This window comes from Micropterus dolomieu, linkage group LG07 (genome assembly GCF_021292245.1).
Source record: "Micropterus dolomieu isolate WLL.071019.BEF.003 ecotype Adirondacks linkage group LG07, ASM2129224v1, whole genome shotgun sequence".
Classification (NCBI taxonomy): Eukaryota; Metazoa; Chordata; class Actinopteri; order Centrarchiformes; family Centrarchidae; genus Micropterus; species Micropterus dolomieu.
This window is the reverse complement of record NC_060156.1, coordinates 12,126,408-12,198,496: the sequence shown is the minus strand read 5'-3', so window position 1 is coordinate 12,198,496 and position 72,089 is coordinate 12,126,408. Positions and strand designations below refer to the sequence as shown.

General features: G+C 40.1%; 3 protein-coding genes and 2 long non-coding RNA genes across 9 annotated transcripts in view; 3 read left to right on the top strand and 2 right to left on the bottom strand.

Annotated features, from left to right (window-relative positions):
* The window catches only part of LOC123973773 (cytohesin 1 interacting protein), a 3,834-nt gene extending 1,278 nt beyond the window's left edge, over positions 1-2,556 (top strand). Inside the window, exons 5-8 of the mRNA XM_046054069.1 lie at positions 137-230; positions 348-414; positions 710-776; positions 1,002-2,556. Coding sequence (XP_045910025.1) covers positions 137-230; positions 348-414; positions 710-776; positions 1,002-1,477 — 704 coding nt within the window. The 3' untranslated portion in view covers positions 1,478-2,556. The remainder of the gene's footprint in view (positions 1-136; positions 231-347; positions 415-709; positions 777-1,001) is intronic.
* A 1,652-nt stretch (positions 2,557-4,208) lies between these two features.
* Positions 4,209-5,286, top strand: LOC123974079 (ermin-like). Its single transcript, XM_046054516.1, has 2 exons — positions 4,209-4,785; positions 4,877-5,286. The coding sequence occupies exons 1-2, from the start codon at positions 4,209-4,211 to the stop codon at positions 5,284-5,286; spliced, it is 987 nt and encodes a 328-aa protein (XP_045910472.1).
* A 614-nt stretch (positions 5,287-5,900) lies between these two features.
* On the bottom strand, positions 5,901-12,973 carry LOC123974207 (polypeptide N-acetylgalactosaminyltransferase 5). Its single transcript, XM_046054746.1, has 10 exons — positions 11,314-12,973; positions 11,055-11,221; positions 10,230-10,349; positions 9,196-9,331; positions 8,961-9,080; positions 8,764-8,881; positions 7,764-8,084; positions 7,350-7,430; positions 6,906-7,058; positions 5,901-6,755 (listed from the first exon to the last, which is right to left on the bottom strand). The coding sequence occupies exons 1-10, from the start codon at positions 12,426-12,428 to the stop codon at positions 6,615-6,617; spliced, it is 2,472 nt and encodes an 823-aa protein (XP_045910702.1). The 5' UTR covers positions 12,429-12,973; the 3' UTR covers positions 5,901-6,614.
* A 1,972-nt stretch (positions 12,974-14,945) lies between these two features.
* On the top strand, positions 14,946-33,397 carry LOC123973910. The gene is made up of 3 exons (XR_006825727.1): positions 14,946-15,024; positions 32,766-32,830; positions 32,931-33,397. It is a non-coding gene; the product is annotated as an uncharacterized LOC123973910 (long non-coding RNA).
* A 30,304-nt stretch (positions 33,398-63,701) lies between these two features.
* LOC123973911 overlaps positions 63,702-72,089 on the bottom strand; it is a 139,496-nt gene continuing 131,108 nt past the window's right edge. For 4 of the 5 annotated variants that reach the window (XR_006825729.1, XR_006825734.1, XR_006825733.1 and 1 more), the window contains 2 exons: positions 65,160-65,206; positions 63,702-63,849 (listed from right to left, as the gene is read on the bottom strand). This is a non-coding gene — a long non-coding RNA (uncharacterized LOC123973911). Of the gene's footprint in view, positions 63,850-65,159; positions 65,207-66,119; positions 66,176-72,089 lie in introns of those variants that run through there. The other variant, XR_006825731.1, reaches the window with a different exon arrangement.

Here is a 72,089-nt window from a genome sequence, read left to right as displayed (position 1 = left end):
ATATATCACTTGCCACACTTGTTAAATGCTACCTTCCCCCCCCCCCCCTCACACACACACAAATACAGTGCAAAGCCAAGTAATCTTCCCTTAATTGATCTCCTGTTCTTCTTTTTTGCATCCTCATTTACTGTAGGAGATATTATCATCACTATCAACGGGGTCAGCATTGAAGGATCATCTCATCAGCACATACTTGATCTGATAAGAGAATCAACCAACAGTCTAAAGTGAGTGACAAAAATAAACGCTTCCTAGACTGTCATGCTGGCACAACGATGAATCCAGTGCACAGAAATTAAGTAAGAGTAAAGTGTGTGTAATTATGTGTTATTATGTGGTTGCAGGATGGAGACTGTGTGTGGTAATGTGGTGAAGCAGATAGAGCTGGAGAAGAAGATGAACCTGCTTAAGGTGTGTCTCTTTGGCCCTGCCCATGTTTGTTGTTACTGCAGCTCTGTGGTTGTATTAAGCAGCATTCAATCAACTGTCACGAAAACAAACAAACCCACTTGGTAATAACGACAGTGAGAAATGACCCACCTAATTACGGGTTGACCTACTTATGCTCCACTGTGTGAAACAGCCTATACCTTTAACAACTAAACCGACACTGCAGAAAAACTGTGTGTTATCATACTGATATTCTGTATTTACAGTTAAGAATTTCACAGAAAGTCAAACTGTTGTGTTTTTTTTGCCCATACAGCAATCACTACGCGAGAAATTGATGGAGCTGCAAGCACTTACATTACAGGAAAAACGCCTAATGCGAGGTGAGAGGCTTTTCTCAGCTGTTAGACCACAGCACTTCCTTTCACACGGCCATTGCCGTCTTTCTAGCGACACCGTTTCTGATGTGAATTGAAGTATAAACTTCGAGATAAATTAGACGGAGGAGTTCCCCAGAGAAATTAAGTGAGAAGTTGCTGACGAACATCCTGTTGCAAACTTCTCGTCAGCTGCAACTTTCACTAACATGGACTTTGTTGTGTTTTCAGGCAGCTTGAACAACAGCAGCATCCACCTCTCAATGGACTGTTCATCAATTCTGGGCTCCCCAAAAGGCCGCTGTGGCCGGCGGTTTTCTAGTGACAGTAGCTACAGGAGCGTGATGACAGACGACAGTGACCAGGCCAGTGTGTTTGGGGATCTGAACTCTCCCAGGCCCTGCAGTGCAGCCAGCACCACAGACGACGGCTGCTTCTTCTCCAGAGATTTTCCTTCACAGGACAGCTCCAGCAGGTTTTCATCGACTTCCAGCCACCATCATCAATCACTCAGCCGCTCCAGCAGCTCCAGTTTGGCTGGCAGCAGCAGCTCCCTCTCTCCTTCCTGGGAGGAAACAAGGATCTCCTCCTTGTTTGGTACCCTGCCCCGTAAAAGCAGGAGAGCCAGTGTTCGCAAACACATCTTCAAGTTAATTCCTGGACTCCAGCGATCAGTTGAAGAGGAGGAGACAGGAACAAACACTTAGTGACATGTTTCTCATGCTCTGAACAAGTTGCAGATTTACAGAAGACACTGTAATGTGTTTCCCCAGACTTGAAAGGCTGGGTTAACCCTTTAAAAAATAATGCTAAACATTTGCTTTTAAGGGAGCACAGAGATGACAGACATTGTGGCACTTGGCATTTGTTAATGTCAAAGTTTACTCAAGAGAGTCCTGAGACTTTAAGGTGAGCGTTGCTCACTGTTTGGCTTAGACTTATGGTGGCACAAAAGCATTATGAAAATGTAAAATATTCTCTGTTTGAACAAGTGTTTGAATGAATGTATGCATACAAGATTGCAATGTACATTAGATAAGATTATGTATCCTACTAGCTTGAATGAAGAACTGTTTGTTCCCTTGCCACAGTGTGATCAGCATTAATCATATCAGTCTGAACTGCAGTAGCTGTATTCATGTAGCACCTTAAATTTTAAAATGAGACTACTGTGATCTAAATGAATATGAGAACCATTCACTTTTCAAGTCAGATAAACATTTAAATGGTACTTCTCTCACATTCAGGTGCTGAAAATCAAAACCAAAGCGCTACATTGTATAGATGGCTGCTCAGCTCAAAACAGGATGTGGGTACGAGAGGTACTACTTAACTATTTCATTTCCAAAATTATTTTCAGGCTGTACACAACTTGCTTGAACACTGAAACTGTTCATGGTACATTCTGAATGTATTGAAAAGTGTATGTTTTATTGTAGTGGCAAGAAAATCCATCTATTTTAGAGAATGTCATGCTTTTTTGGGTCTCAAATCCAGATTATATGTATGCATAAAACTTTTTTTAAATAATAAACTTCTGAAGCCTTACAAACCCACCAGTGTTTTCCTCCAATTAGCAGATAACAATGCACCCTCATTCTAAATTTTCAATTTCAGTAGGAAAGGTGTGACTTAAAGAGTGAGTGGTATCTTCAACCAAGTCCAGTTGCCCTTGATTTTAACCTTCGTTGGATAACTATGACCTGGATGACTGAGAATTTTCATAGATACATTGAAGATTGCTGTGATGATGCAGATATTACACACAATTTACTCGTAAACAGAAACAAATATTAGTAGTGAGAAATAATAAAAATGAAGCTGTAAAACTTGAAAATAAAAAACCCACACATTTCCTGTAATGAGTCTCACTTCTTTGGTTTCCTGCTGTGCTAAAGAGAAAGAGAGAGAGAGTAAGAGCACAAGGGAGACCTACAGTGGGGAATCATCTCATAAATTAAACCGTCTTTTCCTGCACTTGCTTGCTTACAACAAACATCAAACACTTTAAGCAACAACATCATTTAAATCACTATGAAGCAGAAAATCAAATATTTCAATGTGTTCTGCATTCAAAATCCTACAAAGGTAAAAGTATTATCAGGTGCTTTAAGTATCAAAAGTATTAGTTCTGCAGTACATTGTTACCTGTAACTGACATTATATTTGACAGTATTAGATTGTCATTACTGATGCATCAGTGTGGAAGCAGCCTTTTACTGGTGTAGCTGTTTGAGGTGGAGCTAGATTTAACTACTTTATATCTAGTTAGTTGTTTAGTTCAGCGGTTCCCAACCTAGTGGTCGGGCCCCTCCAAAGGGTCACAAAATAAATCTAAGGGGTTTTGACATGATTAATGGGAGAAGAAACAAAAATCTGTGCCACAAATCTGTAGTCTTTACCTTTCTCTGCCTTTGCTTTTTTTGTGAAATACTGTACTGGAGAGTTTTACCTCTTGATACCTCAGACAGTTATTTAAATGAAACCATGTGAGAAATGTGTTTTTGGTGGAACTGAAACAACTCACAGACATCTGAAACATAACAGGGAGCCACAGCTAGTTTTTTTTTTTTTACAAGAAGTCACAAGCCAAAAGTTTAATCTAACAGTGAGTTGTATTTTAAAGGCTTATCATATATTTTTATGTAAAATCTGAAATGTAAAAAGTAACAAAAGCTGTCAGATAAATGTAGAAGAGTAAAAAATACAATGTTTCTCTCTGAAATGTAAGGAACTAGAAGTATGAAGTAGCATTTAATTGACATACCTGAGTTGAAGTACATGAAAATTGCACTTAACTACTTGAGTAAATGAACTTAGTTCTTTTCACCACTGCCTACAGAGCCTCAGTGCTGATGTTATATGTTGAACATATTGTTCATTTTCAAAATGCTATATCAGCATTTCAGGTACCTTACTTGAGATGTAAAAGGTATTTATATATGCGCACCGAGACATAACACGGCTGAGCTTCAGCACATGTGCAAAAACATGGCTGGTTCAGGCGGTGAAATACTGTAAAGAAAGCCTATAGGGGAATGTTAATCCAGAACGAAGGTGGTCACCCAGCAGAGATTATTAAAGAATGTGGACAATCACTTTACATGCAGATGCCAGAGTCACAAAGAGTCTTTGTTGGGGCCACAACAAAACCCCTGTTCTTTGGTGATTCGACACGTACACAGAATTACATGGTACTCGCACTAGAGAGTTTAGAGGCCGTCTGCAAAGACTGAGAGTGAAATGCAGTGTGGATTCTTTCTTCGCTCTTTGACAATGTAGAATAGGAACAAGTATTTCGGGAGCACACTTGGACCGCTGGAGCAGACGATATGAGAATGCAAAGTCTGAGGTTGCTTGAATTTTGACTCAACAAACAATCTGTGAGATTGGAGCTTAACAATTTTCATTATCCCAGGGGAACAAAAAAACAGACTGATGGAGACGGAGACGAGCACAAAGCCTCCAAAGGCCTCGAGGCTCACAGCAGAAGATGATGCACTAGCATCCCAGGTACTGGAGATCATTGGAGGGATAACTCTTCAGGCACTCCAGTCCATGGAGGAACCTGAAGAAAGAGATGGATGGTCAATGGAGGAGGGAGATGACTCCGTGTTCTACAGTGATGAGGACCAAGCTCATCAGGACATAAAAGCAAACACATCTTGTGATTTTGGTGCCAGTGTGTGGGAGCATCTCGTCAACAGCGTGGCGGCTGATGAACCAATCCCACAGAGGGGGGACGATCCGGGAGAAGAATCCATTACTGACAGAGAAAAGTCAGAGATGGCAAAGGAAGTGACTCGGCATGTCGTTGTGACTGAAGAAGAGGACCGCCAAGAGCTCCAGATGCCGAAAACTGAACCTATGGATCAGTCCAATCCTGCAAATCCAGTAGCACCGTCTAATCTAACTCCAGAGAAGTCAGTGAGCACCTGCGGAGAATCTATGCAACTAAACTGCACAATGGCAGACATGCAAACACAGCCTGAGCAAAATATATCAGCAGAAAAAAGTAAGAGAAATTTACCATTATTGTGTTTGAAAGGGAAGATTTTGTTTACAGAATGCAAAACAGACTTTTGCCTTCTTCATTTTCTTTTCAGCCAATCCACCAGTTGAGGAGGAAGAAGCGGTGCTAGATGCACAGACATTAATCCTTGAATCCTTTGATGTAACTAATGAGGAGAGTAACACAAGGCTGCACAGTGAGGCAGAAGTCCCAGAGCAGATTTCTTGTGCCGACCTCCAGGTATCACGTGACAGGCAGCTTCAGATGGAGCAGGAGCCAGAGCAGGAGCGCCACCTTCACATCGCTGTGGGGTTTGATCAAAACCCCGGCACAGGCTACTCCACTCTGCCTCTGCCAGAAAAATCTGGTCACGGCGACGGCCACCAGAAATCCTACGACCACCTCACTTCCTCCAAATACAGCACCGTGTCCTACCGCAAGATCCGCAGAGGCAACACCCGCCAGAAGATAGAGGAGTTTGAGTACATGCTAATGAATTTGTAGAGAAGATGGGTTCAATGCCCCCTTAAGGAAAATAAAAACAGCTGGACATGACACCTAACAAATAAATGAGCATTAAATGAGACTGACAAAATATGGTACACAGCGTACATTTATTTGCTCTAAAATGTACTTGTATATCATATTGAAAATCTCTGATGTTAACTATCAAGGTCACACAAATCTTTCTAAATGTACTATTTATATCTGTTGTGCAGTATCAGAAAGGAGAGCAATGCCTAATGACGGTAAGAGATACTTTATTTATTTGATGATTTTACGATGGAAACATCTTGTTATGTGAGACAGGTATTTGATCAGCAGATAAAATAAATAAGAAGCTTGGGGCTTTATACTACTACTAGATGTTGTTTGGTATTAGAGCTTCAGTATCTTAACCTATGGAGTGAGACACTTGAGTGGCAAAACTATTAGGGTAGGTACTTTCAAGTGATTAACTAAACATGTACTTACATTTCCTAATGGCTGATGGATAAGATTAAAAGAATAAAGAGATACAACTATTAAGTATCTATCTTCATCATTTGATTTTTACTTTAAGAAAATGCATTTCCACCCATATGTGGTTAAAGGGTTTGATAACAGGTCACAAAATCTTAAAATCACATCACAGGTTTATTGGGTGTTTTGAACCAACACTTCCCTCTAGTGATGAAGAAATTCATACAAAAGGGACATATTTTCACAACAAAACCAACACCTAAAAAACGCAGCTTTCAAAGAGGCAGCTGCTTCGCCCAATGTGCCTAACAAAACATAAAGTATGTCACATCTAAAAAAGATGTCTTACCAAAAACATGGGAGATTTTTTTTGTACAAATTAATAAATTCTACATTACATGCAATTTAATTAATTCCCATCAGAGCAAGCACACAACAACAACAACAAAAACACTTCTAACATCTCATATCTATGAGGCACTGTTTATCTTTGGCAGTGAAATGATAAGTTGTGCTCAAGGACAGATGGCGCGTTCTTCCATAGACACTCACTTGAAGCCCTTTAGTCTTTTTTTTCTCCAAATGAACAAACTCCAGTTCAAATCTTTATAAAAAGAGAGCGGATGCTCCCTTTCCTCAGGCACTAGTGTTTAAACTTAAGGTCAGTCCATGCTGATATAATAAGAATATTAGAAACATTGCACATCCCCACACCCTCCACTTTACTACACATACTACTGCCACCAAAGTGCTTTCCATCTCCTCTGGACAGTCGTGTGTTGAGGCTGGACCACCGGAAGCACCGAAGTGTGAGGCCACTGAAGGTCTCTGTAGTGCATGTTCGACACATGAAACTCGTTTCAGTCTCATCACTGAGTGTGGTAGTGTGTAAACTGCCACTTTTGGAAGGCGTTTCTGGGTTCACATGGGTTGAGGTGAAGAGTGTCACCCTGAGGCCCCGCCTCCAGGCACATGTGGTGGGAAACAACCTCAGCTATGAGGTGATCCGCCTTCACAAAGACAAAACAGGACACATGATTAACCTGTTGTTTGAAATATGTTTCACAGAGATTAAGAATTTCTAAAATGACAGAGTTGAGAAAGGACAGAAAAACAAATTATAGTAAACAGAGAAAACAGCACACCCAGAGTCAACCTACCAGAGCGGAGTTGGAGGATTTGTGGAACCAGCGGAGTTCAGGCTTCGTGCCGTCACATGATTGTAAAGAAATGCTGTTGCCCTTGCCCTGGGGAGCGACACACAAATCCTGCTGGCGAACGTGCCTCATCCAGGTGTAATTAAAGTGCTGACTCTGAATAGAGAGAAAGAGAGAGGGAGAGAGAGAGAAGAGTGACAAGAATATAATTATGCTCCATGAAAACTGAAAGATTTTGACAGATGGTTCACCACATTTAGAAATCCAAAAAGACCACATTTATTTTGGCTTGGGTCCTGTCTTGGACTGATCCAGTTGTCCTGATCTAGGTCTGTTCCTGGATATTTTTGTTTTGCCCCCACCATAATTACCACACTCAAGAGGCCAAAACTGTACAATATGTGCATATTTTTCTCAGAAAATCTTTTAATCTGTTAAGACACCTACCTGCTTGGTGAGATCACATATCTCAAACAACAGAGAGCCTTTTTGCAGAGAGAGGCATTTTCTTAAGCCACGATTAAAGACCTACGAGGAAAAATTGGATAATTAAAATCTTACAGAAGTGGAAAAACAGCACAAAAACATTTGTTTACTTATTTAGAGTTGCGCATAAAAATAGGTCATGTTGCTGTTTTCATTTCCTTCAATGAATCCTCACAGAAAGCTGTCACATGCACATAATGGACAGCTATTCTTTGTACCAAAGGAGCACAATCAGTGTCTCTGTTTGGGTTGACATTGTTAAGGAGTTCTCAGCAGAGATAACAATAGCTTCATGGAGGGAAAACATAACAAGCTTGTTGTTTCTTGATGTTTACATTTTTACAAAATGTAAACAAAGCTTATTCATCTACATACCAGGCCCTCAGCTTTGACTAAGTGAGCATCCATATCTGGATACACGTTGTCCAGGTACCACTTGAAGCTTTTGCAATTGAGCCTCTTTCTCAGCTCAATCTGCTCGGTGAGGTTGCCGATGTCTTTCCCCAGCAGGTGGTGGTAGCCGTGGCCGTAGAAAAGGTCCTTGTACTCGTCCAGCCAGACCTCTGCCACCCTCGCCAGGTTACGCTCCACTGTCTTCTGCCTGTCCTTTGGGAATTTGTAAGGATTTTGTCCTCGGAAGATGTGTCCCACTCGAGAGCAGGGAATAATCTCGATCTCTCCGCCGCACATCCAGATCTGTCCAAATGGCAACACGTAAGGATAAGGAGTCATGTGAGAGAAGTTCTGGGTGTTAAAGAATATTCTTAGGTGTCTTCATTGATGTAACAGGGAAAGGTAAGACATGTCTGGCTTAGAGTCATTAGCTGACCCCACAAGTGTTCACGGACCTTCCACCTCTATTTTATCTCTCATGTAACTGTCCTTGTTAGGGAGACAACAGTTTGAGTGATAAAGTAGAGACAGTAGCTCGGGTGTCAGGCTAGCATGTATCGGTGTTCTTCGGGAATCTCACAAGGTGGAGGCTTACAAGAATTTTTACAAGAACTCACTGGCTCCACAGATTAGAGTACAACTCATGGGTGGTAATAGATTCCAATATGACGTAGCATTGGAGAATAATCACATAGATATGTTGTGCTAGGTTAAGGCCAGTTAAAGATGAACTAAGAGGGAAAACCTACAGGCACTAGGGGGAAGACAGAAACATAAAAGGGACCAAAAGATGTTATCCTTGAGATATGGTGTGTTCACATATTGTACACTGGCACTGCATCTCCTCAGCCGGGCTCAATAAACCAGCTATGTTTTGTCTTCATCAGTCTACGAAACTTCTTCACAACTGAACCTGGCTCACAATATTTCTTCAACACTGGGGAACTCCCAAACACTTGTCTACGTTAGATGAGTGACATACCTTAAATGAGATCTCCATGTTCTCCCCTCCCCACACATCCAGGCCTGGATCATAGGCGCCGAGCTCATAGAAGTATTTTTTGTCTATGGAGAAAAGGCCTCCAGCCATAACTGGACATCTGTAAGATACATTGAATAAATAAAATTGCAGCAGAAAGGATAATAAAATATGATGAGGAAAACTGACTCTTAAGCTACCTGATGGGATCTGCAACAGTCATGTTATTCTTCTTAATGTACTCGTCTGGTAATGCGCTCCAGCCAAACACCAAAGGCCATTTGAAAATACCCCTTTGGAAGTTGTCAACCAGCATATAACTGAGGAGAAAGAACCAGAGCAGAATGTTAAAAGGACATTTCCTGACGTTCAATATCACTGTAGAAAAAAATCACATCACATGTCCGTTACTCAAATATGGCAGTGTTGAGTCACCTCATGTCCTTATCACTGACAACTTCGATAACTGGACATGGCACCTTCTTGCGGTCCAGATAGACTCTCTCCAACAGCGGCTCCAGCCAGCCCACGTTACATTCAACGTGGGAATCGAGGAAGGTAAGAACCTCACCTATGTTAGAGGAACGCAAACATCCTGCTGCAGTTAAACAAATACCCAGTTTTACATTCTAACAGTGCAACCCTTGTTAACAAACAAACAAAAAAATAAGTATGCAAATAAGAGAGCAGGTGCAGGTTTCAATGTTGCTGCTCTCATGTTTCAGGGTGATTGTAGTTGCACCACACACACATAATCAGTTTGGATTTGCAAAAGATAGAGAGACTAGGTCACAGACTTGCTGAACTTGATCTATTTAAAATGCACTTGCCTATGTCGATTTTGTCAATATTTACTAAACCAGAGAGTGAAGATTACACTGTTTATGTGTTCAGCGTGCACAGCAAATAGATGTTCACCTGAAAATGTCATCACATTATTTCAAGACCACTGGATTTCCCCCCCAGGCTTCCATTTAACAATCTTTTAAAAAGCTTTAATTAATAATTACTTCCTAATAATTAAGAAAGCTCATTTCCAGTTTCAGACAATTTCATTTGCAAGTACGAGAAGTGAAGAAACATGGCCCATAAAAGTCTTTTTGAACTGAGTCCATATAGTTATAAGTTTGTACAGCCAAAGACAACCCACATCTCAAATTACAGAAGAGTTGACATCTTGCACAACTCACACAGAACTGGAAAACTCTGCTGCAGTTTGAGTAATACTAAGGATATGTCACATAAATATAGTATCAGCATTTAAATGTATCTCTCCCCTTAAAGACAAGGACACACGTTTTCTTTGCAGAGCAAGAAGGAAGTAAAGACCTGTCCCACATAGACGTAGGTCCTAAATAAAGGCAGGGTGACTTCAGTGATCAAAGCAGATAAAAGCCCGAGCTATTAATATATAAACCACACACTGAAGATATTTTAATACAAAAAGTATTAGTCATAGCAGTGGGTACCTTTGGCTACAGCAGCTCCAGCCAGCCTGGCCCTGATCAGGCCCTGCCGCTCCTTCAGACGAATGATTCGCACTTTGGGAAACTGGGACATGTAAGCATCCAGCTGCCCTTTCAGATTTTCTGCCAGAACAAAACATTACAAAATTTTACAACTCCCACCATGAGTGTGAATAGTGGGAAAAGCAATCAGGTAAACTTGTTGTTCTCTCCTCTCCAAGTCTGATGTCAGCGTATAACAACAACGGATGGTTGATGTGCTAGCTTGCAGTCCACCCAGCAGTAATGTCCACGGATGATTGTAGCGGGAGCACTGTGGTGTCATGGCGTGACAATAGCAGATGGTTTACACGGCTCACAGGTCAGCTAGGGTGGCCCCTTTGTGGAATTTTGCAAAGGCACCCAGGAAGTTGCATGTCGATTTAAGTGGTGCTCCTAAAATTTTCAGTTGTTTGCTACTAACTGGAAAAATCAGCCATGACGGTGCAATCCCTGACGACCTGAACCACTTCTTTGCTCTGCAGGGTGAGAGCTCAAATGACACTGCCCAATGTACTCGCCATACAGCGCCAAAAAGGGGCACATCTCAGTAGTGTGGAAGTGGTTTGGTTACAAAGATCAGATGATACAACAAACCATGGTAATATGTAAGAAGTGTAAGAAAACTGCAACAACAAAAGTGGGCAATAGAACAAAGCTTATTGTCGCATCTATCATTGTCGCAGAAATAACCTGAAATATCATGATATTATTTTAGGGTATTTATTACTTTGTCACCACGTGGAGACGAATTCAAGGTGACCAGTGACGCATTCATGACACAGTTACCTTTGGTGCTGAAATCATCCACCAGAATGATCTCTTTGAGGAGGTGTGGCGGCGATCTGTTAAGCACACTGTGTACAGAGCGGAGCAGCGTGGACCACACTTCGTCCACGAAACAGAAAATCACGCTGGTGGAAGGCAGATCATCATGGACCACATTCTGTGCACACCTGGAACAAGAAAATCAGAAAAAAGAAAAGGAGGCATTTAGCTTGGCAATCACAGCATTTTGAGAGGTAATATGTGAAAGCAGAAGACTCACATCTCAGGCCTGGTGTCGGGGATGGCACGGTCCACTGGGATCTGGTCACTCAGGTAGACATTGAAATGCCCTTCGTCCCATCTCTTCCTCACCTCTGCATCCTCGTTACTGGCAACGAGTGCCGCCTGGCCAAACTGGCCCACCGCGTTGGGATCCCTGGGAGCGTGAGTCATATCCAGAGAAAGCACTTTGTGGACACCTGGTTTTCTGACAGCAGTGGCGTTATCCTTCCCGTGCTCCCCTGCTATGAGCTTGATTGTGGGTTTCGGGGTTTTCTTCGCTGCAGTCAGATCACTCTTGGCCATCGTCCCAACGTGTTTGTCCTCTTTTTTAATATTTACCTCCTTTCTTTTTACATCCTTGTTGGGCGGTTTAGATGTTGTAACAGGGTGTGTCTCCTCAGGCTGAAGCTGGCTCACTTCTTTCTTGACCTTTTTGTTTGGCTTTGAATCACTTTTGTCCAGTGTGTTTTGCACACCGTCTCCAGTTTTAATGGGTCCATTCTTTGAGATCAGTAGTGGAGCACGTTTGTTTTCCTGAACACCAGGCGGCACTCGGGTTATATTGGACCCTACACCAGGTAACACCACTTTATTAGTGACATTGATTACTCTACTTTTCTCTAATTCTGTCCCATTCTGATCCAAGTTTACAGCTTTTTTCTTTGCAGAAATACCCTGCTTTGGTGTGACCTTTTGTTCGGCGGCTCCTCCTTTATGTTCAGAAACAACAAATTTAGTGGGGCCATTCTTGAGAAGATTACCTCCTTGGTGATGAAAAGAGTTTGTCTTTTGGTCCTGTTTTTTGCCTCCCTGTCTGTACACATCGGCTAGTTTGATTCCTGAACTGGGTGGTCCTTTCCCAGCACGTGTAACAGCCAAGTCTACCCTCTGAACAGGGTTTTTAAACCCCCTTTTCATCAGCTGTGTCACCCTGGACTGCTGCTTGAAAATCTCCCTTTCTCTTATCACTTTCTCCTTAAGCAGCTGACTGTTCACGTCGTTTATTGACAAACGAAGTGCAGCCATGTCAAATAGCAGCCAAATGACAGAGGCAATGAACACAAACGCGAGTACCCTCCCACTCCCCCTCAGGTACCTCCTAATCTTCATCATCCTCAGGTTTTAAAAAAAAAAAAAAAAAAAAAAGAGAAAGGGAGGAATTCCACGTGAAAATACAGAAAATGTCAAAGTATCATAACTTACTGTATGGGGCACATCTGAGTGGTAGGCAAACTTTTGTTTTCTTTGGAGAAGTTAGCTGCCTGCGTGGCATGCTAGCAATACTACACTGAGCAGCAGCTGTATACTGTGTTGTCAGTCAGATATACAGCAGGGTCTGACAGCCATATCGCAGCACAAAGCTACAATGTAATGTTATTTTCCACACCGCATCGCACCGCTCATCTCCAGCCGCCGGGAGACATTTAGTTTGTATGGCAAAAAAAATCACCAACTTCTTCGTCAGTCAAAGAAACTGGGCTAAAGTTGTCGGTTTCTTCGCTGAGTCTCCACGACACAACTTTGAGTGACACACGAAGGACGTAGCAACCAACTACCACCTTGTCCGTAAACTCTGATTGGACAGACAGACAGGAAAAGTCTCGGCCTACACACTGGAGCGACCGGCAGGCTAGAGCGGCAAAGGAAGTCTGGCGTTAAACCTTCAAAATAAAGCATGCAGTTTTTAAAGAGGGCAGATGGGATGACTAATCTAAAATGCAAGTGTTCAGGTTTTTCAACTGTTAACCAGCTTCACGACGACGTCTATTACGTAAAGCTGTTCTGAAGCTAGATGAATGTTGTGAACTGCTGCTTGTCAAACTCAAGAATAAACAACATAGGAAAAAATGTGCTAGAAGAAATTTAAATATGAAGTAAAACTCTGGTACAGGATTCCTATGGTTACATAAGAAATAGTTTAACCCTACAGACAGTTGGTTTGATCAGACTTTATTTGGATATTTTTAAGGTGTTTAAAAAATAAACAACATTTAAGCAACATTAAGAGGCAGCTTATCACCACAGACTAAGTGACTCTTGCAATTTATTTAAAAAGGGAGATATAAAATGTCCCGGTTACCAAAAGTCTGAGAGCACAGTAGCCTACGCCCAAAAGTAAAGTGTCAAAACAAAGCTATTTAATGAGAACTTTACTTTGTAGGTCTTAACAGGAAGCGATTCTCTGGAGTTATACATCTTGACGCTTACGTTGGCGGAAAGTGTAGCCAACATCGGCCTGCCAGTAGTCTTGAAACGGCAAGATATATGTTTAACTGAATGCTGTATGACTGATATGTGTCCAACTGGTTCACCACAAAATGTCATAGCCTACTCAATTGTTTGTTGTAGCCTCCTTTGTGTTAAGAAGTTGCCAAACCTGTATGAGCGACACTGCACACACCTTGTTATATTACCACTGTGATTAATCTGGAGTAACCCATCATGTGTGCTGTTGCCAATAATACTGAATGTAGGAGGAGTTAGGGCTAGTTTTTAATCAAGTTGAACCACATATTTTCCCACAATTTGAATGGATGAATTGTACCTGCAACTAAGGGTTATTTTCATACATTAATCTATGCTTAATTTTAGATAGAGTGATTAATCATCTAGTCTAGATAATGTCAATAGTGATATTTGAACTCACAAGTTATCAGCACAGAGTGATGTCTTCCTTCCATTGGCGTTTTTAGACTATATCTTTTTCAGTACCCCTAAATAGAATTAGGCTATTACAATGCTTAATTATTATTATTATGTTATTATTTTTACAAATTATTATTATGTTATTTATCAGTATTTTCTGAAATCATTTTTAGCCATCAAACTTTAGATTGGTCAAACTTGTCTGAGGGATTAATGCTTGCTCGTATTTATTCTTTTATACAATGTATTATTTGAGTTAATATTGACTTATCTTAACATTGTGTAGAAAATATTAATTTATTCTATTTAATAAATGTAGTTTTTTATACCTCATTCCGTTCTGTAGACGTCTACTTCTTAAACCGACATATGGAGCAAACTGTTTGGAGGGAGGATTGTAGTGGGAGCACTGTGGTGTCAGGTGTGACTGTGTGACAATGGCTAATGGTTTAGGTGGCTCAATGGCTCACAGCTCAAGTAGGAGGGCCCCTCAGCAGAGTTTTGCTTAGAGCCAGGCTATAACCTTCAAAGGGACTACGGATGAAAATGAGCTCATGAGTTAACTCAGTCAACTTTACAGTGATATGTAAACTGGAATGTTGATTAATGCATTATCCCTGTTTGGTTGTTATGTTTGCCTTTTGGTTGACAGCACAAAGAAAGAAAGAGTCTTTGAATGTATTTTTGTGTCTTTTTAATGCAAGCAAAAAATGTTTTGAGAGCATATTTATGGCACTGCAATCAAAAATCAAATTTGTAATTAAAAACAAATAGGCTTTTTTTGAGTCACACAAAGTTTTAATTGCCAATTTGTCCTCTTTGATTGCAAGTCAAAATGTTTTCCTTGCCAGTCAGAAAGTTTTGCAAGTTAATACGTTTTGCAAGTGAGAGAGATTTGCAAGTCAAAAATGGTCGAAATAAGAGATCTATTGGTGGGTTTGACTGACCAATCATGGGTTTGCATCAACCGCATGGTCACGCCCACAACCCCCTCGCTCCGACGGCTCTGAGCAGCGCTCAGCACTGCTAGAGACGGAATTGTTAGTGTAAAGGCTAGATAGAGGTAAGTTGACGTTATGTCGCTCATTTCCATTGAAATGTTTTTAAATGTATTATGGCATGATTTAATCATTATTTATATTTACCGTTCGGTCACGGAGTCTATTTGTCTCCTTTTTAAAAAATGACATGTATAACAGTTAGCTAACGTTAGCCGTCTTGGCATGAAGCTTGACTGGCACTGCATAACGTTATGTGCACTCAGACATGACTAGCTACGGTTAAGGTTAGCTACTCATGTTTAACACATTGTACATGATATCCAGCAAAACTAGTTTTCTGTGACTATGGTAATCAATATATATTAGTCGGAGCGAGGGGGTTGTGGGCGTGACCATGCGGTTGATGCAAACCCATGATTGGTCAGTCAAACCCACCAATAGATCTCTTATTTCGACCATTTTTGACTTGCAAATCTCTCTCACTTGCAAAACGTATTAACTTGCAAAACTTTCTGACTGGCAAGGAAAACATTTTGACTTGCAATCAAAGAGGACAAATTAGTAATTAAAACTGTTTGTGACTTTAATTAAAAACTTGATTTTTGATTGCAGTGCAATAAATATGCTGTCAAAAATGTTTTTGCTTGCATTAAAAAGACACAAAAATACCTTCATACGCAACAACCACAATGTTCATACTTTACACTTAAGTGCATGTTAAATTAATGAATTAGTGCTTCAAAAGTTCACATCCGTAACGAGCTCTGTAACGGTTCAAGGACAGATCGCCATGGGCTGTAAATGACTTCAAACTCGGAAGCTTTAAGTGTTTTCCTGTTTTGTGTTGTTTGACTGTTTATTTTAGAGGTTAGCTAACTTGGCGTTAGCATATTGCGCGGCTAATGTGGCTAGCAGGCTCGGCGATGTTGGACTAACATTGTGATCCTGAGGGACAGTCGAGAGAATCTGTGAACAGTAAGCCTCATTTGAACGTCACTAAGTGTAGTGCTTGCAGCTGTTTTTCATGTTGCTTTCTGTGGAAATTTAGTTATAATGTTATTACAGCGCAATGGTTAGTTGTGGACAGTCATTCTGCTCCGCACCGGTGTTTGCGTGTGTGCGTGCACGCGTTGTTGCTGCAGTATGTAAATTGACTTGATAGACATGCCCTGAAGGTAAAGATATAGCTAACGTTAACGTTACATGTGAAAAAGACACGGCCAAACTACAAAAATGAGTTTGCTTGGCAATGTTGACTAGCACCCAGCAGCTAGCTTGCTCTGATCATAAAGCTGCTGTTAGCGGCTCGCTGTACAGTGAGGTGAGATCCACAAACACTCTTACTATGCTAAATGGCACCAAATTACTTTATTGAGGAAAAATGTGATAATACCGCATACCTGCTGTTGAGTCCAAACTTATTACCACGGGGAAATTACTTCACCGTGACAGCCCTATTGACCAACAACTTTATACATTTAAGATGGAGATCTGATGAAAAAAACTTTTGGTTTCCCCAACGAGTCATAATGGGAATTAGACCTGTTTTTCTGCTGTTTTTGTCAAATAATACAATTGTAAACAGCAAAGAAAATATTTTAAGGCTGCAACTACCTAACAACTGATTTTTTAAATGATTGTTTATGCTGGTGGGGGTGGTGATGGTACAGTGGATAAGATACATGCCATTAGTGTGAGAGACCTAGGTTCAATCCCCCACTGTGACCTATCCACCATTGTGGTCCTGAGCAAGATATTTAACCCCTGGTTGCTCCAGAGGCATGTGACCTCTGACATGTATAGCAATTGTAGGTCACTTTGTATAAAAGTGTCAGCTAAATGTGATAATTTTCTTGATGAATTGATTAATCTTAAAAAGCCCAAGAACACCAAAATATATTCAGTAACATATAAAACCGGGAAAAGAAGCAAATCCTCACATTGAAACCTGAAAATGGTTGGCATGTTTTCTTGAAAAATGACAATCAATAAATGATCAAAACAGTTGCTGATTACATTTCCATCAATCTACTAACTAATTCATTGGTTTGTGTGTCAGAGCATTTGATTTATTGATTGCTGTCAGGATGAGAATTTCAACAAATATAACAAAAAATGTTTCTGAAATAAATTGCCTGCCCCAACTTTATTGATGAAACAAAATAACCCAACAAACAAACAAATAAATGAAAAACAAGCCAATCTTGATATGTTCTGGTTTGCTGATGGGAAACTGGACAATGCCCTGAAAACGACAATAACTATGCACCTTTTTATACAGTTTTACCACGCATCTTTGGTAGCAACATTTGCACAATACCAAACATAGAAACAGAATAGCTTCCCCAATGAACATTTAAGTGAGACTGCCAATACCCTAAAATTTTAATATTTTTCACACACATACATGTACTGGCACACACACGTGTACAGGCACACATGCACAATCACATTTGTAAAACCTGTGTTACTGCAGCCATTAGGCAATGATTAGTGAAGGCGACGACAGGTTTTCCTCTTCATCAGCAGGTCTCTCCTGGGAGTCCCATTGGCTCCATCCAGCCTATTAACAGTCCCCAACATGAGGAGGGAGGGGAGTTGTACCTCCCATGGTGGCTGCCCTTAGCCACACTACACACGCTTTCATTAGTGTGTTAGCTAAATGATTGGCCTCAGGATAGCCCCCGAGCCCTGCAATGCATGTGTTAGCTTATATGTTCCAACCACTGGGCAATTTATTCATTTATTCATCCATTTCTGCATTCATACTCATGATGGCATCATTTGGTAAATTTGATTGTGTTTTCTCTAAACCAGAATGGACACGGGGTCGTGAAAAACACTAGCAAGACAGAGGTGACGGAGCATATAGCAGTGAAAGTCAATCATCAGTGTGTAATTACACAGGATTTCATTCATGGTGCGTTACCTGAAGTGAAACAATGTGCAAACTTATAGGTATCTGTGCTGCTTTTACAGATAGTATGTTGATTAATTCATTAGTCGGCGGTAGTTTTCATAATTGATTAATTGTTTGAATAATTTTCCAAGAAAGAATGGCCCCTTTTTGTTTTGTTTGAGCATCTCAAATTGAACATCTTTTGGTTTAGGGTTAGGGTTAAATTTATAGACATCCCCTCAGGTTCTGAGAAATTGTAATTGCTATTTTTCACTGCGACCAACCCATTAATTGATCGACCAAGAAAATAATCAGCAGATTGAATGATAATGAAATTAACCATAAATTGCAGCTGTAGAACAAGGATTGATGATTTATATTTAATATATTTTTATATTTGAATATGTTCAACAGCTTACAGGGCACTGAGTTGATGTATTTTGACGCATATAAATGCAGTCCCTGTACCCTACAGCAAATGATCCTTCAAAGGTTCTCAGAAAGAAATTACATTTTTTATAGTAGCAGTGCCAACTTAAAACCACTTAATAATAATAATCATGCAACAGTTCTTCACTGCTAAAGATCAACCACACCATATTGATCTATGGGGTATTATTATTTCACTCTAGAGTCACTAACCCCTCTGTGACATCTTTTGAGCTAATCATTCTTACTAACTTTGATTGTGCCTGTTGACCTCAGTATGATAAGAGCGAGTAATTGGGATGAGTGTTAGAAAAGAGGTGGCTAAAACGCCCACCTCTATTTCAAACACTCTTATAATTTACATGTAAGTGCTTTCTGATTGAGCTCAGTCATGGTGTCTGTAAACGCACACAGCTCCGGTAGTCTTGAGTTTTGAGGGTGGTGAGTCACCCTGACAAGAAAGTTCAGCACTTAATGCAAGAAGCATGAAAAAATAGTAGCATTTTTGTCATAACTGACATCTGTAACATAAGCCGTCATGACGTTTCCTATCAAAGGGATTAGACAAAATTAAGACAAATGGAAATCGTACATTGACACTGGCATGTGTAAAATGAGCTAAATGTACTTGTATGATATCTTTAGAACATGTTAATTAGACCCTGGTATTAAAATTACAACAGTTGGTCTGTGTAATTTACATAGAGGTCATGTTGTGCTAATATGGCCCTCGTTGAAATAGACAGCCAGCAACAATATGGTTAAGTCTGACCCACTGACATTTTCAGCTCCAAATTATGCACATTGTGTGAATTAAATTAATTAGAGAATTCATTAAGAAATATGGCTTGCGGAAATGAGTATAATATTTAGTTATGTGATGTAATTTTCTTTCATTGTTAAAGATAATTTGTTTCATAACAGTTCCTGCGGTAGTTTCCCTCCTGTGCTAACTATGATGTATGTAATTTGTTAGCCATTTAATTAATTATGATTAGCATTAGTGAATGTACAGCTTGTTTTGACAGATGGTTCCCATCAGGGAGACCTTTGCACAATTAACTTATAATCAATTACATCCCATCCAGTCCCCCCGTTTGTTACATATTGAAGTTTGTGTGGAAAATATCCATAGCATATGCATCACATGGATGCTTTACTCTCAATACATCAAATGAGCAATTATCTATAATTTACCAAATAATACAAAGCAGATAAACAACTCTGATTCCTTTCATGCTTTGTGAGATACCTGCAAGCGAATGTAGACTGCTCACTTAGTGACTGTTTGATCATTGTTCAATTGTTCTGTCTAGCTACTTATGTCCTCTGTTGTATTCACATGATTCTCAAATCATAAATGTTTCTCCCACTAAACAAGAGCGCCATAAAATGTTTATTGATCGCTTTACTGCAGATTTGACTTCTCAAACACATATTGTGCCATTATGCTTACACTGACTACACTTATTACACGCTTCATTAGTGCCTTGTTTTTGTCTGTTAACATATTTTTATCATTTCATGGAGTTAATGCAAGCATATGTGTTGCCAAACCTGTAAAACCCGGGAAGCTCTCAGTGTGCCCCTTTTGTTGTACTTGTTTTAGTCCACAAGATGGAGCTTTAGTTCTGCTCATGTGGTTGATTTGGCTTCATGGAAGAATCTGCTGCAAGGGCCCATGTTGTCTTGTTCCCTTTGCAATATATCCATAAGTTAAAAAAGAAAGAAATATTACAAATTAAATTAAATCAAATTAAGCTTATAAAGTATTAACATGCACTACTGAAATATTATTTGTTTTTAATGGATAGTGAAAGGTTGTGAAGCATGCAGCCCTCGTGATTAAAGTCAGGTCTGCTTTTTTGGTATTATAAACCCTTGCAATCCTTTAGTAATGAGTTTATGGCAAATTCTAGGCTATTTTCATCTGACATACACATACTGCTTTTCTTCAGGCTTGGAAGAAATAATTGTCACAGAACAAAGGAAACCATTACGCCTTCTGCAGCGTACAGGTAGAAAATTGTCTTTATGACATGATTTTATCTCTGTTTTGCCAGGATCCACAGACAGACACCTGAACAGGACTGTGATTTTGCACCAGTTATCATATGATCCTGTTTTTAACGAGTTTATAATTATTTAACATTTCATTTTACTGTTGAAGTGTCTGCACTACAGATCAGGCCATAATTAATTAATTCAGTCATGTTTTGTAATTTCACCAAATAAGTTAAATAACGCCCCTGTTTAAGAAGCCCACAGCCTTTATATATATATATTTTTTTATTTCCAGGTGATGAAGGTGATACTGATTTGGCTCCCACTGGACATGACTTAATGTCTGACATAAAAAATAACTACATAATTTGTCTCAATCCAGAGGGCTGACTTGGCATGGACAGCAGCAGTCCTAAATGTCACCCTATAATGAGTTCTGGCCAAAGGTACACAGTTAGGACAGTGCCCGCTGGCACCTGGGATGCCCACTGGCTAGCTTTTTACCCCACAGCCATTTGGACAACCCCAGTTTTCTTTGTGAACACTGCCGTACATGATTTGCATCCAAACAAAAAGTTTCAGTATTGTGAAGTTTCATTTTGCCCTGGCAATGAAGTCAGACAGAACAGACTACAACAGAATAAATGTTGTTTCTTAGTGCTAAAATAAAGCAAAATAATGTAATAGAAAGATGCAGGTGTCATTAAGCCCCCTGAAACGGCTTCTAAAAGTAAAAACAATTAAAGTTGAATAGATGCTAATGATCTACATTGTTACATGTTGTAGTCTTCTGTGACACGCCACAGCTAAACCTTATGTTTTATGAAGATAATGCATTGATGTAATGGAGTGAAAAGATTGGAATGATCATTTAACACATTGATCGATTCACCAACTCGCATTCTCCTCAAAAATGAATGCAGGAAGACTTTCAGTTTTGAGGAACTTGACTTCTTTTGTTTGACTGGTATGAGACTTATGGCAATACGCTGCGTTTATTATCTTACAAAGGCACAGGATATGAGGGAACATTGTATCTAAATTAACTTTTTCTATTTCCTGGTGAATGAAATCAATTCCATCCTTTCATGTTATGTTTCATCTGCCTTTTGTCTTGTTGCGGAATCTTTTCTCTTTCTCTCTCATTCATCTGTTTTGCCCTTTCCTTGATCTGATAGCATTAAACATATAATTAAGTCATAAAGGAGGGGACTGATGAGTGTAGCAGATGGTAATTGCGTCCTACATTTGAATGAAATGATATGCATTGCTACAATTTACAGCCTTTGCCTCATATTTTATTCAGCAACCTTTTATCTCTTTTCCTGCAGAATTATTCTGCAATAAATTTAGACATCTTATCAATAGCTGGAGTGATAGTGGCAGAAACATGGAAAAAATGAACCTCTGCCGTTTTATGCTGTTTAAAATAATTTTCCATAATAAAGGAGCTATCAGAGCTGCTCTATCACTGTAGAGGGTGGATATTCCTATTTCTAGTACGACTGCCCTTGGTTTGTGGACAAGCTGTCACTCTCCTGTTACTCTGAAGAAATGCGAAAGGACAGAAGGAGATGGTTTTGCCAAAGTTCAGCTGAGGTTTGTGAACCTCACACAAATAAAACAAGTATAATAACTTGGAAAGCTGGTTGCAAGTTATTATATTTGTTTTCTACATGAAATACTAGCTGTACTTATGAGATAAATAAGTTGTCTAAAATGTTCTTCCTGATACGATACAATTCTTGATGCAGTGTAATACGTATGGTTACTGTCTAGTTGGTGTGCACCAACCTTAGCTAAAATAAAATAACGAGAAGAGGGTTAAAGAGTTCATTTTCTTCAGGTATTTCCCAAGGAAACACGCCTTTAGATCCCAAGTTAGACTGCAACTTACACTCCTTTTTTTTTTTTTTACATTTTTATTATATTAGGAGGTGTCCATCCCATTTATATCAATGGGGTAGACTAAACATGAAAATACCTATAAGTAAATTACAATACAATTCAAAAGTAGCACAAGCTACAACCGCCAAATATAATGATGAGAAAATGGAATCAATACTTCTCAAAAACGGAACTTTATAACCTCCATGAAGGTAGGAGTTATTGAAAGACTGTTTCATTAAACGGCATTGGCTTTAAATAGGCATGCCTTATAAACTGGCAACAGTGTAGATGACAGTGACAACTTATAATTCAAACACTGATGCCAAAATAGCAAAGAAACTGGGCTAAATGTTTATTATTCAGCTTCATGCCCAGGTACATTTTGTCCGTATAACGCACATTACATGAAGCACAGATGCGTCACTTTGTCTTCCAGCTGTTAGTTGGAGCCCTTCCTCATAGGCTCATATGTGCCTACAGTACTTCCTTATGAAAACTTTACTCCTGTAATAACAGTGAGCAAAACAGTTGAGTGGAGTTGTGCCAGAAGGAGCTTTTTGTTCCATTGACATGCTTCCCTCTCACCAGTCCCTGGTGAAGTGCTGGACTCCACTGATATTTGAGAACTGGTAACTGGGGTGATATAGGTTTAATTCTCATGTTTCCACCGACCTGCCAAGTGCAGGCGATGGGTGCCAGCTGGAAGGCTTTTGTATGCTTGTGTGCAAGGGGGGGTATTAGCAAGGGCAGAAGCGAGGAGGGCAAGTATACAGTACATACACAAGTGTCTCTAGACCTTGAAGGTGCTACAGAAGTGCTTTCCACATCTAGACACCCCAGGCACTTAGCGTTTAGTCATGATGCAGGTCCATTACTTTTAAGTACAAGTACTTGTGTTTGGTCGCCTGTTTTTACAGCTCTTCCAGCTTGAAAGGAATCTACCCGGGGTGACCCAACTCTATTTATTGATGCCTCCTGAGTTTCCACTTGCTGGTAATAGACTGGAAAGCACAGATAATGTGTTTGATCGATCAACGTGAACAAATTTCATTTGTTGGGATCAATAACAGTTTACAGTTGACAGAGCCCAAAGAACTACATTTATTTGAGCCTTTTGATTGAAGCTGTCTTGGCAAGCCAGCAATGTGAGGTACTCCAGACTGGGCCTGTGTGGCAGGCATGGACTCTTCTGTTCTATTATTGCCAGCAATCTGTATTTAAAACTAATATCAGTGTGTGCTGCATGGCTTGGGGCAAAAAGCACCAAACCAATCTGATATACAGCATGTGTTTCTTTTTGGTTCCTTGTGATGTGAATTAGAATGTGAAAAATAACAATTCCCTTACATTTTTCACTGGTATCCATTTTTTCATTTGAGGGTGTAATGATTAGATTTTTTCCCCCAGCAGCATGATTTGTATTATGTTTTCACTGTGTTCAAAACATAATAGAAAAGTGATGTGGAACCAAAGGGAAAAGGAGGAAATTAACTGACGTGGAGAAGAAAGACGTTTCCATGGCTCAACCTTTTGCAGTTTTCTTCATGTTTCTGCTTTTCATGATCATGCTCTGTGGAACGCCCTGAAGACATGAGAGCCCTTGCTCTGTGTCATACAGTTCCAGGCCAGGCCTCTACCTTCTGCACACCCAGACAAAACAGCATGAGATGGGAAGTCCACATGGATAAACATTTACTACGGTAGGTGTTGCTTCAGGCAAGTGCTATTCAGGGGGAATTTACTGTGTATACACCGGTGTTATGGCAATAACCTTCTTATTGAGCTGTTTTTGCAAAGCTTTTTACTCCAGTGTAGTAAACGTGATCATCTTGGCTTTAAGCATGAAGGGACAGTGCATTATGGATATTTGGCATATTTGACCAAACTTAAAGGATTTTATGGGGATATTTTTTACATTTTTTTATTTCCAACATATTCAATGAAAAGATCAAAACCAACAATGTAGCAATCAGTTGTTTCCTGATGTAGCTTAACCCTCTGTGGCATAGGCCTCCATTGTGAACCAAAAAAGATTCAAAACATATCAATGAAACACACTAAGTGACATGTCCCTTCATTATAATCAACATTTTTTACTGTAGTTTATTTTGAGTTATTCCCACATACAATGTCCTGCTGCCATGAATACTCACCAGTGCATCCAACTGGCAGCAGAAAATAATCCACAACAAATATTGACTAATATTTGCAAATAAGTTTAACGCCTAGCTGTTTTAGGAAATTACATGTTTATAATTTTGAGAAGAGTTACATTCTCAGTAGGAGTGCATGGGGCTGGTAGGGATCTATAATGCATGGCTGGTTCTGGTATTTTCATTGGATTTGTTGACAGTAAGAAAAATAAAGACTAGCACCAGCAACATCAGCAACATTAGTATTTATCATTTATTTGATGAGTTGTGTTTGTGTCCACCTGATGAAAGTAACTCAACTATTCACTGTCCTTTGAGCTCTGTTTTTGGTCTCCATCTGTTCCTGAGGGAAATATCTGGCTCTTTGGCTGCTAACACTCCTTTATGTACACCAGTTTGTTGCTAACTGTGTGTGTCTGCTGTTTGGTGCTGAGCAGCTTGTGTGTTTTTAGTTTTTTTCTTGCTGAAAACCGCTGCCTGACACAAGCTCAGTTAACCTGAGGACACTTGCAGAGTTGGGTGATAATTCGTTGTGGGTTTATCACTATGAGCTATCCCTTTCATACCACACATAGTAATTTGATCAATTATTATGAAAATATTGATTGTAGCCTCTAAGCATTTCAATTTTAGATCTTTCAATAAGAGCCAGCATCTTAATCTTAATCTGTCATTTCTTTTTTTTTCAGTACAAATAGCTTGAATTGTTCTCACCCTTAACATTTTCCTTTACTGTATGACCTCATCCCATTTTGTGGCCCCAGTACTGCAGACTTCAACTATGACGACCAGTGTTTGCTTAGATGTTGGTGAAGATGGCGCCTTTTTGCAATCGGCTCTTACTGCAGGCCCTGTGTGCGATTGCTCTGTGTGTGTATTCACAGGGAAGGGCATGGACTTGGATTGGAGGACAATGCATTAAGACTGCTGGTCCCTATGCCTTAGATTTGGCACAGGTTAGGGAGAGGCATGAGATGCATATTGTTTGTGTTCATTTGAATAAGGACAAATGTCAGATTTCCATGGCTCCGGGCAGCCTGCATGTTAGATGATCAACTCTTTTGGGCCCCTGGATGTGGGGTCATCAGTAGCGCTTCCAGGTCACTGTCACTGCATGCCGGTTTGGGGCCATAATTGACCTTTTGACAGAGCGCAGGGAGACAACCTTTCTCTAAGGGCAGGAATAATCACTTTAGATTTACTTGTGGCTGAGCTCATGTTGGCTAATTAAAATGTTTGTTCCATTAAAAATTAAATGTGTGATTTCATAAAATTGTTTATTAGTTGCTTATTTGATGTTATATCAGTTGTGGTTTAAAAACGATGAACACATTTAAAATAATAACAATAAAAAAACTGTTGATATAAATCATTGCCAAGTAATTGATCTGTTTGTTTCTGTATAGGAAAATAGATTTATTGTCTCACATCTGTTATGCTTAGATTTCTTATTTCTTAATGTCATTTACTTTAATATGTTCAGTTAACATTTTTGTTCAGTGTGAACAAATGAGTCAGTACTTCTCAACGCATACTGTAAAAGTGCCATCATTCCCTGTTATTGTGGTGTGTGTGGCTGCAGAGAAAGGTTGAATACAGCCCCGTATCCCACAAGCCCTTGAGCTCCCTCAGGCTTCTTTCCGGTCCAGGATCTCCAAAGAAGCGTGCATTTACCCTTCACTGTGCATCTTATTCCTTGTAACATAGCACCCACGGCCATGTCTCTGTCTTCATTGCCCGTAACGAAAACTTTCATTCACACCATCTACTCTGCTTACATAGGATATTTTCTTATCCCATTCCCATCCCACTTACTCTGTTCTAATATATTTAAATGTTTTTCACATTTTTCTTCTCTTTCCCCATCCTCCTCCAGTACTAATGCTGCTTTCTTTGTTTGTTCTTCTAATTATTCTTTACCTAAATGATGGCATGTGCCACAGTGTACTTTCCTTGGTTCCTGGGCTATCACTTAATGCTAAAGTACATGTTTTTCTTCACTCACATTGTGCTTCAAAATGCTAGAGTTAGTTTCTAGCATTATGCATCAAATCCAGTTGCATGAGTTCGAGTGTGTAGAAAAATGCTTCCAGCATCTTTGCTGGGATCTTGAGAGAATTTACAAAAAAAGCAGCAAGAATGCCAGGGGTCAAGGCTTTGAGACCAGGGTATTACATTATTAATTAAAATACAAGTTGCCTTGTTGCCCATGGGTATACAATGTAACACACTTGATTGAATCAGGTAGTGGCAGCCTAGGCCTTTTGTATTTTGCGCTTGAAGGGACGAGAGAAATTTGAGCTCGGCTGTATTACTCTACACACAAAAACATGTTTTGAGGAACGGTTCAGAGCTGTCATTGTCAAAGCTATGGCAGATTTATAATGCAGTTAAATTTCCCATCCCAAGTCAGACTTCATCAACTTAGTTTTTTTCTCATTGTTGAGTTTAAATAGCTTGTATACAAGTCCATTAGTTCCATTAGACAAATTAACCCTTAAATGTAATACCATGTAAATATACAATTATCAGAATTATTAATGCAGATCTATCCATCCATCTGTTGGGTTATCTCTATTTAAGTCTGAATCAAGATTCTGATGTCCTAACATTCACTTGGTCACCTTTTTTTTTTGTTGCAACAATAATAACGTTCATCCAAACTAATCAAGCCAAATTCATAATGGATGATAAATTGAGTCATTGTAAACCTCTCAGTTCTTTTTGTGACCAGGTTAATTTCATTTTCACATCTCATCCCATCATAAATAAATGTATTATTTAACAGGGAACCCCAGTCCTGAACAGATGCAGCAAATGAGTGTAGTAAACATGTCTCAGACAGTATTGGAGTGCTCTTTCATCTATAGTTGGTTCAGCTGGTTACTCGTGAGCTAAGCACATTCAGATGTCATTAGATTACCAACATACTAGACTTTTTGCCTGTGGGAATCTCGGTCTGTGAGATTTTTGCTGTGAGGTGACACTGGTTTTTAAATGATACCTGATAGTTCTCATTGCTAACTTTATAAACCCATGAAACTTTGAATTTTGTAGTGTTGTATTTAACATTGATAGAATTCCCGATAATATTTTGTTCAGTGTAAAAAAGGTTTGCACTCCATCACTGCAGTTCAGCGCTGACTTTGTAAATATAAAATGTCCTTATTGACTCAATAAAATTAGGATTCTAAATGGCATGCCCATTTAGAGATTTTATTACAAAAATATTCATTAACCTTTTAATTATTTGTATTCATCGAATAATTATTTGGTAATTCAATGTGAGAAAATTGTGGAAATAGTGGAACCTCCATTTGCGGAAAAATTGTACCTGAACCTGCTTCCAGGTACTTTTTTTCGTATCACCTCACCTCCGTCGAGGTTCTAAGCGAGCTGAGGCGATACTAAAATCTGACGTGAAAACACAGCAGACTGCTGATTGGTAAAAGAGAATCGCCACTATTCACTGCATCATCATTGCGCGCCTGACAGAGGCCAGCAACAGAAAGTTTTATATTTTACAATTTTCATACGTTATTTCATCACTAAATCCACTTGTGAGAAGTTTTGAGGTGAGAAATCAGCTGTGTAAATTTCGAATATTGACAGTTTTGCAAGAAGTGATGTCAGAACAAAAATGTGCTTGAATATTGTCGGAGTTGAGGAGCTCCGCCAGTGGCTGCGGGGGAAGCCTGCGCCAACCTGCGGGAGGAGCGTGTGAGTCCGGCCAGCCGCCCGCTCACAGAGCCCTCTGCTCCCGCCGTCACACAGACCGCTGCAGCAACAACGGCAGAGCAAAACACAGCTGGAAGGTTTTCACACCGCTTATCTATCTTTACATTCTGAGTAATGCTGAAACGTTTTAACTTAATAAAGAGAAAGCTGTGTGGATCGCTGATGTGTGTGTCACATTGAACATTACATCGCGTTGTTGTGTGTGGCGTCGCTATGATGACCAAGCTACATTGGGTACTATCTGCAATGGAAAACGGAACAACCGAGCTGAGTAGAGTCAAGTCGAGGTGAGGTGAGGCGAGTCGAGCTGGTACTGGTAATGTAAAAGCGCTAGATAGAAGCAGGTACAGGTACAACTTTTCTGCAATGGAAAACCAAACAAAGTTGAATCGAGTCCAGTCGAGCTGGTACTATGCAGTGGAAAAGGGGCTTAAGAGGTATGGCAGTTTGATACCTTATTAACTGTAGGACGCACTGTGTTAAAGATAGTCCTTAACATCCATGTGACATTAAAAAGGCATGTCAGCTAAGACAAAACAAAGCCTTATTCTGTATGTATGCTTACAGTATACTCTATTATGTTTAAAGTTATTCCCAGACCATAAGGTGACTTAATTTTCTTTGCACCTTATATCCTATGTTTGTCATAAAGTGAGGACATACTGTAGGAGTCTTCCTTCGTCCTCATTAAGGGTCTATTCTACAGAGGTGTGAATATTTAAACTTTTAATTGCCCTGACAGAATGAAGTTGGTCCCAGCTCTTTAGTGGTGGGGTGGGAGTGGTAAAGGCACCAAATACAGGACAGTTTTCAACTGTGCCTCCTCTCCTCTCCTCTCCCTTGATTCCTACTGACCTCCAGTCTAGGTCTGTTAGATGTAGTCCAGGTCATAGCAGACAAATGCACGATGGAAATATCAAAGCCAGCCCAAGGCCTTTACATTCGGTTTTCTGCTCCAGGTAATCACAGTGTGTAGATCAGTGCGGAGCACAGCTGAGGCCTTGGCTTCTCCTTGGCCTGTCTTTTATTCCTGTGTCCTCTTTCATGGGGCTGATTTCTCCGACTCCATTTCTGCTGTCACAAGCATATCGCAACGTTAATTATGCCATAATACAGCATGGCTACTAATATCCAAAATGGCAAATTCTAATGAGATTTCATTAATTGCAATTATGTCATCCAATTGATGATACCTTATGTCCAGCTCATATTCTTTATTAAGAATAGAAAGGAAAAGTGTGAGCTTTGGAATAATGTTAGCATCTATCCATTAGACATAAACCTGAACCATCTGGAAACAAAGTGTTTGTCAGTAAAGGACCCCAATTGTGTAAGATCATGGCTGGCTGTTCGGTGTGCAAGGTTCTGAAGTGTATCGAGAGGCACAGCTGAGTGAGTCGAATAGTCTGTGGTCTATTGATAACTCGCGCCTGTTTTAAAATCCTGGCACAACAATGCAACTAGGGCCTTGTGTGCTCCACTGAGCAACAATACCTTCTCTCACTGGCAGCTTCAGTGTAATGATGACAAACAACAATAAAGGAGCTTTTTTCCCCCCATGGACCTCTCGTTCCTGGCACCTTTTGATAAGAATTTAAGTTTATCCAGAGATACTCTGGGTATTTATAGAAAAAAAAATGTTATTTAGATAAACAAAAGCACTTAGTCAAGGAGGTTCGACAGACGGCTGTTAAAGGCAAAGATTCAAAGACTCACTTTGCAGAGACCCACCTATCTTTATTATCTTCTTCACTCCTTACCCCCACTGCTATCCGCCCACCTCCATTCACACTAACACACACACACACACACGTTCACACATTCTCGGTCTTCATTTCTCCGGCCTTGTTCCTCTCCCTGTCTGTCTCAGTGTGTGTATAGAGCTGGTTGGCTGGGCCAGTAGCTGGGAGGTATGGTGGAGTGTAAGCAGTGTTGATGTGGATGGCCCCTGGTCAGAGGCCAGGGCCTGGCTGTTAAAATGCAGCCTCTTTTGTGCGTCAGAGCCAGCATTGCCAGTCCTATTCCACCCTTGTCGCTAGGGGTGGGGAGGCATTTACCCACCACATGCATTCATTCCATTGGCATCGCTTGATGTAGGGCTAAATGGCATTGTTACAATGTGCCTCTGAGAAGTGTTGACAGGTCCATATGCTAATTTTAATGAATACAAGGGAGCTGTGGTTTAATTCACCTCAACTCAGCTGCAGAATCCTATCTGCACCTAGACTAGCAAATATAATTGCAGCAAACTCAAATGAGCTCATTAGGAAATGTATTGAATTTACACATTATTTCCAGTAGTTAAGCTGAGTTATTTTCCCTAAGGACTCAATTACATACTCATTTGTGACTCAGGTAAATGGCTTTCTGTGTGTGACTTTTTCAACTGCAAAATTGTAGTCACTGAATAATTTGTAAGAAAGCTGTTGTACAAGCAGATCTATTGACATTCATTTGTGTGAGGATTTCAAAATGGGAAAAAACTGCAGACAAGATAACTACTCGCTTTTGTTCCTTTATTCACTTCATTTGATTAACTCATAACATTTCATTCACTCGTGAGTTATTTGAACATGTGCTCATTTGTCTTCAGTGGGTTTCCTCGTAATGTTTTTGTTCACAACAGCCTTGTTGTCTTTCTGACATGTCATTTCATCAGTGAGCTTGTATATGAACTTTATCTAGTCAAAAGTGAGAGTGCAAATCCTTTTTCACAATGGAAGAAGGACAGAACGCTCAATCTAAAAAAGACCTGGTGAGTCAGGGTTCAGTATCAGGGATTATGCCAGCCTACTGCACTCTGAAATGAAAGTGAACATTCATCGAGTGACTCACTTCTTGAACCATGTCCTCCCTGGGCCACAATGAGGAGATTGTTGGAGGAACGGACATGGTGTGGAAACTATGTGACAAAGAGGAGTGCCCAAAATTCAAATTGCTGGTCAAATTGCTGTTTGTTCTGTGCGAAAATGGCCTGATTTGTTGGAAAACAACAAAGAATTTTGGATGGGTAAGCATAAGGGTCTCCACAACAGCTCTGTATTGGATTGTGCTGGATGAACTAAAGTGACTCTGACTTTTGGCAGAGGTCCCAGGAGCGCATTGAAGACGGTTTCAGGCAGTTATAGCGGACTTCAGTGATCGAAATGTGCCACTGGAATGCAAAATAAAATGTTCTATAACTTAGCTTTGATCTCTTCATGATGGAAGAGCAGTGTATTTCAGGGAAACAACTGGGCCATCCAAACCAAGGGTATTTTTTGCTTTATTGGATAGTACATATTGGAAGGTGACAGAAGAGATTTTGGAGAGGATGACTTTTCATAAAGGTCATTCTCCAGATTCAGACTCTCTGTATCACAAGCACATGGCTTACTCCTTACTCTGCTGAGCCAGGGTATGTAAAATCATATTTTGTGTCACTCTGCACACTTCTGTATTGTGATGGTTCATGGTATCGTGGGCTGTGCTGTGAGTGCTGGCTGTCCTCGCCCATGGAGTGGCCACAAGGGAAGTGGGATTGGGCCTAGCGCTGTCCTGGCCCTGCAAGCCTCGGTGCAAACACATCCTCTGCACTCAGCTGTAAATATCACCAACAGCTGGTGGCACACAAGTTAGTCGTGCTTAACAAATTACTGGCCTACATGTGGAGGGGCAGGGGGCTTCACTTGCCTCCTTGCCAATAAAGTGGCCATGCAAGTACAATCTGCAACATACTTGTTTATGGAGTTAAGTAGAGAAATCATTTGAAAATGTATTTTCTGTGAGGTAGTGCTGAGACAAGAGAAATTTTATTAAGTAAAAATCTATATAGTAATAGCTGGGCAGGGTTGCCCAGCATGGTAGATAAACCACACAGTAGTGATCGCTATTTGAAGAGACATTCCAGTTAAAAACAACAGAAGGCCAAACTTTTTGGAAACACAAACCTGTTGGATCCGACCCATCGTGGCTGCCACATCTCATGGACACGGAGCTCTGTTTAGAGAGATAGGAATTATCAAAGTCACCTTTGAGCTCAGTAACCCGTCTAGTGCTCATGGTATCACACATAATGACATTCAGTGTAGCCCAAGATCACATTTATGATAGCATATTTGATACAGCTGTACACCAGCAAAGAATAATGCAGACTAAAAGAATACCCCCCCCCCCCTTTTCAGTTTAAACACAATCCATTTTCCAGTGTAAATCACTTGTCACTCTATTGCAAATGTAACGGCTCTGATCTGAAAGAGAGAGGTGGAGAGAAAGAAAGAGAGAGAGTAAAGATTATCTTTTGGGCCATTTCACTGGCACCGTTGCGTGACAGAGACTGACAGCTCTTTCAGATGACTGACAGGTGTCCTTTGAAATGCCGGTGAAGCAGCTTCTGTTCAGACTGTTGAAATGCATATTTGGAGCTCTTATCATAAAGGCATGGATGGCCCAGATAGGTGCCGTTAACATTGCAAATGGCTCCAGAATTATTCATTGTCAGTGCTGCGGGAAAGAAAGGGGGGGGGGGGGGAAGTTTGATTATTCTGCTCACACAATGGCAGGGTGCTTAATGATTCCTCTCCACCTTGGCAGAGGCATGTGCCGACTTCAGGCACTAGCGGCGGGTGACACAGGTCTGGCCAAGTGTTAGAGCAAGATCATACGTCCGGGCCCCATTTTAATTTCTAATACATTAATCTTTTCCTCACAGATCCTCCATGAATATTCCAGGGCTCCTTGTTTGTCGGGAAGGCTGTCTCGCTTTCATCTATTCAGGTGGTTTCATTCAGTGTGAAAGCCAGCTAAATGGACCCGATCAGTCAATGACAACCAGGATACAATAGAGCCCGGTAACACGTCCCTTTTCTCCTTTCAGCCTTCTGATAGACAACCCTGACACCTGCTCCCTGGGGAGACCCTCCGCCAAGTCAGCGCACTGTTCCTTGAGAGACTTCCCTTACTTTATCAGCCCATAAAGGATTGTCACAGGTGACTATATCAGCGGAGGTATGGAGCTGATCCCTGTGACCTGCCCCAGTGCTGTGAGGTCGAGGCCCCCACGCGGTCGAGGCACCATGCACATCACAAGCGGATTAAGGTGGCTTAAATGCTGTCATACAAGCAGACTCAGTGCTTCACACTTTCGAAAAATGTTAAGCCTTTGTTCTCTTCCATTAATTAGCATTGTCTTAAGTTCATTAGACCACTGCTCATGTTGTTACTAATGAGGCAACGTAGACCACCTACATCAGCCGTAGCTTTGTAAAGCCTGACCTGACAATGGCTCCTCCACTTTCCTGTCCATGGTGTAATGACATGCATAAAGAGGGATGCTGGAACACATATTCCCCGGAGAGAGGGTCTTGTTCATTAATGATTAAATTCATAAATTTAATGCAGATTACAAATATATTTAAGAGGACAATGTTAACTGATGACGTGTTGATTTATAACCGTTAATAGCTCCTCCTCTGTTAATAGCTGAGGCTGACTGTGTGAGATTAACCGATTTTTAGTGGCTTCAAGAGTAGCGTAAAAGTTTGTTCCCTTCTTTTCTAAGGGATTTTTCAGGGCAGTGGGCTTGTGCTTAATCCAAATGAGCCTATCAGTCAAACCTCCCTTTTCCACGGCTAAATGAGACTCATAGGGGCCTGTATTTTAGAGAGGCGCCACATAGTACTATAACTCAACATAGGGAACACCTTAACAGTGGAAACTTAAATGTGCATTGGCATATATGGATATTAGAAGTGTCAAGCCCAGTGATGTAGATTGGGTGCCATTCATAATTATGATATCTGATTTCGGCTCAAAAGGGACGCGTGGGGAGAAAGCGTGGGGAGAGCACCAATATTTTAATGTAGAAGAGACAGCCTTCTCCCTCAAGGAACATCTTCACTGACACTGGCTGCTGGAAAATTGGGATTTATACTTCCTGTTTTCTATTAATATGGAGATGAATACAGGTGTTCCTGTGTCGTAAAATTAGTTTAGCTCTTGCAAATTGCAATTACACGTGTTAGGGAGTGAAAAGTGATGTCTATGCATTTTCACAGGCAAGAGAAAATGTGAGAAAATTAGGAAAAATATCTAGATTTAAAAAGAACATAATAACGTGTAATTCTATCCTCTCTAGCCCCTAAAGCCCAGCCTGGCAGCTCTACTTATTTGTTCTGGTGGTGGCTTAACAGACTAGTACACTTTTCCTCGCTGCTTATGCAAGAAAAAAACGCAGCAAATAAGCTGTGAAACGTTTCCCTCTTCAAGGGTGAGGACTTAGGAAGGGCTTGAAACCCCAAGGAAGTCATCCAAAATTCCCTGCTTTCTTCCTAAGGGGCTTGTAGAGGGCATTGTTGAGCTGAGGTGAATGTACCAGCAAGGTGAGGTGGGGCTGAAACACAGGAAAACACCAAGCTAGCAGCAATGATCGGTTTATGGCTGATGCACATTGGCATGCTCACTTTCCTCTCCATTAAACTGTAAGCCATAGAGGTTAGTGAAGATACAGTACACAAGCAGACCCTGAGTAAGAGTACTTTTCTGAACCAAATTATCAGTCAAATAGAGTAGCCAATTATGCTCTCTGTGATCTCCATTAAATATATTTGTATAACTCCTTTGGGAAATACACATATTCACTTTTTGCCCAATGTCCAATGAGAAGATTAATACCACTCTCATTCTTGTACAGTTAATATTGAGATACCCTCAGCAGCTTGTTAGATTAGCTTAGCACAAAGACTGGTAGCAGGGGAAAACAACAAGACTGGCTCTTGCTAAACCGAAGTGTAAAAATGTCACGTTGTGGTGTTACGAGGGGTTATATACCGGACTATTTATGGACAAGGAACATTAACTTGCTGTATTATTCGCTGCTTGCCTGGCAACCCCGTGGTGAAACTTTGTTTTTTTGTGTGTATTAAACAAATTAACGTTAAGCTTTATTAAATAGGTCGATTGTCAAGTGTCCCAGAATGACATATAAGACCATTTTCCATAACAATATATAAAACATTGACAAGTATCAGTCCTGCGGCAGGCATACCGGAGCATCAGTACGTGACAGGCACTGACAATGTTGGAGCCCTATAGGCGAGATTTTAAATTGCCGGCCCCACCACCATGCCCAATCCTAAAATCCACCTTAGCGGTTGGGGTCATCACTCCTCTATCCACAGGTTGATTTAAACGTTCAGCAGCCAAACTCACAATTTTAGCAAGTATAGATGAACAGCCAAGTCAGTAATCATGGTCAATAATGAATAAGTGTGATCATTATACTCGTCAACCTCCACATCATAGTGTAAATTGGGAGACCAAACCTATATGTGTCCCGCCACAAACTGTGTGTCAACCCAGAGACTCTTTTTTTGCATTAAGGGTTCATTTCTTGAAATACAAGAACATTTGTTTAGTTTGAATGGTGGAGGGTAGAAAAAAGAAGAAGAGGGTCTGGGGGTCCTCCCCCAGAACATTTTAACCATCGAAGACTTAATTTCCTGCATTTCTGCCTTTTCTCTCTCAATTTGTGGGGGAAAAGTATTTATTTTTGTAAAGGGAAACACAAAATTCAGACAGCAGGTGACAATTCAAAATATAAAAAAATTCTGTAGCTATTGCTTTTAAATAGCCTAAGTTTCTCCCGTAGTTCAACTTTTCTAATTTAATAAGTCAACACACATGCAGGCATGATTCTGTCTTCTCTCCTCTTTTGTGTCTTTTGTTTGGGGATGTACATGTGGCAGCTTTTCACCTCAAATAAGTTTAATTTGTTATAAATTCCTGGACTTTAATAGCTCATGTGTTTCAGCAGGTTTTCTGCTCATGTTCAAAACTTTATGCACCTTCAGAATCTCTCCCACATGTATGTGTTCTCTGACATGTAGAGGAAAAAAGTTGTAATATTACGAGACTGATGTCATAATTTAATTAGAATTCATAATATTTTTCTACCTGTCCTATACTCGGCTGTACATTAGGCTTCTTATTGCTCCGCTGGAATCATCCCCTTTAGACCGTTTGACGGACACAGCTGCATGTGAAACCAAAACCAACTGGAAAACACTCACCACAAATCCACACGCATGTTTACTTAAGCAGCTCACAGTCACAAACACAGCAAGGCTGCGCCTCAGGTTTTAGATGTTTATATTGCAAAAACTCTACACAACGACACGACTCGTCACAACTGGCTGGAGTTACAGGTGAGGTGCATTTACGACGTATGCCTGTGTTGCATATTGCAGCAGCTAGGCGGAGTTGATTCGCGCAAAGTTGAAAACCTTATCTTGCGGCGACCTCTTACATTTTGCACCCTAGGCAACTGCCTATGTCGCTTATGCCACCGGCCGGCCCTGGTACGTGACCTAAGTCACATGATGTATAACGCGTGGTAAAACGGTGGTATCTAGGAAAAGATTGTGGTTTACACGGCCTAACAAAAAATGTTAATACGGGTCGTAATAAGCTATCTATTAATCGACCTATACAGCCGTTTTTCTGGTGAGGACAGGCTGGCTGGTAGGTGGATTGTGTTAATTTCGGACAGAGCTGGTTTTTTCCCCCCTGTTTCCAGTCTTTGTGATAAGCTAAGCTAACAGGCTGCTTGCTGTAGCTTCATAATTATCTGACATATTTAAGAGTGGTATTGATCCTTTCATCTTGCTCTAAAGGCAAAAAAGCACATTAGCTATTACCCAAAATGTAAAAATAAATTAAATAATAATAATAATAATAATTATATAATAATAATAAAATAAATCAATAAAAAACTGTCTATGTGCTGATTACAATAATACAAAATATTTAGTTGCCTAAAATTTTAAATCAGTTAGTTGCCTGTCCACTCACAATTTTTGTCCCTGGCGGTTATTCTAGTCCTGTGACTTAATCAGTATCAATGTATTTTCAGCACCAAAGTACTATAAACAAATGCACCGCTGATTTATAATAAGACATACAAGCAGCAACATTTACCTGGCATTGGGCTAACTTTCTCTCCACAGCCAATAGAGAGGCTCTGGTATTGAGGCGAGACATAATTAATTGTGTCAACCTGTCCCCCTGGAATATTTATGATGCTAAATACATTTAATTAGGCACTGGAGCTCTGATGGGAGAGAAAATGCACTGTCAGTAAAAAAAAAAAAGGAAGAAAGAAAGAAGATTTTGTTAGCTCTAATGCTGATAGGCTGGTAATGCTGCTTACTCATTCTCAATGACAGGAGGACCAAACACACTGTAAAGGGAATTTGAATCACTCAAAATCATTTGTGACATGTTCATTACAATGTCATCATAGCACCTGAAGAGGATTGTACCAATGCTTACTGATAGAAGGAATATTTTCCTGAGCAGGTTTTGTCACGTCTAAGCAGGTATTACTATTTGCCCTTCATTGAGACTTTTGCACATAATAAAAGGACATTATCAAGTTAAAGGGGTTGACAAATAGGACAGAATGTTGTGTGTGTGATATAATGAGTAAAATGATGATGATGATGATTTTGCCAGAATAAAACTGATCTTGACAGCTGGGGCTAAAAAACAAAAAAAATTACCGCTGTACTCCAAATATCACCCAAAAAAAGGACAGATTTTGATGCATTGGCTGACAGCTTGGAGTAAAGTGAGACATCATGTCTGTCTGTGATAAAAACATGGCTACAGTAAATAATAGCCAGTTTCCATCTTGACATCTGTCATCCAAGTGGAAATGGATGGGGAAATGACCAGCTCTCTATCGGCCACGCTCTGGCTGTGTCACTGGCTGAATGATGCAAATAGAAGATAATATCAGTGCTATACTGAATGGCATTACTCCAAATCTAATGTCATTAAAAGGGTGGGTATTAGCTTTGCTGTCTAGAGGTAGTGGTGTGGGCTGCTCCGGCTTGACTGACACACAGATTAAGTGCAGTGACAGGGAGCACAATAAAGTCATCAGAGAATGTGACATGTCAGTTAGGGGGGATGAAGGGATGAATTGTCACTCTCTGTCAGAGCCCATCCTCTCCCTTATCCATGATGTCCCATACACCACCGTGGGAAAACAGGACAGCACGGGCGCTTCAGACAAATATTTATTCAGGTAGAGGACAAGTATACCCACTCAAGCTTTCCTGTTCACTACATGTTTGTAAATTTACTCCCAGAAGAGAGATTGATGGATGAAAAAGCAAAAATGCGTCCGGTTGCTTTTGCAAGCCAACGCATGGAATTTTGTCAATGTAACATTTGAATCAGGGCATTAAAATAGCACAGAACATGATGTACTTTTACTTTCGCGAAGTTATCTTTCATTGTATCCTGGCTCCAGACTACAGTATTTTAATTCATAGGTGATATCAAGGTTGTATTGTCTTGAAAGATAGAATTCAATTCAATTTATAAAGGATGACAGTCAATGTTCTTGTCATTTTAACTGAATATACTTAATTTGCAGTTATTTGTGGAACATCCAGCATCAAACATATCAGACTGTTCTATTTTTGTATTATCAGCCAAAAGGTAATTTTCTCCTCTCTTTGTAACAAAAGAATAAATCCATTACGTACCTTTGTGTCAAGCTGCCTCAGGACCTCAGTATGGTTTGGAGATGGAGTATCCCTGGGATTTTACAAAGGAGTATACAGTCTGGCCAAAAGATGGCAATGTTGCAGTGCTGAATTCCAAATGAGCTGCTGACTGCCTGGCCCCCCAATGCAAACTGGCCACTGTCTTCCCCTGCAGCACTCCTCTTTCCAAACTAGCCCAGAAATTTGTCACCCTCACAGGGTACAACTGCACTGAAGTGTAAGAATAACGTGAGAGTCAACCACTAAAGTTCTTCCAGAAAAGTTGATTACGATAGAGGACGAATGAAAAGAAATAGTTTGGTGTTATAGGTTGAGGGAATTGGGCCACAATGCATTGAAAGCACCCTTTCCCTGTCATACAGAATGTGCTGCTTAGTATCCAATTACTGTATTTGTCTCTTAGTGCAATTTTCACTTTATAGTTTTCAGGTACACGCTTTATGAGAATTTAATATTATTTCCACCATTATTCTTTCTTTTTTTTCCTTAATCTGCAAGTATTTTGTTCTGTCACACTGAGCAATTTCTGTAATGTCTAGCTTTTAACAAAATTACCATCACCTCCTGTATCATGTCCATACATTATGAAATTAAGTTTAGCTAGGTTAAGTGCAATTTGTGCTCCAAAGATTTTCCTTTGAGTGTTTCTGAGTAGTTACAGACAGTAGGAAAGCATTTCAATGCATTTGGTACAGCCAAATAGACACCCAGCTGGGCAGCAATTGGACAGCTATTACAGCACTAAAATACTTGAAATGTGTCTCAGTAAGTGGATTATGAAGTTATGTTCTATACTGAAAGGGTCTGCTGAAAATAAATTGTCAGTTTGTCACACTCAACAAAATTACATCCTTGCAGAGGGAGATTTTGAAAAAAACCCAAAAACAAACAACCCACCACAATTCATTAATTCAAGAACAGAGGAAAGTTGCTGATAAAAATAGATCATTTTCACTTTGTTCACCTGGTTGCAGGCTCCTGAGTGACACTTGTTTGCTCTGTTGTTTTAAAAAGTAGCAGGAATAGAACCCTCTCCCATGGCCACTTTGCTGGTCTTTATTATTGGCTTATTGCCTTTAAGCTGTCACTACTCAGAGCATTTCTTCTCTCAGGGGATTGTCGTCTGGGACTCGACAGAGCTCGGCTGGCTGGGACTACTCAGCTCTGCTGCACACTGCTACTGTGTCATGTTGCAGCCAATGTACTCTTACACTGCTTATTTCCCACTGATTTACACAGAACACACCTCTGACATTCAAAATATCTAAGTGGCCAAGTTAACTTAAATTTTTGATTTACAAAATCAGTTAATCAAGCTTTTATGTAGTTGCATTTACTACAACATTTCTACGGTTTAATTATCTTTTCTGTGATAGCATAAGACAGCTATCTCTGTGTAGAACTGTGTTGTTCCTTAAGCATATAAATTGTATTGTACAATAGGCTGTAGATGTTTGAGGTCAATACATACGAGGAACAGCAGAGCTGAATGCCAGTCGAGTCTCAGGCAGGTAGCCTTTTTGCCTTGGGCAACTGTTGTTTATTGGCTAATGCATTAAAGAGAAAGCGTGCCAGGTAGATGTTCAAATAAAAACCCAAAGAGACAAAGAAAGGGAAAAAATATTTGTAATTGGGGGGGAAAAAAATCACATATGTCAGTTACTTCTTTTATTGGTAAATGAAAGACTACTAACTTAACTTTATATGCTATTGGGAAATAAAATATTCTTCAAGCTTTATTTCAGAAATGTGACAAACGGTAAGGCACGGCGTGAAGTAGTTGATTTGAAGTGTATAGAAATCCCAAGATTTAGCAAGAGGATGTGATTTTCTGCTCCCGAGCCTAATCCCACCATTCCTCTACCTCTCCTCTCTTATGCCAGTCACATTTTCTAATTAGCTTTCCCTGTGGAGGAAGAAGATGGATTATATTTTAATATCTGGGGCCTAAAATTAGTTTATATTTTAGCAAGTTAGCACTTCTTAGAAGTTGATTTACTCTTGAAGCTGTAAAACCCAGTGAGCTCGCAATTAATCATTCTCTTTGGTCTTGTTCTCAAGGAAAAAGAGGCTGCAGTGTCACAGGCGGGATCACAATAGGTAAACACCTAATTTACACTATTTAGAAATCACCTCTCTAGTATTGTACAACACATGACACTCGCTCCTTCAATTGTTCTGTCCTGCTCCAGTTATTAATTACAGCACACTTTTAACAAAGCGACATTGTCTATGACTAATCATTGACACAGAATGATTAAAGATGTTCCTAGCTTTTTGAATTACTTGCTTCCCCTTCGTCTGTGTTCATTCATGAGCTACATGTCGCTGCCCCCCCCCTTCTTCTTGGTCAAGAATTCGGTTTGCTGTTATCCGATTACCAGCGTCCTGAGAGGCTTTCACAGGCCCATCCATCAAGACTAAGGGGTTGAGGGAGAGCCTTGACAATGCTGCTGCACTGAAGGATTCATGGTTATTAAAAAGTAAGCATGGTTTTATATAGAAATACATAAGACTTTCCACACAATATGACATTATGTGATACTCGCTCATGTAACTTTATAAAGGTGCCAGTGTATGTTTTAAAAAAGTAAAAAGTCACCTGTTTCTGCAAAACTTCGAAAGGGTTCACATTCTGAAGAAGCATTATTCCTCTGAGATCAAATTCACCTATTTTTAAATACAAAACTTGTGAAGTCTAACAGTCCACGTAATGTGAAGCTGCTTTAAAATTACACCTACCAAGCAGAAAAGTTGTCATGCTGAAAAAAACATCAACACCACAATATAGCTTGAGTGAAATGCGCTTGACAGAAGAGCAGGAGTGTGGATGTTGTTCTTCACCAAGCAGCCCTCCCTTACAGCCACACAGTGTGAGGAGAGTATCTCCTAAGCCTGGATCTGGCATGGCTTTGGAGGGCTGTTTGGTGACTGGAGGTAGAGCGGTGTCGGGAGGATCATCAGTGGCTCTCTCCCAAGGAGATGAGCACCATAGGCCAATTTCATATGCAGGGCTCGGCCCCTGGGTCTGAGTGGAGGTGGGCTGGGTCCACCCAGTATCCTGGCTTCATTAATCATCCCGCCAAGGCTTACCGGCAAACCCCCTCTCCGCCCTCTCCTAGACAACCCCTTGGATTACACAGAGCCAGCGAAATGTCAGCCCAAATCTGAGTCTTGATGCAGATAATCATTTCAATAATATTTCTCCATTTGTGTCCCCGATGCCAAGGGAATAAAGCTTTTCCACTGTCAGGTAGCATAAGACTACAGTTGGTGGGAATACTTGACTCTGAGCCAGATGGCTTAGCCATGCTTGCAGCATATGTTCAACAAGCAGTCCTGTGCCAAGCATGCATTAGGTTTTTATTAATTTGAAGCAGGCAGGAATGCATACATATATATTTACCACTCCTCAACAGCCGGCAATCCCAATGCTCCCTACAGAGAAATTAACTAATTACTGGTGTGTGACCATACAAAAGTATTATATAACATAAATAAAAGATATTTATAGTTGCCACATTTCTAATATTACCATAGACTTTGTATTAGTTAGATTTTATGTTGGAGAAAATTAGATTACAATTAAAACATTTCCTCTGTCTCTTTTTTAAAATGGTTGGTTACTAATCAAAGGAAATTATAATGTATTTTTATGGCACTGATATCTGCCGTAGTGACCCTGGTTGTTACAAAGCAAATTACCATTTAGATGCATGAATATGCTTGGGTCCAAGACAAAAGAAACAGTACTGCATGGGAGGGCAAATTTATTCATTACCACTAAGTTGAACTTCCCTTTAACAGCCCTGTGCTCTGCAATCCTGGGAGTTCTTCTCTCAGTGACTTATGGTAGTGCAGGGGGAGGAGGGATGGCGCGCCGAAAATGTCAATAGAAATAGTAAGTGTGAGAGGGAAGGCTTGCCTAATTAGTGCCCATTTAGATTTTATGACGGCTCTGAGATCTGCTCTTCCTGACAGAGAGCACTATAGTTGCATATTGTCCTAGCCTGAGGGAACCATAGGAAAATCCAGATTTATTGTACCTATCATACCAGCATATTTCATTTGCCATTATGAGATGCCATCTTGCAATGATGCGAGATTATTTATTACAGATTAAATTGTGGGACCTGGGTGGTTGAGGAACATTTCAAAGTACCATTCCTCTTATTAACTTCTTCATTATCTGCCCCACTGTGATCTAAAAGCTCCCTCCTTCCTACCTGCGTTAACAAATACATTACTGATTGGACAATGCCTAACTGTTTTTCTACTCTCTGCATTTGTTTCCTAACATTAGCGCTGGTGCGTGCCACAAGTCATCTGTTTCCTCTGTTTAGGGCAGACTGTGACTTCATTAAGCCTAATTTTACATAGTGAAGTTCTGTTCCTTTTGTTCAGGTAGATTTTTCTGTTTGTAACCAACAGTTTTACAGAGGCAATTCTCAGTTTTATCAATGATAGTATCTTGGGTTTTGATTACATTAAGAATTATATTTATATCATTTTGTAAAAGCATAATGTTTTAGGGTATACTAAAGATAGACACTGAGTGCTGCACTCTCCTCTCATGCATTCCTGTCGTGCTCTGCAGTTTCCAGACGCTTGAGTGGTTTTATATATTTCATGTATTAGGTAGTGTTTATTTACTATGTCCCTTAAACCCCAGGATGTTGGCATTTATCCTATTTACACATCAATATTACATCTCCATGAAGGCCTTGAGAGTTGCATTTAAGTCATTGTACATGGTGGTATTAAAATGTACTCCATACTGTGAGGGGAGCTCGTCAGGGAATAGCTGGGCCCTGGACTCCCATTACCCAGCATAAAAGTGTCAGCCACTTTAATTACATTCATGCCTTCCCCAGTCCATTTTACTACAGCCGCAATCAGATTTCATGCACAGATCTCATGCCTTTTTCTCAACCGATGGACATTCTTGGTGGTGAATAAGGCTCTAATGTGATTTTTGTATTTTTTTCCCTATCTATCTGAACTCATGATATATGACTCAGAGTAGCATTTAGATGATAGATATTACAAGTGTTTCCAGCTGGTCATGGATCTTCAGTCACAGGCTGAATGCTTTGTCTGCAGCTAGGTCCCTCAATGTGAATTTGAGTATGTGTCCCTGGAACTGTTGATTAAGTTGGCATACCCAGCCACTAAATATCATTGCACCCCACTGAGAGTGGAAGAATTGGTTGTACACAGGACACACTCACAGAGAAGGGTGATGGGGGGGGGGGGGGGGGGGGGGGGGGGGGGGGGGTCAAGTTCCACCGGTCAGACTGTTAGCCAGCGCAGAGGAGGCAGTGTCACTTACTGTTTCACGGGGAAGCTTCCTGACCTTCTAGGAGTGAAAGCGAGATCCTCTCTTGTTTATACTCAGCCATGGATCAGTGCGTGGAATATGTCTACATCCTCTCAGCCAATTTCACACAGAGGAGGCGCAGTGTGGGCGGCCGACACAAGCCGTTTCCCCTGGACGATGAGGCCCATCCCTCACGCACGTCCTCTGTCTGTGACTGGAAGTGTTGAAACAGACACAGACAGAGGCACTCTACTGCTCCACTGGGCCACAGAACTATCCCCTCCCTGGGGACCTTCATGTTGGGACGAGCCTCTGACTCTGGGTCCTCATCTAAGAGTAGAGGTGTTCTCTCAGCCAAACAGTAGTGAAATGTATTGCTTTGGTAGCGCTCCACAATAATTGATTGTTTCTTTGTATATTTTATTTCCCTACAGTTATTTTAAGTCTTTGTTCCAATGTGACTTTTTACAAACAATGCATGGTGCAGCACGTGGGTGTATCTTCCAGTAATGAATGACGAAATGGTAAAAATTGTCTCATAAAGCCTCATCAAAAAAGCCCTGTTTTGAAATGACAAAGGAACAAGTCGTTCTAAAGGTAATTTATAGGCCATAGAAGTGGATATAAAGCACTCAGGTGAATTATCAGAGAAGCCATTAATTACCTCTAATGATTTGAATGTGACAAGCACATTTGCTATAAAGACTATTTATGATGCATGTTAAGATCGAGCTTTTCTTAAAACTAAGATTCACGCACGTATCAGTCATTGAAAAATAAGCACAAAATAATCCTCCAAACTCTTAATTAGAAAATAAGGGATTTAGACTGTTGTGGCTCAATCCAATTTTGCATTAACAATCAAAAGGTAATCAAACCTCAGTCAGTGATCCCACTTCAGAACCACACACTGCTCTTGGATGAAGCCTTTTCACTTCATGCCCAATTGATCTAATTACATAAAGGGAATTCTCTCTCTCTGTCTCTCTGATATAGTGGCTCCTGTTAGATCCGGCTGTTCAGTTAATTAAGTCTTCGTTCTTTATCACAGTGGTGGACCTGGGAAGACCATCCAATCTTCTGTCTTTCCAGAGTCCTCTTTCAGCGCTTTGTTTTGTTTTTCAGTACAGCCAGAGGTGAGCGCAGCTCCAACCACTGTCCCATGTTCCTCTATGCTGCTCGCCTTGTAATCAGCGACCCCTGTTACTCAATTATGGGGTGTGAATTTGGGCTCTTTGGTGACCTTCTCCCAGTGATCCTACTTCTGACCCTTCAATAAGAGCGCAGCCTTCCCACCACTGCTTTGTGTGTTGCATCATATTTTTTTTTCATTTGTGGGATCTTTATGAAGAGGGAAATGAAAGGAAGCGGGTCACTCATGTTGTGTTCTCACATCTACCCACTTCAGAGGCTCTGAACAGGGGCTTGGTGTTTACTTTGATTCTATGTAGGGTACACCTTAAGTTCAAGGGTCGGAGGGCAGGAAGCATCACTCTCATGTAGGTAATCATATCCAGCTTTGTGCTCCTTGTACCCCGACACTGAGGGTGGCAGCTTAAAGGCTGTCTGGAGCCGTGTTCCACCACTGGACCAATACTTTTGATATCCACAGCAGCAGCACGCTTCCTACGCTGGTCTGTGCGATCCTGGAGGATTCAGCTCAGCCATGTGTTGATGTACAACTCTTCTCTGTAGCAGACAAATTTTTTATGTACCGCACCTCATTTCTATCACTGCACGGTTTTAAGATGACATTAGCCAGCTCCGGGGTGGTTAAAGGTGATGCAAAGATTACAGCTATTTACTGAATTATCTGTCTGTGAGACTACCCTCATATCTCTGCATATATTACCTTGAGCTTGAGTTTAAAGAGCGATTGCTCAGAACAAGGAAGTTAAAGAGGCAATTACATAATGAAATGGGCCATCAATTCTGTTCGTGGCCTTTTTCTCTTTGAACAGAGATGGCCCAGATATCCCTGGTTTAGCTGACCCAGTAGAAGTACAACTGTTTGTATTAAACTCTCCTTTATCAAGGGACTAAGAAGCTGCATGGGTCTGTGTGGCTTTCTATCTCTGTTCCGTAATTCAGTTATTAATTACCCTTCCTCTCAGAGCAGCAGCGGCCATTGTATTTACATTGTTTCCATGGTGACCCTATCTCATTTATAAGGTTTGTGTCAGTATTAAGACAAGACCTGTATTCAAATGGCCTCCATCTAAATATAGCAATGTCTCATAATGTGAGGGTTATTACAGGGAAATTAACACTGCTCCATTGCAGGCTGGATTATATTACAGAGAGCTTGCAGTGGAAATGTAGGAAAGACGCTTTTTGGGTTATATTGCAGATATTATTGATGTCAAATATTTATATTCTAGATTATATTACACTCTGTGAAGAATAAATTACATTATATGTAAAACCACATTAGATTTTAAATGGGATCGCATTATTTTAGATTACAGTGTAGTGTAAAGTAATGATTACAATAATTACATACTATTTACAAAGTACAAAATATCTACAAAGTAATTAAGAGTACATCGTAGCTAATTCAACACTAGGAATTATATGGTAAGTCCAGTAATTAACTAATTTTTAGTAGTTATTTGTGTAGTAATACAGATACATAAATGTACATGTAACTTATTTTAATAACATTGTATTGCATCACGATAAATATGCCAAATAACAAACATTGACTTTTAAATGATGCATTTATTGGTTTTAGAAAAAGTAATTACCAGAAATTACTAACATAAAGTGTTACATTAAAAATGTAGTAGTTACCAAGTATTTATTAGGTAATAACATTGTAACTGTTAGTAAAAATTAAAGTACTTATTTAAAGTATATAACATAGTGATGGTTACTAATAAATACTGTGATTAAGATGATTACGTTTTTATGGTTAGCTCTACTAGATGTATCCAGAACAGTAATTATCAGTAACGTATGCTATGCAAATCCTCAAAGTAAAAATTCAAATTTTGTGCAATAGGTAAGACTGTTAGACTGACCAAGTTTTCATAATTTCATCACTTGTATCCTACATTGTCTTATGTCTAAATTATCTTCTTTTCTGTCCAGTTAATACCACTACATACAGTATTCATGTAAACACGGCGTAAACAAGGCTTGTTTCTTTATTATTAATCAGTTCTTACCATCTTTATTTCCATTTGTATTTTCTTTTTACTCCCTTTAGGTAGTTACTCTTTTGTTTGAATAATTAAAAAATTACCTAATAAATATGTGTAATAGGACATTATTTTTGTTTCCTGGAACTGAAAACTACCCATGTCTTACTATACCTACAGCACTGTCACTAAATGATATTAACTGTATATAATTTTTGTACTAACCATACATCATAATCATGATTTAAAATGTAATTATTGTACTGTAGAATAATGTGCATGTGATAAACTACAGATGTACTTATAACTTGCTGTTCATTTTGGCTTTAGTTTCTGTGGACTTAACACACAGTATCAGTAGATACCAACAGTAGGTGAACTCTCAGAAAGCCCAGTCCTTCCTCTGTTCTGCTCAGTATTACAGCTTTAGTTTGTCCTTCTGGTTTGGAGAGTCAAAGAGCAAGATAGTCCGTGGCTCTTATTCGGGCCCAAACAGGAACTGCACCTTCTGTCACAGCCTCCAGCCCTGGGCCCGACGGCAACCTGCTGCCAGGCCTATGCGCGCTGCCAGTTGTAGTTTTTAATTGGCCATCTGGGGAAAGCTGGATCTAGTGGCTGGATATTAATCAGTAAATTAACCCAGCCATAATACAGCTTCCTCCCAGTGGAAGCCCGGCAGCTGTGGGCAGAGAAAGAGAGAGCGAGAGCACGAAAGAGAGATGAACCATAGGCTGGAGAGGCTGAAAAGGGAGGCTCCCGAATGGGCTGGCCCGTGATTGAACATTTCCTCTGTGTCCCTTGCCACATTCCCCTGTCTGCAGCGCCGCTGACCCCCAATTTGTGCGACAATCACATGGAGGATTATCTCCAGCATGTCAGTGCAGATGTCACAGGTACCTCCTCTCACTAAGGACAACGCTGCAAATTCAGAGTTAAAGCTTCCTTTTCTGGCCAAAACTGACGGCTGTATTGAAAGCTGGAGTGATTGGAGGGAGAGTGCTCTACAAAAGTTCAGGGGAAGGTTACTTATGCAAGGTCTTTCTGTGTAGAGAACTGTTGTGTGTGTGCATATGTGGATGTGTGTGTGTGTATCATTAGTGTATTTGACTGACTGGGATTGCTGGTGGTCCCCAGAGTTAACCAATTAAAAGGCTAATGAATATACAACAGCTAATTATTATAAGTAAGCTAAATTATCATAATAGCCTGTGCATATAGTTTCGGCATTGAGTTTGGACATACTTAGAATAGTAACTGAATCTGTAAGGAACACGCACACATTGCTAATGAAATGACCAATGTACTCCATTTACTGTAAAATGATTGTGCTATTATACTTATTAAAGCACCTCAAAATAAAAACAATTTTTTCTGTTACTGTTCGACACTTTTTTTGGGGGGTGGGGGTGGGGGTGTATTGTGTATATACAATAATAATTGTTGCACATATAATAACATATACTGTATGACTGTATTTTATTTTCTGAATATCAAATTGAGGAATCAGATGTTTTTTTTATGAATTAAATACTTACCATTTCAGGCCATTTGTCACATGAAAAAATCCTGCAACTTCAACATTTTCCTGAAGTCCTGCTCTTTCATTTGCAACATTGCCCACATGGCCTAATGCAACTGAAGATATTAAAGCAGCAGCTAACAGTAATGCAGCATCTCTACCAGTTGACCCATGCTGTTGTTGTCTCCCTGTGTGTATTGTCATATTGTGCAACCTAGAGTTTAGACATATGGTTTCATGAATACATTTCAGTGATGCTTTTTATGAATCCTTTTACACAAAATGTTTATCTAAATGAAATGTTGAGTAAATGGGCATTTATACTATAAAATTAGTTCCTTGTTAAAAGGACCGTTCATGATGGATCAGGATTTCCAACTTGTGCCATTCTGAACCACAGCAGTTCATGTAGTCCGGCAGCCTCTGCATTAAAAAAAGCATAGCAGCGGATGTCACAATACATCACAGGAAAGCAATGTCAACCACTGACCCACTCTGCATCTCATATATTCATGCATAGCAAACACAAAGACTCAAAACGGCTTATGCCATCTGACCCTGTGGAGAGCTTTTATGGTGTGATGTCATCACGCCCCATTGTCATAAATGAACCACCTCACTTCTCAAGCCTGCCTGTCAATAAATTTTCAAGGGGCCTCACTCATATGTCACCACTCTACTGTGCTCTAGATGGACATGAAATAATTGCCATGCAAAGAGTTGCACGTTTCCCTTTCTAATTTTAAGGGTCAACAGCATTTTAATACAATTTTAAACACACACACACACTGTTTTTTATGATGCATGTACAAGCGGCTTTTGATAGCTTAACCAGCCAAGCATGGTTAAAGAGAGAAACCATTGCAGCTGCTTCCAGGACCCACTTAATTTAGTCCCCTGACCCCGGTTCACCTGAGTCTGCATGGAAATCATAATGCAATTCAAGTGTGAAGAAAAATGATATACTGTGTATTTACCCCAAATATTTATGCAGGGCCTACTAACAGTCATGCTTACTCCTAATAAAGGGAAAGTGATGCCTTGTAACATTGGCAGTGCTGGGTTGCTCCTACATTGCCTGAGGCCATTGTTTCCTCCATTATCATTTTCATTGGATTCTATACAGGGCGGTGTTTCCAGTGTTTACAATGCCTGCCTCATATACTGTAGGCCTTAGGTGTTTTACAGAGTCGTTTTAGCTACTGTGAGATTTCTTTTAGAAATCTTGACTTTATTGTCAATAAAAAGTCCACGTATCCAAGTATTGCATTATTTTATCTGAAGGACACATAAGGCATATTCTGACCTGACACCTTATAGGAAATATCTGCTCTCCGCTCACAACAGGCTCAATAACATCATGGATGACACACAACTAAGGAAATAGTGGTTTGCTATGATTTCTAGGTGTCTTTTTTTTCTTCCTTTCCCTACCTTATGCTTCTGTCCGCTCAAGGTTGCAGTTCACTCAAACTGACAGCTGCTGCGGGCTGTCCAACAATGTGTCTATTGCTCAACATCCCCACTATCTGCTGACCCGATGATACCGCGCTCTACCTGAGGGATGAAAAGCCAAGTTGGAAAACACAATGCGATAAAAGAGGAAATCCTCTGTACAGTTATACCCCTGAATTGGATTGTTATTCTGCAGTTCAGTTCCTTAAGAAGTGTGTCAATAGCTATTAGCTCCCTAACAAGGGGATAAGGTGAACCCTGTAACAGCGAAGCAAAGCTCACTGAGGCACTATCATGTTCTGTATTTCCAGTACTGTACTCTAGCAATCTTCCAGAGGCCTATTAGACTACTGTAGCTGTATAAAGAGTCAAGCATAGAGGGTGTCTCATCAGTGCTGATAACAGGGTATCTGGTCAAGTCATTAACTCTCCTCTTATTGAATTCCTCCAGCCAAATAGACCAAATGAAGCTAAATAAAGCTATAGATGGTGAGGAGCCTACAGCCCATTAATATGCTGCCACCTCGTCTCCTCCTTCTCCTCCTCCTCCTCCCAGAGACACAGCCACATGCTGCCCTCCTCCCGCTCTTTCTCTCTATCTCTTATTCTCACTTTCTCTCCCTCACATTCACTCTTTTCTCTCCCTCTATCAACCTCTTCCCTTCCACTCATTCCTCCTCCATCATTCTCAGCTCGTCTCTGCTTCTCTCTTCTTTCCTCTCATCTCCTCTCCCTCCCTCACCTCCTCCCTTCCCTCCTCTCTCCTCCCTCACTTTCTCCTTGTCTGGGGGCCCTAATGGCGAGCATGTACAGCAGCTCTGACACCGTCACATCTGCTGGCAGAGAGGGTCTCTCCCTCACCACACAGCCTGCTAATGAGATCTTCCCCCATTTAATTAATACCATAAGAATTTTAATTCTGACTGAATCAATTTAATGTGATGTGATTTTGTCAGCTCTATTCCCCAAGTAAGGAAAAAAACAGAGCGGGCCCTGATGCTTATTACATACATCATTTCACGGGCCCTGCATTCCCTGCTGACTTAAACAAATTCTAATTAAGACTAATTAAAGCATCATTTATGAAAACGCTTGTGATAGTTATGCAAACATTCTGGGTGGGTATGCTCTGCATGATAATTACCCCCCGGTTTAAATTAAGACCTGTTCCCTGGCAATTATGCTAGCCACACACCAGCACCTCATGGAAAATGTTCTTTATTCAATTCCTGCAATTAAATATGAGACCTGGCTCCTGAACTATCGGCTCAAAATGCATTTTATAAGAAGAAAAGAATGATTATGCATTGTTGCTTTTTCGCCTCTGTCAGGTGGAGTAAATGGAGCCAATCCAGAGTTCTGTCTCAGAGTAACATTGGGGTTAAAGTGATGATCATAAAGCAGGCAGTGGTGACTGATATGCGAGGTGACACCCGCTGCATTTGGATGAGGTGATTAGTCTGTGTTTTCTAGGTGAGTTTTTGTCACATTAGTGCTGGTTAGGCAGATGTGAACAGATGCACTGTCTTAGATCTTCACCTCCACTCACCAGTGACTTCAAACGCACAGCACGCCTACAACTGTACAGTGTGTTTTGGTGATGTGCCTTAATTTGGCTCTTTTCTCAGACCAAAGTTAACACCTTAAAAAAAAAGAAATGTCTGTGATCTTAAAGGAGTATTTGAAGTGGGTATGTGGTGGTGCTAGCTCAGTGGATAGAGCATGACAGCACCACGCCTAAGAGCTGGACTCCAACCACTACATGACATTTTGATAATGCGCTTTCTTGAGATAGATTCCAAGATACCGCTCTCATTTCTGTATGCCAAACATGAAGCTACCACCAGCAGCCAGCTAACTAAGATACACCCAGCACCTCTAAAGCTCACTAATTAACACATTGTAGCTTTGTTTAATCCGTACAAAACAGGAAGTGTATAAACATCAGTTTGCTGTTTTTGCGGAGATTTATGTGCCAAACTATATCTACAGGACCAGATGCCAAGTAACCAGCGAAGACTCCAAAAAGTTACTGGTAGGAATAGCTGGGAACATAAACTCATGTAAAACAGCCAATTGTCATTTTTACATTTCAATGGTTGTTGTACAGATTAAACAAATGAGTTATAACATGTTAATTAGTGAGATTTAGAGGTGCAGGTAGGTGGATTTTGTTTCCTTTGGACAGAACCAGGCTAGCATTTTACCTGATTCCTTGTCTTTATGCTAAGCTAAGTTAGCCAGCCTCAAATTTCCCGAATAAATGTGTCTTCTCATCTAAGTCTTGGCAAAAAGAAAAGAAGAAAAAAGTAGAAAATAAGCGTAAGCATAAGCATTATGTATAAAGGCTAAGAAATGGTGAAAATATATTATGAGAACAGGATTTCCCCTCTTAAAATGAATGTGCTGATATTGTTGCTTATGTCAGCTGGCTGTTAATAGACATCCTGCTGCCTCTTTATCAGGCTTTTAGCAGGAGTTTACAGTGTGACGCCATTACACCTATCAGCTCTGCAGCTCTGTTGATATGGTGCACACTCCCAGCAATACATTGTTTCACAGACCTGAGGACCAGGCTATTCTTACCTTATTGGCACTATTTAAAGAGCTTTATCGTAGCAATTGCCTTGGAACTGTAAGATTGCTCAATTAATAGTTAAAATAACGTGTTTATCTGAGTGGTAGACCCAACTGTCTTTTGCAGATGTTTCTGATTTGATTTAAGCAGCTTTGCCATGTACAGTGGTGGAAAGTAACGATGTACATTTACTTAAGATTTGAGGTACTTGTACTTTACTTAAGTATTTTTATTTTCTGCTACTTGATACATATACTGCACTACATTGGAGAGGGAAATATCATACTTTATCATAAGTTACAAGTTGCTTTTCAGATTAATATTTTATATACAAAACATATGCTTAGTTTATAAAATATGATGCATTGTTTTAAATTAAACTACCCAGCAGTATATGCAGTTGTAAAAATTATCTCCACCTTGACCAATTACAACCTTAAAGTACCGCTTAAATGTTGTATGAATAATATTACTCCAGTAATATAAACGCTGCCCATGTAGTAGGCTTTTCATAGTTTCCTATGGTTGTTCAGCTGGTTCCTCATTACATACATATTTCATGTCCTAAAGCTACTCTACAAGATACTTTGTGTAGCTTTACAAATAAAATGACGAACAGATGTGAAGCTCTAAATGTGGTGTGGTAATTCATCATACTTTTAAATGCTTTTAATAAAGTTATGGCTTCACTGCGCTCAGATGGCTCGACACGGTGGTGCTGTTTATATGTTTGCACAACACTTATCACTTCTGTCATGTTTGTTTACTTTTCTTGGTGTGTTCGATTTTGGCAACGGCGCAGCATTATTGCGTTTTACTTCATGAGAGGCAGCTGGTTCAATAAGATGAGAAAAAAAACAGGCCCTATTCCCAAATCAGTTGCTGGTGAGGCTGAGGGAACTGGAGCAGCAGGGAGCAGACCCCGGTTCCACCCACGTCCTGTTTTACGTGCGCTGCCTCTCCCAGTACATGCAGATGGCACAGCGCTCCCAGATTTCATTTGAGGTAATCTAATCCCTCCACTGCTCCCTTTAGAAAGGAGGAGTATTAGCGGCCATATGTCAACCAGATTTGTCAGATTATTCATTACAATTAATTGCTGTTCCACTTAAGGCCTTTAAGGCTGTGAATTGCTCCGAAATCTATTGCAAACACAAAAATTATGAGTAAAAGACTCTGGCCCTGTCATTCAAATTTCAGGCTGACCTTTAGCAGAGCCTGGCTTTTCTGAGGGAGTGCAGGAGAGAGAGCCTTTCTAATTGGTGTTTCTTCAGCCTTTTTTTTATTTTCCATCTACAGGTAGAACGTCTGTCTCTATTGACAAGGAATACAGGGAAGACTGTTGTGCCAGTCGGAAGTGATTACACCTACTGCCCACTGAAGTCCACTGTTCATATTTTGTTGCAGCACCCCCTGTACTAAATATACTTGCATATTGGTTATATTCATATCTGCAATTTGTTTTGCTTATTGTTGGGATGCAGTAACACCATAGTTAGCTTTCTGCACAATGTACACTGTCAACTGAATTTCAATGTGGACCTTTTTCGAAGGTTGGCTGCAAGGCAGCCTAATAGCCACCTGAATTAATGTGCTGTCCAAGGATATGAGCCATAATACTTTGGTGATTAATGTTTCACTGGTGCTTTGCTTCCATAGTTAGGGCTCAGACCCCAGAGATAAACTATTCACCACATACTCAAATCACATTCAACCAACACACAGAATTACATTCAGCTAAATCAGATTTCTCTTTTTTTTTGAAAAACCAAACCTGACTAAAAAATATTGATTTTAAATCCTATTAGCTCAAATCACACCAAGTAGTCCTTGAAGAAAAAGTCACAGCAAATTACAACATCACGATTGACTATGATTATGATTGAAATCCATGGGGCTGCTTCATTGCTGATGATGTATTTTGGTTAATTATGGAGTTATGGCACTAGAGGAGTGACTTTAAGCCTGCCTGATTGGCCCACTTAATTGTGCTTTATGAGATAGGGCTTACCAAGCAGGGCTTACAGTCTCAGTGTTAGGCCTGAAGTAGGAGGAGAAAATCTCTCTCAGGTCATATTACCCAGGCCAGAGTTAATGAGAAGGTGGAGGTAAGAGAATTCATCACCATATCAATCACCACCTCTCCTTTTACATCCGCTCCGACTGTTTTACATCTTTTCCACATGAATCATCATTAGTATGATACAACATTGTCATATTCCTAGTTACACATTATATAAGAGCTGCTTGGTTTATGTTGTTTTACTGAGAAAACTAATAAATACAGAACAAATGCTAAGATATTTTTAAAAAAAACTATTGTTTTACATTTAACAATTTAGTTAATTTGAATGTAATTGCTCTTACTGGGTATGATTCAGGAAAAAAATGTATGTATTGCTCAGGGTCCATACACCTCTGTCTTGTTTCTTATTGTACTCGATGGCTCAGGCTGCCTCAAGTGCCTCAGAGCAGCTCGATGAGATCTCGTATCCACCTGTATATTGGGATAAGGAGGAGTTGAAATATTTCAGATTCTCCTCTATACTCATGGTGCCGGTGGATCGATGCTCTAAACGCTGGTTGCCTGGCCTCTTCTCATCACTGTACTCCTGCCGACTGACACATCCTCATTATATTACAATACGGTTGCCACTAAAGGTCATTCTCTCAGAACATAATCACACACAATCAAAACCACAAACTTCATATATCAAGGAGACAGTAAATAGCCTCAGGGTTTATTCTCTACTGCCACAGAAATGCTTTCTGTCTATTCATAAGCTGTAAGTTGGGGAGACTTGAGTTAAGATATGATAGCACATAAATATGACGCAGAAAAAAATCTTTTTAGAGATGAGCAAACTCACTTATTCAGAAATTCTCTATATTTATACTACTGCATGCCCGTACTTGCTAAACATCCAGTATTTTGAATCCGCTATTCAGTTAAAAAAAATCGCAAAGTCTCTTATTTATTCAGGATTATATATCGTTATCATTTATCAGATTATAGCCATAGAGATGGCTGTCGTGTCCTCCTAATCTTTCCCTTCCTCCCCCAAGTGTCAAAGTAAAAAAAAAAAAAAGAGCGGAAACACACCCCTCTCCTCCATATTACCATAATGAGGAAAACACACTTAGTGGGCCATGACCTGATGTCATCTGATTATACCCATGATTAATGATATCCTTTTACCAAAACATGCCACTACTGTAACTGTCTGGGATTAAAAGCAGCAGATGGTAATGTATTCATGCTTTCAGAAATGTGTTCTTATAGCCAGTGTTAACCAATGTGTGTGTGTGTGTGTGTAATACTTAAGATTCATTGTTTTAATAGAAAGACATTTTATTTTGTGACTTTGGCCCATAGTTTTTTTATGAGCTTGGTGTGAAGATGTTGTGTCTCTGTGCTTGTTGTGAACTCCTTTTTGCAAAATATAAATGGCATGAAAAGCCAGCTTGCCAGAACAAGTCAGTTTTCATTTCAGGACCAACCGTGGATACATGTGCAAACTGATATAAACCTGTTTTTTCTTGCCATTTTAGAAAATCTGATGTACACGCCATAATTGGTCAACAGTGTACAGTAAAATAACAAACTGGGGTTGACACTTTTGTCTCCTTTTGGTGTGAAGATGAGCTTAATAATGGTGGAACAGTATCCCACGAGAGAGCGGAAAGCAGAAATGCTCACACAGCTTTAAAGCCGTCTTGTTTTGTACTTAGACTCCAGTCTCCAGATACCAATGTCCAGTCGATGACTCAGTTGAAAATATTTTCCTCTGGTTTTTCCTCTGTCCAGACGCCATGTCAACAAAGCCCCCAGTGTTGCGGCAATGTAGGAGCTACAATGTCAGTCTGTCTGCTTAATTGCGAGTGGGATGAATGTTAATTTACTCAGTCAAGAACCCTCTTTGTAGCACTTTTATAGCCCAGAGGTGTAGATTTACATCTTAGGGATACAATGAGTTTTAGCTTGTGCTAAAAGGGGGGTGATAGGGCCCACATTCCTCAACCTCCCACAGCATATTGTTCTATTGTATTTGAACACCTCTCTGCCACAGAACAGCCTTGGTCAGGGTAGGTGTTAAAGATTGGGGGGGGGGTGTCATCCTGACCTCTGGCTGAACTTGGGCAAAAGGCAACACTCTATATTTGCATGGTCGACTTCACTGAGTAGAACTGATATAACTATGCACAACACACCTGTCAGCGCAGTCTGTAATGCACTGGCTGGTGTCTGAATGTGGCATGTGCACTTCTGGCTCTGTGAGTTTTGTTTTTAACCAGTGAAATGTATCTGCAATTTTTATACTGTAATGGACAAATTGAATTCCCGTTTGAACAGTTCAGACACTGCGCTCTCGGGGAGATCTACTGCACCAGTACAAAGTGTAGTCCTGTGTAATTATAAGAGAGGTGGTCCTGGCCTCGGGGGATTGCTGCTAGGTTTCGCCAGAAAGGTTGCTGTGCACTACATGAATTTGCTCAAGAAATCCACCCCGCATTTGTGTATTGAGCTGTCAAAAAATTAAATGAAAAGTCATTCTAATAGGTGACCCCTGGCCTAGTTCATATTTCCTGTCAATTATGAAAGTATGAAGTCATGCATAGTTATGAGGCATGGGCGGGCCTATTAAAATTCATAAATGATTTGTGTTTATACCACGTTACTCTAAACCACTTAATTCTACTTGGTCATGTAGAACTAATGTATACCTTAAAAAGAGGCAGGTGCATTGTGTTTTTACCAAATTTTAAGAACTAACATTTAAAAAACAAAGCAGACTAGCTTTGTTCTCGCTCTAATATTGAAAGCAAGCAACAGCGTTTTCATTATCAGTTTGTTTAAAGCCGGATGCTGCATGGGAAGAACTCTTTTGCCAACTGCCACTACAATGGGCTAATTGTTTTCTGGTAATTATACCTTCTTCACCAGTAAACGTTTTGCGGACCTCTTGGGCTCTTGTGTAACTCAGGTGTGTGTAATTACATTTCTTAAGGTCAACCTTTCACCAGGATGAATTAGTGAAATTGCATAGTTGACCACTTCAGGGCATGGATCCAAATGCAATTATCTGTGTTAATAGATCTGCTCTTCAGTGGTAGAAGATGATTTAGAAAAGCAACTGACTGACACAAAACATGTGAAAGTTGTCAGACAAATTTTTTATGTGCGTACGAATTAACAGTCCTCTCATTACTCCAAGTTAGGGACAATTGTTTTGGTATTTAATTCTGAATGCCAGTTTAAATACTGGCTTGAAATACACAAACACTCAATATGTTTTTTCTCACCATGTGGGGCCTGGTGCGAGATATTGATCAGAACATATCCTGGCCAATCAGACTAAATGATTGCCTATGAGCCCCAGCCTCTTCTGCTGGCTGGAAGGTAGGAGGGGGATCCGGAGGAAACCGAATTATAGGAGCCCAGATATGAGCTGCCTGGCCACTGATAGTTCCCAGCAGCCTCATGGAACTGAGCAATGCAAATGTACAATAAACAGGGCCTAAGCTGGTGGAGGTCTTTCAATCACACAGGGGCAATAGTTCAACCCCCGCCATGCATAATCCCAGCCTTGAAACCCCTGGGACTCCAGCCTCCAACCTGCTCAATGGCACAAAGATATTAGATAGCCATATGTAGATTCACTAGGTAAACAGGCTCTCATGATAACACAATATGCTCTCTTTTCTACCAGGAATATATTTGAAGCCAAGTTCTGCTTTCTTCTGAGGGAAGGCTCAAATTGAAGGCTTAGATTTGCGCCATCAGAATTCGATGCAGCTGTTTGCTTTGTTTAACATCCTTGATATATCTCTTGCTGAGAAGAAATTGGTATCTCTTCTTTGTGAATTAAGTTTCCTGGGTGTTTGCATTATAGACCGGGCTAGACTGAAGTGGGCCTGTTGGGGGAGGGGGGGGGGGGGGGGGTTGAAGTGTGTTTAGATGAATTGTAAAAAGATTTTTTTTAGAAAGCAGACTGAAACTGAGAAAATAAAATGTGAATGGTTGGAAAGTAGGAAACAGAAGTTCTTTCTGGATGTTGATTTTTTTAATTGTGTAACTACCACTTAAATGGTTTCATTCTAACAAGCTGATGTGGGCTGTCTTTGTACAATATGTGATATTTCTTGTTGATGTCTCCCCTTGATGATTGAGCTCATGAGGTTACTCCTTTCCTGGGACATGTTCACTCCGTCATTCACTTACACACCCGCACACACATTCTGTACAGTACACACTAAAAAACCATCATACACAACCACACAAGCAGGCCCATATGGAAACACACGCACACACGCATAGTCTGTCTCTTTCTCTGACACATGCATCCACCAGAGAAGCCCATATGGAGATAAATGACAAGTGCACACACACATACAGCAGGAAGACTGTCTGTCTTTACATGGGGGAGGGTAAGTACGGACAGAGGATAGGAGATAGGGTGGAGCGTGATGGGGGAGGTTGGTAGCTGTTGACAATGCTCTCCAGGTCTGTGTAACCCCTCCTCCTTTCCTCCCTCCTTCGCCAGCGGCTCAGCAGTCCCAGCAGGAGCCATTCCAGCCCGGGGAGAGGGTCCTTCCGGCCAGCGGGGACTCCAGAAGGGGGTGGGGGGCACAGAAAGAGACACGAGATGGGCCACTTTAGGCTTGCATCACATGATCCATGTGAAAGGAGGCGGCTGATGAGGAGCTGACACCATCATCCGTTCTGCCAGTCCATTATGTCAGATAGTGTGAAGTGACAGGAGGCCGTCTTCAAAATCCAGTAGATCAACCTCTTTTTGTTTGCAACAAATGTAGCAGAAATAGCCACAGGAGTCCCAGATAGGATGAGCTGTCCTGAGAGCTCTTCTCTAATGTCTGAAAACTAATGTCTGCCACTTTTTTCACTTCTAATTGCTTGAAGAGTTGATTCTTTCCATTTCAAACCTATACCATTGATTCGTCTGGGCAGTATATCTGTGTATTTGCTGCTAATGATGCCTCTGAGGTGCATTTTATTTTGTCACAGGATACAGTGCTGTAATTAAGTGGCTCTCAGTCCTGCTCCTCAGTACCCAGAGTGCTGCTTGTTTTCAGTCCTACCAGATATTTAATTTCATTCAGCTGGTGTTCTAGGTCTAAATCAGCCCCTGATTACATGACAAAAATGAAAACCAGCAGGGCTCTGCATACCGAAAGGACCAGGAATGAGAACAACGGAAACTCTCTGCACAGTAGAAAGCAAAAATGCAAATCAGGTCATTTAAAAAGTAACCAAGTTTGTCAATTTTTAAAAAACTTGTCCGTAGGTAAGCTGAAGGCGTAAGAGAGAAGCTGGAGGCTGTTCCGTTTGGCGCTTAACACATGTGAGCCTGTTCAGAAATGTAAGCACTTGTGAGTAAGAGATGATAGTGATGGGATAATAGGAATCTATTAGTCCTTCAGTTTTTGTATGCCTAATAATTAGATTAATTGAATGACACTCATTTAGAGAAAATGAGGGACCCAGTGGTGTTAATTCAACCTGTGTTTCCAGATGCTCATTTCTAAACAGCCAAGTGAACTACCTAATCATGGCCCACCATCTGGGAATTCCCCTCCAAGGCAGCAATAGGAGATGGTGCCATAATAGGTTTTAAAGACATCGACTGATGGTTGCCTGCAACTAAACATATTGAAGCTGCCGTTTAGCCTCTTTAGCTAACAAATAAGGGGTAAAAGTGAGTGCCTTGATTATTAACTCCCTGTTCATTTAGGGCACCTAATGCTAATTTCTGTCTTTTATATGAAGGTAAATAAGGTCATTATGGCTGTGTTAATGATTAGCATATCTCACAGGTGTAATTCTCTGGGAGTACTGCTCTGAGACTCCTTCAGTAAAAATCACTCAGTGCCATGCCAACAAAGATGGGAGACTGACTAATTTATCCCCAAATTTGCACCATGTACAAAAAATCATGCAAATGAACTGGGTTCTCATTTGGAAGACACAGCATTTGGGTGACATTAATCAAAGAAAAATATGCAGACAAAGGTGACAGTAATCCCAATACTCATGCATAAGTGGCACAGCTGTGATTTCACTCACTGTATAGTTGTACAGTACCTGCGTGGACTGGGGCAAAAATGGAAATTCTATACATTCTAAAACCACCTCCTCTCATTATTTTTATTTTAGCTCACAGTGATCAAGTGGCTATGGACTTCAAAAATTATTTTTTCACACTTTGGTGCTCATGCCTTCCAATTACAATAACGCAATTACAGGTATCTGTTGGTTTTTCCATTATCACTTAAAGTTGGCAAGAAGCAAAAAGAAATTCCAGCTTGTCATGAGATAGGAAATCTTGTTATTTGAAAAAATGAACATGTGGTTTTGTAGCTGAGATATGATATACAGCATGAAGAAAGTTGAGAGAATTCAAATAAATTAATGGTTAAATGCAGGAGACATCTGCCAAGATAAATGGTGCAGGTTCGTATATGTTTTTCAGTCTGGTTAATGATGATTGATATAGACATGTGATGATTGTAATTATCTCCACTGCCTCTTGCTCTGTACACATGTGTATCTTTATTAGCTTAGTCAGCCTATAGATATAGTGTGGCCATGTACAATTCCTTGGAGTGTGGAATTTCCCAATAGTCGTCCCTTCGTTTGCTCGGTGTCTGTGAGAGCAGTGCAGTGCTATAGCTCGAGCTCACCTAAGCTCTCCACTGAGTTGTAGTGCAACGCAGCCTAATCCCCCAACAGAGCCGTCAAGCCTGCCTGCAAACAGAGCTCACTGCTGGCTCTCTGCGTGGAGGGAGCAAACCAACATCATAACAAAGGGTGTTTATGGAAAAATAGATGCTGGCGCAGCCGACCAGAAAGGGCTTAGCAGTGAACAGACCCCGCTCCCACCTTTATCCTTCACCGTTCACATTGAAATGCAAATATCAAGGCAGGGTTTCCACCCGCATGCCACTCACAAATTGAAAAGCAGTTTTTATCTATGCAAATGCAAGCATGGTAATTGAAGTTAATCAATCAATGCTAGCTTTCACTAAAACCTTGAACATGATTGAATAAAGTAATTATCATTCAGGAGAAAATGATGAAGTTGTAGACAGCATGAACCTTATTAAAGGAGGATTTTGAGTCACAATGGCTTAATTTAGCCAACAGCCCCCTCTGTGTCTTCTTCCTCTTCTCCCCTCTGTCTCTGAATCTCTTTCTCACTCCTCACTACATCCCTCTTTTCTATGCACAGTGACTCAATCTTGTGTGAAGCAGAATAGCTCATTGTTAACAATATTTTAAGGTGGTGTGAAATATACCCAAGTCAGACCACTTGTGGTACATGGCATTAAGGGAACTCCTCATGGAAGTATTTAGTTCAGATTTATTACTTTTTCCCACCGCTGTCACATGGAGAAACAGTCACATTTTGTCGCTCTCTTTAAGACATGACAATCATGCACACCTGTAGTCCCAGTTTGTGCCACTCATGTATTATTATTACATTCAAATCACAGAGCTAAGCATCCCATTTCTCCCAAAAAGAATTACTTGGTGAGTGCCAAAAAAACGCCCAGAAGGTTGTTTAGCAACACTTACATCTATTTTGAAGTTATTTCCAGAATCCAGACTTTTCTAATCATATAGATACCCCCCCCCCCCAAAAAACCAACTTCCCAAGTTGCAATTGTATTTTGTAATCCAGGTAGCTGGAAATGACAAATGTCCTTTTTGTAAAACACAAGCAAAATATTAATACATTATTTAGTATGAAAATATAATATATTGAGAAGAAGAATAAAACAGATAATACAATTATAATTTTTGGTATTCATTGGGAGATATGTCCTTTCTCAAATTAAAAATCGTTTTTAAAATGCTGCAAATCTAAATTTTTTTCATTCAGGAGTCTTTGAGAATTCTGGAAATACTTTCACTCTGAACAACCTTCTGGGTTTTTCAAAGATCGCTGTGCAATTATTTTTGGGAAAAATCTGATGCTTAGCTCTGTGATTCGAATGTAATAATGATACATGAGAAGCACAAATTGGGGTTAGCAGCACCCCGGATGCTTCTACCATACTGTATTTACCTCAGCATGTTGCAAAAAAAAGTCACTGAAGTGCCATGTTAAATGTAGACCTTGAAGAAAAGTACCCGTCCCCTCAGAGCTTATTCACCCTGATCGAACCCGAACCTTCTCTGATTCACACTTGATGTATCTGTTCTTTGAGGCTAAAAATTATTTTAAAAAAGAGAGAGACGTCAGTGTCATCTATTTTCAAATGAACGACCCCCCCAGCTTCCACCTGTCAGCCAAGATGGTGGTAATTGAGACTTCCAGTGTGCTGTGGCTGGCTACCTTACCGTGGATCTCCTGGCTGCTCTCCTCATGGCAGGGCTAGTTAAAGGCCTCTTCGGTTTGTCACAGAGTTTAATATGCACCCTACATAATTATGCAGGATTCACAGTGCTATCAAACTGCAATTCAAATTAGTTCAGGATTAAAGGCACAGAACAGTACTGGTTCCTTAATTGCATTGTACTGTGCTGATCACATTCAAATACCCATTACTCATTCCCTCTGCGGAGCAATAAGTCAGAGGGATTAATACTGAGGCAGGTGACAGGGCCAAGCCATTAAAAGGCAGTTATGCAGAAAGCATGGCTGGTTTTATTCACGTTAATGAAATCAGCGAAATGAAACTGTAATAGATTTATCAAAGCTCAGATGGATTTGCAGTAAATCAGTTTGATTCAGGCAATCAAACTGGACAATGGAGATAGTTTTCAGCTACAGCAGTGGATATCAGGCAGCAGCATGTGAGAAGTGCTGATATTCTTCTTGTGAGGATTTGGTGAACACCCGGTGCCTAGGCCCTATTCCCAGAGCTGGGCCTGCTCATTTTTGTCAGCTAAATGGTGCCAGTGACTGATAAAACATACTGCCTTCCAGTTAAACACCATATTCTTCCACCCCCTTCTCTCATCCCACGCTCTGTCTCTCTCCCTCTCGCTCTCCTCTTGAATTTATGGGCCGTGTGTTGCTGATTCTGGCTTGTTGTACAGTGCACAAGCCCATGAATTAGAACCTAAATTCACTTACATCAAACGGATTAGTGTTGAAATCCATCCGTCTGAGCTTGTCTCATGGCACAGGGCTTCAAGTAGCTGTCCAACACAGGATGCAAACTGGTCAAAACTCTAGAAAGAATAAAAAATACATTTAGCAATTTAAAGGGAATTGTCAGATCAAACATAGCTTTAACACTCTACTTTAACCCGTATTTATCATTTTTAAGCAGTATTTATAAATACTCTAATATATGCTATAATGGAGTTATAAGCAGATTAAAGGGTTAAATGTTTATTAATGTACAGTATGCGTCAACAATTCTCCTAAAAAGACAATTTATATTAATACAACTGCATTTTACTGTATTATGTTCATACAGCAGCACTCACTGACTAGTGACTACAGGAGGAGTTGAAATACATTAATAAACACTTTTCGGCTATATATAACTATACTATAATTTGTTATAAACCATGCATTAATGTTTATATACTGCATATAATATGATACTAAATAGGGGGACTTCAAGGAAAGTGTTAACTTAGTTTAACAGATGCATCTATAATAAATCAAATTGTTTTTCAATCAGCAAATTGAACCAAGCGAGAAGCACAAACTAACAAATCAATAAGTGACATTTTGCATTTAGCGGCATATACAATCTGTAGGCAGTCACAATGACAGAATTACACCAGCCATGCCATTTTTTTCCCAACTCCTGCCTTACACTTTTTCAGTGTAAAAATGGTTAAATGACCTGAGCTCAAATGACATTATTTTTAAATGTGTTCTTAATGAGTCGTCCACTGTACAGTATAAATTCCAATTACATCCAATTAACCCCAATCAGAAGCACCTCATCTCTAGCCCCTTTTTTATTTAATGGTTCGCTGCGGCTTCAACCATTGATTAGGCTGAATGAGCAGCACTACTAAATGACCACCTTGAAGGAGACGGGAGCTGTTAGCCTTAATAGAGACAGTCTGGCCATTATACCTCTGTGTGCACAGTCTTTTTTTAACAGTCTAGATCAACTTTTATATTGGGGTCTGACGGGCCTCTATCCAGGTTGATTTTGACTTTAGCCCATTTGCTTCGGAGGAAAATGTTAAGTAGAAACCTCCCATCCATGAACACTAGCTCATTATTTTCCCATTTAGGTCCTCTAGTAGGCATGCATGATTATACACAACGCCATTTTGAGTGTGTACACAGCGGAGGTGTTCCTAAAGCAGTTAGCCAAATGTTGTTGTGTTATTAAGCTTTTATCTTACTCAAAAATATATTCACTGAAGACAAAGTTAAAATACACAAATGAGATGTGAATGTGTTATGTGTATATGCATAGCTAACAATAATAATAATAATAATAATAATAATAGTCACTATAATTTATTCCAAAGTCAGTTTGAGGCTGAAAGTGATCACAGCAGCTTACTTTAGTTCTCGTCGCCTTGGTCAGGATCAAGACAAGACTTTGCCCAACTGCAAGAGAGAGACAGTGAAGATTAGAAATAAAAGCATAAATCCATTCAACATGAAGCATCCTCGAGTGTTCGAACTGGCAGCAGACGCACGGATAAGCCCTCCCACACACACAGTCTTGAGAATTTCCCTGTTTGTTCTTTTGAGGAGTTTCCATTGCATAATACCCATGTGGCTAGCCACAACAATCTGTAGATTAAGCCCAACAAAAGTATGCATTAGAACTCCCTGGCTTAAACAGCATTCAAAATACAATTCCCTCATAATTTGAGCTTTGTAAAAACAAAAAACAGCCCTGGTTTCTTAATGAAAGCACCCATAGTCAACACTGGAAGTGGATTAACCAGAAGAGAACTAAAGATGCACAATAACTCTTTGAAACAGTCTTCATATACATTTGTCACAGCAGAACCAAACATATGAAGCCTTCACTTTGACAGTGTGCATAAGAAAATAATTGCTTTATTTATAGATGGTGTGAAATTAAGCACACTTAAAAGCTTGAGACAGTACGGTTTAATCAACCCCCTTGATTCATGCTCACAATTCACACAGCAACTGAAAGCAGGGGGGTATTAAATACATTCCCTTATTACTCTATAAATGCAAGTGGCCAACCAGACAACACCCAAGTAATAAATTAATAGTAATAAAAGCACCAACTGCTCGGACAGATACAGAAATTAAAAGCCAGCATCAAATACAACATGCCATTAAGCTTAATAAAATGCAAGACAATAACATTTCTTGGAACCAATCACATGCACCTATTGTAGGATATTTAAATTTGTATCTCATTTAGCATTGGCTGAATTAATCTAACAAATATCAAGCATTTAGAAACCTTTTGGAAAGGATGATGCACGGATTTTGATGGCAGCGGGTGAAGAAAGCAATTCTTTTCCAACACTGGGATTTTTTTGAAGCGCACACAGAACGGACAGCTGGCAGGCCATGAGGGGATATTTGCTGAATGTGACAAAAAGATGTGTATTGGATTAGAATTGCACACCCCACCTTTAAACCCACTTACAGAGCTGATTGGTCAAATGTTTTTCCAACCAGGGAAATCAATGAGCACACCAGCAGTCCTATTTGAATCATTAAAAAAACTGAGATTTAAAACACTACTAATGGCCACATCAGAATTATTTATGGAAAAACTAAAAATATAACCACAGACCATAAAGAAGTGGATGTAGCCGCCATGACATCACCCATTGGTATGTAGACTACCACTTTGAGTTTGGCATTTTGGCAGATGCCGTCGTTGTTTTGTGGAACCTGAAGTGACCATATTTGGACAAGAGGTTGGAGCTAGCTAGCTTGGTTAGCGAGGGGCATCCATAATTCACGTTAACATAATCAGGGTTGGGAGGATTACTTTAAAAATGTAATCTGGATACAATTACTAATTACTTGTTAAAAAATGTAATCAGTAACGTAATCCAAGTACCAGAAAATGAAAGTAATGTAACCTGATTACTTTTAGTTACTTTTGGATTACTTCAATACCAAATACGCAAATTTAAAGACAAAAGAGTATCAAAGATGCGTTGTCTGCGCAGTGCATTTTTAGAGAAACAAACAAAATTTCCCATTCCCATGACATCGAATTCGATGTTTAGGCCTAAATGTTTCATATGCCTTGGACTAGGCCATGTCATATGGCAGGATCTGGCACATCAATGACAAAAAATGTTGTTTTGTAGGTAGCCTATTCTTGATATATTAGAGTGTGTCATTTCCTGAAAAAATTTTAAAATGTTGATGAATCATCCTGCACTGGGGGGGCTGAATTAATTTAGTGTCCAATGAAAAGCTTTGTTTTTATGACGCTGCTGAAAATGAGTGTTTCTAGAACCGGGCACAACTGATTACTGTACAAAAGCACAACTTTATTCACTGATTTTCCTGAAACTGGATCATATGTTTTAAAAAACATGGTATCTCCTACTACTTTTTTGCGGACGACTTGCAAATCTACTTACCCCCGAGAAGAAATGCAAACAGTTCCCTGACTCCTCTACTTGAATGTCTCAAGGATATCAAGGCCTGGATGTCTCTTAATTATTTACATTTAAACGAAGGAAAACGGAGGTCATTGTGTTTGGACCCAGTCGGGTTTGTGATTCCACTCCCTTAAACCTTGGCTCCCTGCAACAGTACGTAAAACTGGTATTCACCAATTTAGGCATCAAAATTGACAGTTATTTTAAACTTGACAAGCAGATAAACACTGTGGTTAAATCCAGTTTTTATCATTTGAGGCTTTTATCTAAAATTAAACCAGTTTTATCTTTTGATCTTCTTGAGCATGTGATTCATGCTTTTATCTTGACCCGTTTGGACTACTGTAATACACTTTATATCGGTGTGAACCAAACCTCCCTTTCACGCCTACAGTTAGTCCAAAATGCAGCTGCTCGTCTTTTAACAGGAACCCGGAAACATGAACACATTACCCCCATTCTGGCCTCGCTCCGCTGGCTCCCTGTACATTTTAGAATACATTTTAAGATTTTAATATTTGTTTTTAAGTCACTTAATGGGCTGGCACCTTAGCACATCTCTGAGCTCCTTCACACTTACACCCCGTCAAAGTCAGTGAGGTCTGCTGATCAGCTGCGGCTGAACATGCCCAGGACCAGGCTGAAGGCCAGGGGCAAGGCAAGGCACGAGAAGTTTATTTGTATAGCACATTTCAACAACAAGGTAATTCAAAGTGCTTTACATAAAACATAAAAGCAACAGGGAAATATAAAAAAGTTTAAAAGCAACATAGGGAAATTGAAAAAATACACATTAAAATATAATAAAAGTACCGCTCTGTTTCAGCAGTTGCCCCCAAACTGTGAAATGACTTACCTCCTCACATTAAAGTGGCGCCCACCCTCTGTACCTTTAAATCTCGTTTAAAAACATATTTTTATTCCCTGGCTTTTAATTCACCATGAGAGCTGCTGTGGTCTTTGTTGTCGCTGTCATTGTTGATGTTATTTATTTTGTTTTCTATTATTATAAACTTAGTTTGTTTTATCTCTGTAAAGCACTTAAGGTAACCTTGTAGTTTTTTAAATTGTGCTATATAAATAAAGTGGATTGGATTGGATATTGATGGAAAATATTATCTGGTTTTCTCTCTGATGTTCCCCATCTCCTCTGCCTCAACTCTGTGATTTATGGAGTTTCCTGATGGACGCATGGCTTTAACTTACTTGTTGCTGTAGCAACTGCTGCTAACTAGCTGCCATTAATTAGCTCAGTTAGCCTGCAGCTAACGTTACTGGTCAAACTAGGTTATTCTTATTTTTGTATCCTGATTATGTAACGCCGTCACATGTAATCCGTTACTCCCCAACCCTGAACATAATATGAATTTGCCTGATAATTTTGGCTAGTGAAAAACAGGTTGAAAACGACATAGCCATCTCCTTCGAAAGTACAATTTTATGCAACCAAAGTGTGGCCTTTACTTTCATGAAGTGAAAACACACTGTGAAAGGGTCAGAGTTCTTACAAAAACACAGACAGCACCCATAAACAAGTTCACTGTACACAGTGCAGTGGATGAGAATCAACTCTGTCCTTAATTACAGGTTGCCGTGGTAGAGACTTGTCAATCACAAGGTAGCCACGCCCTAAAGCATACCGTGCTTTATCGTCTACAGCAGTGGTTCCCATCCTTTTTGCCTTGGCGCTCCCCCTACTTTTATCTAAGAAAAGCTGAGCCCCCCCAACACAGAAAAATATTATGTAATTACTTACTAATAGCGAACCAATGGAGTCAAATGATATCTCCATGGCTCTGTGTAAATCAGTGCCAGCTCTTGGTTGGCCTTCACCAACAATCTCCTGGTGTTATGTTTCTTGGTATTGTTTACGTTAACGGACATGCAGGAAATGTTACATTACGGAGCGACATTAAACGCACCACTGCAGATGTTACTCACTAAAGTTAAGTTTCAGTTTTGATCCACATGCAGCGGTGAGAGGCCAGAGGTGCATGCTAGGTGTGTGTGAGTGTGGGGAGAAGTGCAGAGGAGCAGATTCAAGTAAATAAACACTAAACTATAAGGTGGAAAATGACATACAATAACCTACTGTTAATACAAATAGCCTACAATATACACCGCTATCGAGCCCAGCCGCTTAACGCCACAGTTGCACTTTCTTTATGAGAGCTCAACAGTCCAATGAGCGGGTGTGTCGCGGTTCTGTCTCTTGGATCTGTCACACGAGATCATGGACTATTTTAAGTGAGGAAAAAAATGTATACAGACTTTTGTATAAATTATCTAGTGTGTAATCACGATTTTTTTAAATGTGCAAATCAAATTTCTTTTGACATCCTCAAAACAGATAAAGCTTTGGGCACCCCCTGTGATCTCTGGCACCCCCCACAGGAGGGCGCGGACCCCTGGTTGGGAACCACTGGTCTACGGCTATGTTCACAAAAAGCCAGTATTAAATATGTGGCTCTCTTTCTTCTCTACCTTGCTATCATCTGCCCACAAATTCCCATTCTTACACCTAAAATCCACCGGACCGGGAGCTCTCTTCTAAGTTATGTACATGCTACTAGTCCGAGCAGACGCAGTCGAGCGAGAGAGAGAAAGAGAGAGTGTAACGTTAGTGAGTTGGACGGATGTGTTGTACAGTGCGAGAAACCGTAATTAAAAGAACAGAAAATTGTAAACACTCATAATTGGGGAGAAATGTGACCCGTGAGAGGACAATGAAATATGGGTGTCTCCAGTGAAAATTGGGAGGGTTAGCAACCGGAGCTAACCTCTGTGGCTCTGTTTACTTCTTTACCACAGCTTGCTGCGTGTGACATTGTGTTGTTCTTCTGCACATGTGGTTCACTTTCAGGCCTCGGACAGTTCGCTCTGGAGTTTGATATGGGCCACATTTAAACAATAATGAAATAATGAACCGTCAAACAAAAAAATCGGATCTGGGAAAAAAATCGAAATTGAGCCATAATTTACATGCTGTATTAGGAAAATGTTTACTAAGGTAATAAAATCAAGTGAGAAGTATCGTCATTTTGTCAGTGACTCACTCTGACTAATTTTTTGCCACCAGTGGAGTCTCCCCCTGTTGGCCATCAGAAACAATGCAGGTACAAGGCACATCCAAATTGGCTTTACTTTTCAGATCTGGAGGTTGCCACTTGAGTATAACAAAGGCTAAGACTAAACCGCATCTGTATCATTTAAATACCACTTTGTTGTTAAAACTATGCATTATTGAAAAAAATTAATCAAACATGCCTGCCAAATGAAGTGTACAGACATAGACAGTGGGATGTGTTCTGACAGACCTGCTGTCACACATTTCAACATTTGATTTAGCAGTATATTATTATGTAGGCTAAGAAGCCACACAAATATAGGAATCTCAATTTTATGTACCATATTTATACATGCACATCACCTGCTGACATCTCGCTTTAATGTGTTGTTCATTGTAAAAAAACTTTATCCCATCAAGCCCAAACAGATGTGACTGAGTGCTGAGCAGGTTAATTCATCAAGCACCTGGCATTTTCTTTATACTCTAAATTATACTCTTCTTACTAGAAACATACATGCATCTAAAAGTGTTATGTTGTAATGGCCCAACACAGATACCAATCATGCTCATTTTGAGAGTTTTTACAGACATACATAAAATATGTTACACACAAACACACAGACACACACACACACACACACACAGACACACACACACACATTTTTCCTGTGAATTCCACATTGTTGAGAGGTTTGAAATTATATTATAAAAAATGAGTATGAAAATGAAATTCTCTGATGTGTTGGCCTTAAATTCATCACTTTCACAACGTGGTAAATCTCCTCCACTTTCTATCCTCCAATTATACAGAATCTGTGTGATACTTTACACTGACGGACATACAGTAAGTATACAAGGTTCATCATTTAAAACCAGAAGTTAAAAATCAAAAACTCTCCTAATTACTTACATTTCACCAGAATGTGTCATCAAAATGTCAGAAGCCTCCACACTTTAAACACGTCCCACTAAGGCTTCAGACATCTCCTACAAGTAGAATCCACTTATTACAATGACAGCCTATTGCTGATGAAGCACTGTACAGAGAAAATATATAACACAAGGCACCTTCTCATAATAATTCAACTTTGTAAGGGAAATGAGAAGCCTATAGCATTATATAAAAGTGTGACCATTTGGACAGAGAGTCGAGTATATTTTTAAGTGAGTGTCAATCTCAGGTTTGAGAATAGCTTGAGATTCCCATGACCTCCTGCTTCAGTAGCAAGGGCCTTATCTCTCTGCAGGGTCCATTACCATGCGCTTTAGCTCGATCTTGTTTGTTTAACTTGACACAGTGAAGAAAGGCCTGACATTGACCAGAATCCGCTGCATTAATGTGTTTCATGTATTGCATTCATCATTGTCATCGAGCCGGAGAAGACCGCCCCGTGTCACAGGAAGACAGGAAAGAGGTGTGTTTGTGTGTGTGTGGTATAGAGAGACAGTAGGAGAGAAATATATGTGTCTTTGATAGTGAGGTGAGAGCATGATACGTATTTTAGCTTCAATACCAAAAAAATAAATCTTTCTTTCTTTTTTTCCTTTTAAAGAGGTGGTATTATGCTTTTTGGCTTTCCCCCTGTCCTTTATTGAGTTATATATCTTTTTTGTGCATGTAACAGGTTTGCAAAGTGAAAAAGCCCAAAGTCCAGTCCAAAGGGAGTTCCCATCTCCCACAGAAAGCTCTGCTCTGAACCACTTGAAAACAGCTCGTTTGTAGTCCAGCCCTTCACTTCCTTTACTTGTGATGTCACAATGAAAACGCGTCATAAAGCTTGCCAAGCGGCTAGCAGGGTCA

Bases quoted from the DNA above. Each gene is read 5' to 3' on its own strand.
- LOC123974079 (XM_046054516.1), top strand. From the start codon at position 4,209: ATGGAGACGGAGACGAGCACAAAGCCTCCAAAGGCCTCGAGGCTCACA. The intron at 4,786-4,876 runs GTAAGAGAAATT...TTTTCTTTTCAG, and splicing joins AAATATATCAGCAGAAAAAA to CCAATCCACCAGTTGAGGAG.
- LOC123974207 (XM_046054746.1), bottom strand. From the start codon at position 12,428: ATGATGAAGATTAGGAGGTACCTGAGGGGGAGTGGGAGGGTACTCGCG. The intron at 9,081-9,195 runs GTGACTCAACAC...CTTTCTCCTCAG, and splicing joins GTCAGTGATAAGGACATGAG to TTATATGCTGGTTGACAACT. The intron at 7,059-7,349 runs GTAGGTGTCTTA...CTCTCTATTCAG, and splicing joins TATGTGATCTCACCAAGCAG to AGTCAGCACTTTAATTACAC.